General features: G+C 44.8%; 3 protein-coding genes across 3 annotated transcripts; all 3 read left to right on the top strand.

Annotated features, from left to right (window-relative positions):
* The first annotated feature begins 51,654 nt into the window (after positions 1-51,654).
* Positions 51,655-52,943, top strand: LOC123123264 (uncharacterized). The gene is made up of 3 exons (XM_044543740.1): positions 51,655-51,785; positions 52,339-52,427; positions 52,571-52,943. The coding sequence occupies exons 1-3, from the start codon at positions 51,759-51,761 to the stop codon at positions 52,716-52,718; spliced, it is 264 nt and encodes an 87-aa protein (XP_044399675.1). The 5' UTR covers positions 51,655-51,758; the 3' UTR covers positions 52,719-52,943.
* Positions 52,944-53,635: 692 nt separating this feature from the next.
* Positions 53,636-61,522, top strand: LOC123123263 (uncharacterized). Its single transcript, XM_044543738.1, has 7 exons — positions 53,636-53,846; positions 54,673-56,598; positions 56,674-56,728; positions 58,000-58,148; positions 58,607-58,693; positions 59,517-59,645; positions 61,174-61,522. Exons 1-7 carry the CDS (start codon positions 53,769-53,771, stop codon positions 61,276-61,278), a joined length of 2,529 nt encoding a protein of 842 aa, XP_044399673.1. The 5' UTR covers positions 53,636-53,768; the 3' UTR covers positions 61,279-61,522.
* Positions 61,523-62,729: 1,207 nt separating this feature from the next.
* Positions 62,730-64,957, top strand: LOC100192182 (thioredoxin H2-2). Its single transcript, XM_044543739.1, has 3 exons — positions 62,730-62,987; positions 63,093-63,215; positions 64,458-64,957. The coding sequence occupies exons 1-3, from the start codon at positions 62,853-62,855 to the stop codon at positions 64,593-64,595; spliced, it is 396 nt and encodes a 131-aa protein (XP_044399674.1). The 5' UTR covers positions 62,730-62,852; the 3' UTR covers positions 64,596-64,957.
* Positions 64,958-72,089: the final 7,132 nt, after the last annotated feature.

Raw genomic sequence — 72,089 nt, 5'->3', positions numbered from 1 at the left:
TCAAAATTGACATAACACCATCCCAAAAGATAAGATAGAGAGAATTGCACTTCAGAATGCAAGATGAAGAATGCTTGAACTCCTCAAAACAAAACATGTGTTGAACACCATGTTTATTTAAGAGTATAGCTTGGCGGATCATAACTCCGAGAGAAATCTTGACGAACAATTGAAGAATGAAAGGAATCCTTGATGAGCCACCATGTTGATCCTCCATGAAGAACTCCGATAATAAAAGAATGATCAAACGAAAGGGAAAATTGAAAAGAACTCCAGGAGAAGCCTTGCAATGATTAGATGAAGCTTTGAAATGATATAATTGAAATAACTTGAAGCTCCGGAAAGAAAAGATGAACAACTTGGAACCGAGAATTTGATATCATGAACGAACTCCAAAAGAAAGGATTAAACACTTGGATGAAACAAGAATAAGAATTACATTACGCGTATCCTTCACCAATTTAGATTGATGACAATCAACGGATCTTGCATACTACTTATTCTCGTAGAAAGGATTAAGATAGATATTGCACAAACTTGGGAAGGTCTTTATCGAACCACCGGTAGGATTGAAACAACGAATAAATTGATATGATAACGAAGGAAGAGAAAATTTTGAACGAACCACCGCGAGAATTGAAAACAATTGAAGAAAAGAGGATGAAACACCGTAAGAATTAAAGAACGCGAAAAAACTTGAGGGAATTAGATACATGAGAACGAATAGATCACGAGCTGACTAGAGGATATTTGAACGGTGCACCGGAATAATATGGAGGTGACCGAAGAAGACTTCAATTTAGAATAATTGAAGAACGAAGCTGAAAACTTAGAACGAAGAAATCTTCTGAAATGATGGCCTTTGGATGATCAAGAAATGAAAACAACTCATGAAATGCTCCGGATGGGTATGAGAAGAATTCTCACAATCGAAAACAATTATGAGAGGATGGCATAAGCTAGAACCATGAATCTTCAAGAGAATGGACCAAGATTCAAGAGAAATTCTTCTTCGGTCTTCAAATGCGGAGAATGATGATGAGAAACACCACCATTAATTATTGAGATACTCCGGGATGAAAAATTAGAAAGGTTGAACCAACGATGAAAAGAATTTGAAAGCGATCTTGGAGAAGAAATATGACTGATGATAACTCATTCTTACGTCAAACTTTGCAATGAATTTGAGAATAACTCCGGAAAGAATTAGAAGAGTCAGGTAAGATCCTGGAAAAAAAGACCTGTGGGTTAGGGCCCACTCAAAAGAAACACCGTTGGAAAGATTGCTTGAAAGATAGAATACACCGGTTGAATTAAATGGCTTTAATGAGATAACAACCTCAGAATAGCTTGAACAGATTGATAATGGATACACAAATCTTCTGAGATATCTTGTACACTCCGGAACCAATGAATGGCGAGAAGTGGATGATTAAAAGGTACACCAGCATGAGAAAGCATTTGAAACAAGGAAAGAATATGATCGACAAAGCTTGAATTGAATCCACCGGAGAAGAAAAAGCATGAAGAATGATAAACTTGAAGAACAACTTCATGAGAACCACCGGGTAAGAACATTGAAAGAAAAGAATGAAGAGACTTTGCATCAATAAAAAGGATACTTGATTAATAAATCTGAGTCCTTGAAGAAAAAGGGTGGGAGGGCGGGAAAAACAAAGTCACCTTGGGACGGATGAAACAAACACCGTTGAGAAAACGCTTAGAATTGATCTTGCGGATGGGGAGAATGATGGGATCATCTTGAAGAGAAACACGCCGGTTGGAAGGAATTAACATGACGACCTCGATGATCAAGAAGGATTATCATCCACATAGAAATATGAGAACACCACTTAGAATAAGGTATGGAATCAACACTTGTCATTGAAGCAACTCGAATACCACAAATAAAACAAAACAAGGGATTTGGCTTGCAGAATAAGCCGGAACAAACATATGATAGAGATTCCGTCCAAAATTTTCGTGGTGGGGCCCACACGGGCTCGATCGTACAGCACCATCATGTACAAGGCAGTGCACATGACATACGAAGCGTCCCCGAGTCGGCATAGCCATGGACTCTTTAAGAAACTACGAGACCACTGTAAAATCAACCGTGTACAGGCGGACCACTAGACGTCGAACCCCAATCTCATATCATGCATCTGTCGGAAAGATATCCTAAGAGCTACTTGAATTCCCACTTATAAACTCCCGAAACTTTCTGGTTATGCAATCTGGTGTTGGGGATACAGGGGACACAAAATATATCACCCAAACTAACAATACCTAGATCCAGCTGTATCCATCCGTCAACACATAACCAAGAAAACTCCGGAAATCGTTTACCTCAACCTTCGAAAAAACATCCGTTATACAAGTTATGGCAATACTCCCGAACTCCCGCCCCAGTACTGGGTGGCGTCGAGGTGATCTCACCAACAACTGCATAAAAGAGATTTCGATGTCGGCGAAACTCAGGTATTCCAGAACTGCAACGATAAAATTGTGACGACAACACCTCGGAGCTCAACTCCCCGGGACACTGCCACAACCCCTAAATGTCAGGAGGCACCAAGAACAATGTTCTCGTCACAAAACCATCGGAACGATTCCAAGATACCCGCGTGATCCTAAATTTTTTTTAGTGAAATTTGAGGAGAGAATAGTCAAAACTTCTATGTCAGGAGACCTCACCAGAGCGACGAAGGGACTGAGGAGTAAAAAGAATCCTACTCTCCGATATATATAATCCTAAGACTCAAAACATTTTTGTTCTAGACTCAACAACGCCAGCGATTCGATCAAGCAGGGGGCTCCTAAGTCGGGGATGGCTCTGATTACCAACTTGTAACACCCACGATGCGGCTATATCTCCCACGTGTCGAGGCACGACTTAGAGGCATAACCGCATTGTGGTTTTGTCGCAAGAAGGGTCATCTTCACACAATCCCATGTAATGAACAAGAATGGGATAAAGAGTTGGCTTACAATCGCCACTTCACACAATACATAAATAAAACATACATCATTCAGAGATACACACATAGGTCCGACTACGGAACCAAAAGAAAAGAAGACAACCCAACTGCCAGATCCCTGATCGTCCCAACTGGGCTCCACTACTGATCAATATGAAAAGAAACAACACAACGGACAAGATCTTCATCGAGCTCCCACTTGAGCTCGGTTGCGTCATCTGCACTGGTCTCATCGGCACCTGCAACTGTTTTGAAAGTATCTGTGAGTCACGAGGACTCAGCAATCTCACACCCGCGAGATCAAGACTATTTGAGCTTATAGGAAAGGATGGTGTAATGAGGTGGAGCTGCAGCAAGCACTAAGCATATATGGTGGCTAACATACGCAAAGGAGAGCGAGAAGAGAAGCAACGGAACGGTCGTGAACTAGCAATGATCAAGAAGTGATCCTGAACTCCTACTTACGTCAAACATAACCCAGAAACCGTGTTCACTTCCCGGACTCCGCCGACAAGAGACCATCACGGCTACACATGCGGTTGATGTATTTTAATTAAGTCGAGTGTCAAGTTCTCTACAACCGGACATTAACAAATTCCCATCTGCCACATAACCGCGGGCACGGCTTTCGAAAGATAATACCCTGCAGGGGTGTCCCAACTTAGCCCATCATAAGCTCTCACGGTCAATGAAGGATAAACCTTCTCCCAGGAAGACCCGATCAGTCTCGGAATCCCGGTTTACAAGACATTTCGACAATGGTAAAACAAGACCAGCAAAGCCGCCCGAATGTGCCGACAAATCCCGATAGGAGCTGCACATATCTCGTTCTCAGGGCACACCGGATAAGTCAAGCTACGAGTAAAACCAGACCTCGAGTTTCCCCGAGGTGGCCCCGCAGGCTGCTCGGTTCGGACCAACACTCGAAGGAGCACTGGCCCGGGGGGGTCTAAAATAAAGATGACCCTTGAGTCTGCAGAACCCAAGGGAAAAGGGGATAGGTGGTAGCAAATGATAAAACCAAGGTTGGGCCTTGCTGGAGGAGTTTTATTCAAAGCGAACTGTCAAGGGGGTCCCATAAAACACCCAACCGCTAAGGAACGCAAAAATCAAGGAACATAACACCGGTAAGACGGAAACTAGGGCGGCAAGAGTGGAACAAAACACCAGGCATAAGGCCGAGCCTTCCACCCTTTACCAAGTATATAGATGCATTAAATAAATAAGAGATATTGTGATATCCCAACATAAACATAATCCAACATGGAGCAATCTTCATCTTCACCTGCAACTAGCAACGCTATAAGAGGGGCTGAGCAAAGCGGTAACATAGCCAAACAACGGTTTGCTAGGAAGGGCGACAAAGGTTAGAGGTGGTTTCATGGCAATTTGGGAGGCTTGAAGAGCAAGTGAATAGGTAACGCGGCATAGCAATAGAGCGAACAACTAGCAAGCAAAGATAGAAGTGATTTTGAGGGTATGGTCATCTTGCCTGAGATCCCGCAAGGAAGAAGAACGAGTCCATGAAGAAGACAAACGGATGTAGTCGAACGAATCCTCACAACTCCGGAACGAAACCGAAGCTAACGAGAGAAGCAAACTGAAAAAAAAACCAGCAAAGTAAACAACCACCACATACACATGACATGATGCAAAAACAAATATGATGCATGTCCGGTTTAAAGAGGCATGGCATGGCAAAGTGCAACAAACAACACTACATTGCATATTGACGAAACACCACATTTAATTATTTAGTTCGCTCTCGTTATGTACCCAACAATGTTAAATGTTGTTAACCATGGCAAGAGGTGAAGCATAAGGAAACTACCTATTTAAGCAAGTTAAATGAGGCCGGAAACAAACAACAACAAATCCGGAAAATCCTCATGTCCATATATTGGGATTGGTACTGTTCTGCCATAAACGCAATTTTAATATTTTTAAACAGCAAAATGAAGTGCACCATGTTAAACTAGGCATTTTTCTACCCCATTTACATATAAAGTTTATTAAATTCCGAGTTACGGTTAATTAGTTATGAAATAAATCATTTTAACATGTTATTTGAGAAAAATTAAACAAACAGCATTTTAAACAATTTTAACATGGGTGAAAGTGGCATATTATTAAACTACACAAATTTCTGAGCATTTTACATATATAAATTATTTACAAAAGATGCACGGTTAATTAATTATTAATGCATGAACATGAGGGGTTTTACTGTAAAATTGTAATTCTCTGGATAATAGAGAAATTCGCAGATCCTGAAAAAAAAACATCACATGGGCCGAAAGTGAATAGGAAGCCCAACAGAGGAAAAAAAACAAAGGGCGCTGGGGGCCTCACCATGGGCCTTGGCCCGTGGGTGGAGCTGGCTGCAGGCCTGGCCGCTCGGGCTGACGAAGTGGCCACCTGGGGCTGCAACAGAGAGGAGGGACTGTGCGGAGCTCACCCATGGGCTTCGGCCCGGTTCGGTGGAGGAAACCCAAGAGGGGCGCGGGGCAGGTTGGAGAAGGCCGGGCCTTGGCGCTGGAGTGGCCGGCTGGGCAGCGACACGGTCAACGCGAGCAAGGCGCTCGATCTGGAGCAGGGAAATAGAGGCCGGTGACACCGTGGACTTGGCGTTCGCTAGAGGTCAACGAGGGCTCGACGCATGAGACGGCAGCGACGACGTTCGTTCCAGGGAGGCGACGCGGGGCTCCGGTGACGCGGGAAAAGGCGAGGGAGGCCGGAGTAGTGGGAAACGACGAATCCACGTCGGATCCAGGCGGGGAGGAAGGCATGGGCGCGGCGTCCATGGTGGTTGCTGCTGCTCCTGCAGAAACCCGCAAAAGAGAGAGATGAGGCACGGGGATGAGAAAGGAGAACCAAGGAAGGAGGGGGAAACGCGACGGGGCGACCTGGCTGGACGGGTTCATGGCGGGACGGCGAGATCCAGCGGGGAAGCAGCTTGGCGGCGCCGGGCTTGAGAGGAGGCCGTCGGCAGGAAACGGCGGGGACGGAGCAAGGCGGCGGCAACGCGGGACTGCGGGGACGGAGAGGGGCGGCGAACCTCCGGATCTGGCCGGAGGTGGCAAGGACGAAGGCGACATGGGGTCTCATCGGGGCTAGGCCTCTCGGGTGGCCGTGCCTGCTTGAGGTCGTCCAGACCTGCTGCTGGTCCGAGGCGAGCTGAGCAGAGGGGCGCCGGCCTTGGCGTGACGGCTATAGCTCCGCGGCTGTGGGCACGGGGACGAGCAGGTGGGAGGCGGCAGGGAGCTCCTCTCCCTGGCTCGCGACGAGGGGAACGGGGAGGTCTGCGTGGGCTGTGGTGGTTGGATGGATCGGGAAGGAGAAGGCTGGTAGGTTGGGGATGGATCCCGAGGGGGATTTTTGGAGTGGCGGCGGCCGAATGGGGATGGGACAAGCCTCCTAACTTTTAGGGCTGGACCTCGAGTATAAATAGCAGGGAATTAGGTTAGGGGCTAGTCCCTCCGATCGAAATCAACGGTCGAGAAAAAATAGGCTATGGGCGTCCAACAAAGAAAATGGTGATGTTTTGTAGATGTTAGGGGATGATCCGGACCCAACGGTAACGAAAGTCCGGTTCGGGTTCGGGACAAATTTCGGACGCGCGCGAGGGGGCGAAGCACTGTGCAAAGAGGGACTCCGGTTTAAGCAAGTGAAGAACGAGGTTGGTCTCGGAAGGGTCAGCGGAAGCAAGGGGGGACGCGGCAACTACGAGCGGATGCAAGTTTTAAAGCATGGCGGCAACGAAGTGCCGATGCAATGCAAATGATGCGATGATGAATGCAACAGACAAATAAAACACAGCTGACTCGCCAAACAAGGAAGGCAAACGGAGCGTCGGTCTCGGGGCGTCACAACTACTATGGTGTTGTTTTTTTGCAGAAATAAAAGTTCTCGGAATGGAACGAAACTTTGCGAGGAATTTTTATACAGTAAATAAGAATTTCTGGAGCCAAGACCTGCCGGAGAGGGGCACCTGGGTGGGCACGACCCACCAGGGCGCGCCCCCTCTCCTGGCGCGCCCAGGTGGGTTGTCCCCACATGGTGGCTCTGCAGACCCTGAAACCGACGCTATAAAATCCTATTTTTTCAGAAAAAAAAGTTAGGGAGAAAGAATTATCGCGATCCATGAGACAGAGCCGCCATCACCTCTTGTTCTTCATTGGGAGGCCAGATCTGGAGTCCGTTTGGGGCTCCGGAGAGGGGAATCTTCGTTCTTCGTCATCACCAACCCTTCTCCATCGCCAATTCCATGATGCTCCCCACCGGGAGTGAGTAATTCCTTTGTAGGCTCGCTGGTCAGTGAGGAGTTGGATGAGATTCATCATGTAATCGAGTTAGTTTTGTTAGGGCTTGATTCCTAGTATCCACTATGTTCTAAGATTGGTGTTGCTATGACTTTGCCATGCTTAATGCTTGTCACTTTGGGCCCGGGTGCCATGATTTCAGATCTGAACCGTTTATGTTATCACCATTATATCCATGTTCTAGATCCGATCTTGCAAGTTATAGTCACCTACTATGTGTTATGATCCGGTAACCCCGGAGTGACAAAAACCAGGACTTCTTCCGGTGATTACCGTAGTTTGAGGAGTTCATGTATTCAGTATGTGTTAATGCTTTGTTCCGGTTCTCTATTAAAAGTAGGCCTTAATATCCCTTAGTTTCCAATATGGACCCCGCTGCCACGGGAGGGTAGGACAACAGATGTCATGCAAGTTCTTTCCATAAGCATGTATGACTATTTACGGAATACATGCCTACATTATATTGACAAACTGGAGCTAGTGCCGTATCGCCCTAGGTTATAACTGTCTCATGATGAATATCATCCAACAAGTCACCGGTCCAATGCCTACGAATTTATCTTATATTGTTTCTGCTAAGTTACTACTACTATCATCATTGTTACATTTGCTACAAAATACTGCTATCACTATTACCGTTACCGTTACTGCTGCTACTATTATCAAAACTATCATACTACTTTGCTACTGATTACTTGCTGCAGATAATTAATCTCCAGGTGTAGTTGAATCGACAACTCAGCTACTAATACCTTCAAATATTCTTTGACTCCCCTTGTGTCGAATCTATAAATTTGGGTTGAATACTCTACCCTCAAAAACTGTTGTGGTCCCCTATACTTGTGGGTTATCACCTGCACAAACAAACACCAACTTGCACCCAACGCGATAAAGGGGTTGTCAATCCCTTCATGGTTATTTGTAAAGTGAGATCTGATGGAGATAGATAAATGGTAAAGTAATATATTTTTTGGTATTTTTGGTTTATGGAACGGAAAGTAAAAGATTGTAAAGAAAGTAAATAGGAAACTAAAATTGTAGATCGGAAACTTATATGATGCAAAGTAGATCCGGGGGCCATAGGTTTCACTAGAGGCTTCTCTCAAGATAAAAGATATTACGGTGGGTGAACAAATTACTGCCGAGCAATTGATAGAAAAGTGCAAAGTTATGACGATATCTAAGGTAATGATCATGAATATAGGCATCACGTCCGTGTCAAGTAGACCGACACATGCTTGCATCTATTACTATTACTCCACACATCGACCGACTCCTGCCTACATCTAAAGTATTAAGTTCATGAAGAACAGAGTAACGCATTAAGTAAGATGACATGATGTAGAGGAATAAACTCAAGTAATATGATGTAAACCCCATCTTTTTATCCTCGATGGCAACAATACAATACGTGCCTTACTGCCCCTACTGTCACTGGGAAAGGACACCGCAAGATTGAACCCAAAGCTAAGCACTTCTCCCATTGCAAGAAAAACCAATCTAGTTGGCCAAACCAAATCGATAGTTCGAAGAGACTTGTAAAGATATCAAATCATGCATATAAGAATTCAGAGGAGATTCAAATAATATTCATAGATAAGCTGATCATAAATCCACAATTCATCTTATCTCGGCAAACACACTACAAAAAAGTATTACATCGAATAGATCTCTAAGAACATCGAGGAGAACATGGTATTTAGAATCAAAGAGAGAGAAGAAGCCATCTGGCTACTAGCTATGGACCCGTAGGTCTGTGGTAAACTACCCACGCTTCATCGGAAGGGCAATGGTGTTGATGTAGATGCCCTCCGTGATTGAATACCCCTCCGGCAGGACGCCAGAAAAGGTCCCTAGATGGAATCTCATGGGTACAGAAGGTTGCAGCGGTGGAAAAGTGTTTTCCTGGCTGCCTCTGGTGGTTTGGGGATATATGGGAATACATAGGCAAAAGACTTAGGTCAGGAGGTGCACGAGGGGCCCACAAGGGTGGGGGCGCGCCCTACCCCCCTGGGCGCGCCCTCCGTCCTTGTGGCTGCCTCGTGGCTCCTCCGACTTCATCTCCAAGTCTCCTGGTTGTCTTCTTGTCCAAGAAAAATCATCGCGAAGGTTTTATTCCGTTTGGTATTCCTTTTCTGCGAAGCCCAAAAACAGGGGGAAAATAGGAATTGGCACTAGGCTCTAGGTTAATAGGTTAGTCTCAAAAATAATATAAAATAGCATACTAATGCATATAAAACATTCAAAACAGATAATATAAGCAAGACCCAGGAGCGTTGGATACCTATTTGGCGCTTCAAGCGGCCGATATAGACCATTTTGCTAGCGGGCGAAAACTGCTCATGCGTGCGCCAGGTGTATTTCGAACCTGCGACCTCATGGATTCGTACGCTGCACTAACCACCACATCCACCTCCCTTTACATGATGTGCTCGTTCACATTTTCTTCCTTCTTTTCTTCTTACATCTTTTTCTCTTTTCTATTTCTTTTTTCTTTGGAACGCATTTCTTTCTTCTTATCCGATGAACTTTTTTTCAACATTGAATGGAATTTTTTCAAAACTTATGAACTTTTTTCAAAATCAATGATTTGTTTTCAAAATCTATGAACTTTTTTCCAAAATTGATGAACTTTTTTTCAAGATCAGTGATATTTTTTTTCAAAATCGATCAAATTCTTTTGTAAAATCGATGAACTTTTTTCAAATTGAGTGATTTTTTTAAAGATCGATGAACCTTTTCCATTTTTATGGATTTTTTCTTCTAAATTCGTCAACTTTGTTTAACCTGTGATCTTTTTTCTGTGAATGAATTTTCTAATTCCTGATTAAAAAACACTTTTTTGAATAGTCAACGGTGAAATAGTCAGATCGGTCAACCGCGGCCTGGCAACCGCGACCAGGGGAATCCACCGCGACCGTCCGTTCGCTGGCTGGGCCAGCCCACGAAGGTGTGCGCGTGAGCACCAGTTTCGCTCGCTGGAGCTTAAGCCGCCCAATAAGGGCCTGGCCGCGTTCCCTCTAGTTAGGGTTTTGGTTCTCCCGGAGGCGACTCTGCCGCCGCCGTCGAGTTTTCTTGACCTTCCCTCCTTCGATCTCCCTTGACTGAACGATTAGGGCCGAGTGACCTTGATCGGTGTCCTGGGAAGAAAAGAGAGATAGGGTTCCCCCCTAGCTTATCGCCCGATCTGAGTTTCCTCGGGCAAGTTTCTTTGATTATGGCAGCAGATGGATCTGGGTCTTCGGGACCGAACACTGCTACCGAAGTGGAAAGGATGATGGCCAAGCTTGGTCTGCGGGAGGAAGATCTTGATGATGTGGTGTACGACGAGAAGGATGCGCCACCAGATGCTGCAAGGTGGGTGGCGCTGGCTAGGGTTCACATCGATAAACCCTATAGCCAAACCTGGTTTTTCAAGAACATGCGGGCTGCATGGGATCTAGCTCATGACATGAAGTTCCGTCCGCCGGAGGACAATCTGTATTCCCTCCAGTTGTTTTGCCTAGGCGACTGGGAACGAGTCATGCAAGAGGGGCCCTGGAATTTTAGGGGCAACGCGGTGGTGTTGGTTCCCTATGATGGTGTCACGAAGCCTACCATGGTGAAGCTCGACACAATTGATATCTGGATCCAAATTCATGACGTTCCGGATAAGTATGCACACCTGGTTGGTGCGCTAGCAGCAAAGGTGGGAGAAGTCTTGTTTGCGGAACCAATCACTCAAGATTTTGCCGGGAACTTATTCCGGGTCTGGGTGAAGATCAATGTTTATAAGCCCCTGAAGAACACAGTCTCAATGATCCAGGGAGGAGAAAGGCAGATTTATTTGGTGAAGTATGAAAGGCTCCCGGATTGGTGTGCGGTGTGTGGACATTTGGGCCACGTCTTCAAGGGACATGGGAATGGAATACATGCCCCATCAGCTCTGTTTTTCAAGGATCTAAGGGCAACCTGGAACATGCGCGTGGGTCAAGGACCGGGTGGCGGCCGTGGCCGTGGAAGGCACGGTGGTCGCCGGGGTGGACGCTCGGGAGGCCGAGCAAGCAACCAACCTGGAACAGATGACAAAGAGGACCTGGAGCAGGATATGGACCTAGAGATGCAGCATGCTGAAGAAGCGAACAGGAAGCGCGCCTCTGAACTGTCTGAACCAATGGACGGTGCCGGGACGGTAGCGTCGGCAAAAGAGACCACACTAGCCCTGCCTCCTCCAGCGATCCCTGCCAGCCCATCGTCAAAGCAGGATCCGAAGAGAATTAGGACAAGTGCTGAGAAGAATAATGGGAATAAAGTACCAACAAGTGAAAAACAAAATGATGCAAAATCGGCGACCTCCCGAGGGGAGGATCGCCGAGCACAATGAATCTTCTGTGTTGGAATTGTCGTGGTGTGGGCAAAGCTGCGACAATTCGTGAGCTTCGCGACCTAGCGAAGCAATTGGCCCCGACAGTGTTATGCATAGTAGAAACTCAGATATCTAAAGCACGTGTCGAAAATCTTGCTGGTACTTTAGGTTTTAATCACTCTTATGCTGTTGGTAGTTCGGGCCGTAGTGGCAGCATTGGTGTTTTTTGGAATGATGGAATAAAGCTAGATGTTTTTGGTTACTCGGAGTATCACGTAGATGCTACTGTTTCTATCCCAAATTTTTCAGAGTGGAGGCTTACTTGTGTGTATGGCGAGGCGCAAGCGGGGGAAAGATACAAAACCTGGGATTTGCTAAAGTCCTTGACGGCTGAAAGCAACTTGCCGTGGCTGTGTATTGGGGACTTCAATGAAGTTCTACACCAACATGAACACTCCGGGGCTGGTCAATGCAGGTCTTCTCAGATTGAAGGATTTCGGGAAGCCATGGATGTGTGTGGCCTTCAAGATCTAGGCTATCATGGGAAAGCATGGACTTTTGAGAAGAAGACGTCAGGTGGGGGTTACTGCCATGTCCGGCTTGACCGTGCTATGGCAAGCTCGGAGTGGACAGCTTTGTATCCCCAGGCAAGTCTGTCCACGAGACGGGCGCAGCTTCAGATCATTGCCCGATCAGACTAGCTCTCGAGCCCAGTGAGCCGGCGTCTATCCAAAGGAAGCTATTTAAGTACGAGTTGTACTGGGAAAAGCATGAGGAATTTGGTGATTGCCTCGAGGGCATGTGGACAGCGGCACCCCAAGGAGCTGCACTAACCACCGCATCCACCTCCCTTTACATGATGTGCTCGTTCACATTTTCTTCCTTCTTTTCTTCTTACATCTTTTTCTCTTTTCTATTTCTTTTTTCTTTGGAACACATTTCTTTCTTCTTATCTGATGAACTTTTTTTCAACATTGAATGGAATTTTTTCAAAACTTATGAACTTTTTTTCAAAATCAGTGATTTGTTTTCAAAATCTATGAACTTTTTTCCAAAATTGATGAACTTTTTTTCAAGATCAGTGACTTTTTTTTTCAAAATTGATCAAATTCTTTTGTAAAATCGATGAACTTTTTTTAAATTGAGTGATTTTTTTTAAAGATCGATGAACCTTTTCCATTTTTATGAATTTTTTCTTCTAAATTCGTCAACTTTGTTTAACCTGTGATCTTTTTTCTGTGAACGAATTTTTTTAATTCCTGATTAAAAACACTTTTTTGAATAGTCAATGGTGAAATAGTCAGATCGGTCAACCGCGACCAGGGGAATTCCACCGCGACCGTCCGTTCGCTGGCTGGGCCAGCTCACGAAGGTGTGCGCGTGAGCGCCGGTTCCGCTCGCTGGCGCTTAAGCCGCCCAATAAGAGCCTCACTGTCTCCCTTCCTTCCTTCCCGTCCATCAGTCCCCCCACCAGAAACTAGGGTTAGGGTTAGGGAGGCGGCGGCTGCTTTATTCCCGATGCCGATCGCCATGGACACTGGAGGCGCGCCGGAGCCGGAGCCGGAGGAGGAGACCGTCGTCCTCCCTCATTGGGTGGTGCTGCACCGCAAGGGCAAGACCCACCGCCACAACAGCCTAGAAGCTGCTCGTGTGGCTGTCGACAAGGACAAGACCGCCGCTCCGGTCGACATGGACGGCGGCCCCTCCTGCTACGTGACCTTCACCCTCGCGGCTCCTCAAAAAGGGATCTCCTGCCTCAACCTCCACTTGCCGGAGGGACCTCCAATTGCCTTACACACCCCGCCCGCCTATGCCTTCCTCCGGGCAACCGACAACAACCTCGTCCTCTTTCAAATGTCCTACCCGCAGAAAAAAGTCAAGGAAATCGTCCTCTTCGACGTCAACAACCCGAGCTACTGGGATCCCCCGGCAGATCTGTTCGTCTACAAGGCCGGCGGTCCTCGCCCCTCGGTGCAGCGGCTCCCACCGTACACAATCGAGAGCAATAGGCCGTTCCTGATGGGTTTCGTCACCACAGGCATCCTGCGGCTCAAAGATGAGGATCGCTACATCGTTGCCGATATCGATGTCTGCCGCGGAAAAAATGGTATCTGTGCCCAACTCTGCGTCTTCCGCTCTGGGGCTAAACAGTGGGAACTCAGCCCCGAGATGCCTGCCCCTCAGCCGCAGGACCAGAGCAATGGCGGTCAGTTCCCCAACCTCTGGTCAACCGACAATCTGCTTGCTTTTGCCGGCCGTTTCCTGTGCTGTATTGACTACATGAGTGGTGTTCTGCTATGTGACTTCGCGATACAAGACTTGTCCCCAGTGCTCCGCTTTGTGCCTTTCCCTGGGAAAAATGATTTCTCTGATGAGGAACGGGTTGAAAGGCGCCGCCCTGACAGATTCCGAAGTGTGTCCATCAGCCAAGGCATGCTGTGCTTTGTGCACATTGACAATGACTTCCATGGGCCGCCTCCTGCGAGAAAAAGCCGAGGCCAGCAGAAGCGGCCTACCCAGGATATCACCGTTTGGACGTTGGACTCCAACAAGTTCGAGTGGAAGCTACATCATGTGATCAACCTGTATTCTCTCTGGGCACAACCTGGCTACCTAGATCTGCACATAGATCAGCGTCTTCCTGAGTTCCCAACCATCAGCTTGGATGACCCGAATGTTCTTTGCTGCCTGTTAACAGAGGAGGAGTTTGATGGTGATGGGTGGAATATCATGGTTGGCGAAAATGCACATCTGCTGTCATGTGAGTCTCTGGGTGTGGAACATCGCCGTAACCACATTCCTGCTACCCCCCTACTTCCATCTGTCTTCTGCAAATACCTTGAAAGGCCAACAGGTAACTAGAAGAAGCTCTCTTAATATTCAAATGCTATGATTCCCACCTAACTGGGTTGCCTTTGCTTAGCTTTCTGTTGGATATGGTACCGTAACACTTAATTTTGCTCGTTTATCTGACCGTATGATGCAATACATATAATAACTACTGTATCATTAGCATATCTCTGCCCAACGACTTCTAGACCCATACTGCTCTACTAATCAGGGTTGTTTGCCCTATGTTATGCTCTGCTGCTTTGCTCCAGTCTCAAGATTCCAATTTTGCTATTTTGCATCATGAATCTCTAGTCTCGCTGTGTTATAATAATAATATATACACCCTCCGTCCTGAATTAGTTGTCTTAGATTTGTCTCTCTAGATATATATCAAGACATGTTCTAGTGTTAGATAGGAGTACATCCTTATCTAGACACATATAGGACAACTAATTTGGGATGGAGGTAATACTCCCTCTGCCCGAAAAAGCTTGTCCCTCAAATGGATGTATCTAGCACTAACTTGATGCTAGATACATCCATTTGAGGGACAAGCTTTTTCGGACGGAGGGAGTATTAATTAACTGAATCATTTAATACATTGTTGCCATGAATCTTCTGTTAGGCTGTTCAAGAGCCGCTCCTATTGTGTAGGTGCACTTCACTGTACTCAGTTTCCAAACATAAGACGTTTTATGTTTGGAAACGGAGGGAGTACATCAATAATAGCTTTGGTACTTCCGCCATCTAGTTGCCCTTGGGAGTTCAAATGTAGGCTATTTTGAAGAGAATTCTAGGAACCACACTATTCTGATTGCTCTTTTACAGCATAAAAATTATGTTGTCCTCTGTTTTCTGTACCGGAGCAAATGTCTCGTGCATTTAGATGATATATACGAAGCCCTTTATACATAATTTTTTCTGTTGGCAAAAAGTTTTAGAATGTGTTTCGTTGGGTACTTGGGTTACTTGTGGGTCAATCAGGGCACACATTTTTGGCTGTTTCTGTTATCTAGAATCCTTTTGTTTCAGATAGCGTGTACTTAGTATATCGTGTAACTGGATACTGGGCCAGTGAAAAGCCATTCTCCCTCCATGAGAATGCCATTAGGTAAAACTCCTGTAGTATTAGCCTTGCTGGTCTTATCATGTGAATCTTCCTCCTGATTCTAGGGATGAGCCTTCTTTTTATTGTCACAAAAAGAAAAAGACAACACTTCGATGACAAGTTAGCTGAAGAGCGTGATGTCCGGTTACCATCTTAAGCCAGATCAAGTATATGATGCAATTACGTTTACATTAATATTGAAGGTGCAACAGTTTCCTTTATCAATATATTCCAATGCATTGTCATTTCTCCTTGTATGTCTTTCTTTTTTTGGACTATTATTGTGTACTCTGTTTTTTAAGTGGCAATTCATCTTATCTGTCCATACTGCTTGCAAGATGTTCCGATGGTGTATGTACCTGAGTTACTTCTATTTCTATTTGTAAAAGGGATAGCATGTGACAACAAGCCAACTTGTCTTTCAGTGGACCCTAAGAAGCATAAGCAATCTGCCAGTTAAAGGGCTGGAATCTGCTAACTGCTGTGGAACACTTTGGTGTTGCTCAAATCGAAGATGATGTTTGGTTCTGGTTCATCGTGCACTGCAGGCACAATCAAGTCAATTGGGCAAAATATTGCTTTGATGTGATGAAGATGAAGTACCTATGAATATCTATTAGAGTAAATGATATGTAATGGTATGTTTAAGAGTTATAAAAGTTTGAGATTTGAACATCTTTTCTTTCATATTAGACAGATATGAAAATGGAATTGAGGGAGGCGTTAATTATGTTTTACTGGGCCAATTTTAGTTTCGAACTGACTGCATGGCTGATCGTTTGCTACTTGAACTGTTGATTCTTCATCTGTCACCCGCATTTCAGCAATTTCATTGCTCCTAGGCCACAACCTTCTAACAAAGCCAGCCTACCTAAAAAAAGAAAACTAGCTGTGCCCAGGCGTCGCCGCTTCACGCTGTGCCTGTGTGACAATCCATGGCTAACTAAGTTAGAGCTTGATGTGTTATTGTTCAGATTGTGGAATTCTTCAGCATACAGTGGGGGGTGAATGAAAAAGCATAATAAAATTGTTTGAACTTAGTACGTGGTGGACTTTCATTACGTGAATGTTATCTAGGATGAACAATAAACCTTTTTCAGCTATTTGTAATTGGCGATTTAGTATTTGTGGCCCGGGTTTGATGCAGCTTTGCTGCTTTTCCTTTACATGTATGTGTTCCTTTGTGGAGGTACATCGTTTTGCCTAAATGTAAACATGTGCTCCTTTGTTTGGGAGCAACCACAATAGAAGATGGACTTGAATGCAAAAATAGAAAATGTAGTCCTCAGCCGCCAGATCATACATAAATGGAAACCCCCCCTACCTCGTCTTCCTCTCCAGGGGTGGACCTAGAGAGAAAATGACCCGGTGTCCTGTCATATGATCACTCATATTTTTCATTTAAAGATGGAGTGTCGCACATTATATTTGCATGAAAGTTACAAAGAAAATATCTTGCACCCGGTCTCCTATGCACCCGGGTAGCTCAACTTGGGTACGCTCCAATCCATCTGTCCAGCAACCATTTATAGTACACTGGCACATCGATGATGCCCCCAACCCTCTTAGTCTTATAAAATCTTTGCACATATATATTGCATGAAGTTCATGTATATTTTAGTGCATTAGGGCATCTCCAAGGGAGACCCACAAAGCTCCGGTATATGTCCGGCCGTACACATTTGTTTACTTCTGCAATTTAATGAAGACACATATCGGTCCGTGAAGCGGTCCGGCTGTCCGTTTTCCGGCAAATTGGTGACAAAAGTAGAAAGATATACCGGAGTCCAGACATCCATTTGACCAACCAAAAGCCTCCGAGTGGTCCTCCTCTTTTCTCTCTCCCCACATGCACAGTCCCCCTCTCCTTTCTCCCCTAACCAGACAGCACTCCACAATATCCCACCACATGTAATAGCGATGGATGGCTCACTCCCGTATCATGTCCGCGGACCACGTCCGGACACAAAAACGGACGTATACCCGAGGAATTTGCGGGTCGGCATTGCAGATGCATGGAAGTTGTACATATTTGTCGCCAAAAGTTATATCAATATCCAGCACAATTATGCGATCCCCTTCAAGCATAACTAAATATACATGTCAGACTAGAACAAGAGACTCACATACATATCAAGTGATACATAAGAGAATCATTTTTAGTACTTGACTAGCAAGACTAACTCTTAACTATAAAGGACTAATATAATCATAGCTCAACAAGCATTGCTATTAACAATTGCATCAGCTTTACTATCTTCATGTGACACCCAAAATTTCATTTGGATTTTTCAAAAAATTTACTTGACTTGAGGGAGGTGATTTAAAAATTTTCTTCAAAAGAACCCTCCCTTTCAAAAAAAATTATTTGGCAAGAGTTTTATTTGGATTCACCCAAGACTTGTTTTTGGTCTTGGAGGTTCTTGCTTTTTATTATGGACTCAAGCCAAAATGCTTTTCACTTGGGAAAAATGTCTTTTGGAAATTTCTTTGAAAATGCCCTATAGCTTTTGGAATGATCTTTTTCCACTTTCAACAAATCTCTCTTGCCATGACCTTAGTGCAAATCCACTCTCATAAACCTTTCCTCATCTTTGGATCATGTTTTACTTCAAATCCAGCAAGTTGAACCTCCCCATATATTTATTTTCTTTTACTTCTTATCAAAACAATTTCTGCCATATATCTTGGTCCTTGGAGATTTACAAAGGAACTACTCCTTCTGCTTTGATTTTTGCCCCCAAACCTTTTTCCCTTCCTAGTCCTTTGAACCCTCAACCAAGATCCATGAAGATCCAGTGGTCTCCAGTTCAAATTTTTCAAACTAGACTTGCTGCAAGTTTGGACCAGATTTGCCAAATTTGATGAAATTCATTCAAATCCTTCTCCAAAAATTCTGAGTAAAATCAGGCAGCCTCTGGGTGCATTGAGTGGTCACCTCACCAAGCCCCAGCTCCAGGAAAAATTTTCTTCATACCTAATCATTTCATCGAACACCTTCAGAGCACTGTCAATATCAGGTTCAGTCAAATTCAGTTAACAGTGTCTGAACCACTGTCGTTTCTTCAGTGTCTGTTGTCGATCACACCAGTGCCCCGGCGTCGCCGTGTTTCCTGTCTCCTCCCCCTTGTCCTTTGCACCGCACGAGCACCTGGAAGCTTGCGGACGTCGGCGACGAGCAGCAGAAGGTGCGCCGCCCCGTGACCGACGCCAGCGGCGGCTTTGCGGCCGTCAGAAGAGTGGCGCAGCGCAGACGGCGCCGTCCGGCGCCGCCCAATCCACCGGAGGTCGCCACGTGGTCTTCCACTCCCCAGCGCGCGCTGCCACCCTCGTCGTGAACCGCTGGGCGCGGAGCGCGCTCTCTGCTGCCGTCGTGCCAGTACGGCGACCCCGACGAGGACCGGCGCCATTACGCCATGCCCGACCGAGTTTAGCAGTGAAACGGGACCAGTAACTCCCACTGATGCTGCCTGGCCACCTAATACCCCTGCCAATCCACTGCCTCGCCGTAATTGCTCGCCGGAGATTCTCCGTTCACGGCCACCCCCTCGAGCCGCCTATAAATAGAGGCCCCGAGCTCCAGCTAGTACCCACACCACCTCTACACTCCACCAAGACCCCGCCTAGCCACTGGAAGAGCCCCGAGGAAGTCTCCTTCCTCGACTCCGGCCGCCGTGACCCGCCACGGGATCCAGCTCGATTCACTCCCGTGCGTGCACCTCTGCCTCCCATCTCTTGCCAGAAGCTCTCTAGTGCATCCCTCCTTCTGACCCGCGCTTCAATTCGAAGTTTGCAGCACACCACCGGAGTTCCCCACCATCGCCCGAGCCGCCGTCCGCCGGAGAAAGTGTCGCCGTCGACGTGGTGCTCCCCGATGCCCAAGTCAACCACCCACCGACGCGGAAGGACACGCTGATACTCTTGGTACACTTCGATCTCCCTGACTCGCCGTGGTTCGACGCCGGCGACCACCGCAGCCTTCGGGCGCCGGCGAGGTTTTTCAAACCTGACATGTGGACCCCCCACGTCAGCCTCTCTTCTTTCACCCCCGAAGCATTTTCTGTTGGCGCCTTCGGGCAGAGTACGTTTTCTCTGCGGGCTGGCGCGTTTCTATTCGAACCGTTTTCTGTTTTCTCAGTTAAACCCCTGGAACTTTTCTGTTTCATTACAGATGAGTCCCTGGACAGAAACCCTTATAACTTTTTAATAAAAAGTGATTTTTGACTGATTCTTTTTCTGACAGTCTTAAAATTTTGTCTAGTTTTTTATGGGATTTATTTGAAAAAAAAATTGGAACAACTTTTATGCACGCTTTGGTTTTCACGTTAGTGTGCATTTTTCGCTATACCGTAGGTTCCGGGAGAGGTGACGGAGCCGCGAACTTCGCCGAGCTAGGCTCCGACTTCTCCGAACCAGGCAAGCATGTTTGAACTTTTGATATGATAGGTGTTTTGCGTGATTGCGTGAAAGATTGTGCAAGGCATATGAGCATCGATGAGTATCTCGTTGCATGTAAGGTGACTACCCGCGTGTTCCGAAGTTACTATGATCTCTGATGAGAGATGGCCTAGTCATGTGGGGACATGAAGGGCAGTAAGGTGGTACTGTTGTAGCATGCCAGCCTTACGTCATTCGTTAAATTCCGACGTTAACGTGGACGGAGTCACGTTATCGTTCTTCCCCCTTCCGTGCCGCCACATGTTTTCTGCCAGAATGCGGTTTAGTAAGTTGGTAACCTCTTTCCGTGTACACACCAAATAGAGGGGCCGGGATGAGGGTTCCATGGCCCTGGATTAAAGCCAGTCATCCGGTCAGGGGGCATGGGTGTTTCCGGTTGGGACCGAGAGGGGGGCACCCCTTAGAGCGCGCGTATATAAATTTGATCCCATGCTACGCGAGGTTGTAGCCTCCCCGTATCAAGGTTTTTCTTGAACGTTGCCGAGGGTGATTCCTGGCTTCGAAATGTTGAATGGGTGTGTACTGGTTAGATGTGTTTCTTCCAAAACACCGTAAACGGAACTAGTCCCCGTGACAACAGAAATCCGTTGGCTGTGGTTAAAGTACAAACTCTGCAGAGTCAAATCCTTCCGAGTCATCGTATCCATGGTCAAGTATTCACAGTGATCAGTGTATCCTTATCTACGTCAAGCCCTCGTGGTTTATTCTTCTTTCCGGTAAGCGAGCATGAGTAGTAAACTGGGCTGAACGTTACTCCTGTGGATGGACTAACCCTGTTGTTTATCTCATGCCTGATTATTCTCTGGATATGATTTAAATTCTTGAGCTACTAAGATGTTAAGTTATGAAGCCCTTTACGTGATGTCGCTCAGACGTCCAACTGTGGCATGTTTGTTATTTACTTTTGTATGAGCCCTTTACGTGATGTCGCTCAGACGTTCGATTGTGGCATGTTTGTTATTTACTTTCGTATAAGCCCTTTATGTGATGTCGCTCAGACGTCCGACTGTGGCATGTTGGTTATTTACTTTTGATATAAGCCCTTTCTGCGATGTCGCTCAGACGTCCGACTGTGGCACGCACTATCTTTTATTTTCTATTATAAGCCCTTTATGTGGTGTCGCCCTGACGCCCGACTGCGGCATTGTTATTCTTGCATTTTCCTCTCGAGGAGTCATTCAGACCCTCGTTTGGCACCCAGTATTTAATTTGGGATTTCGGGAGGACTACCGCCCGACTTCTCTTTTATTCCCCATGCATTATTGTCTCTATGTCTGAATGCACTTGTTAATCTGTTCAATTGCTTCATGTTTACATTTGTTATATCTTATGTCTGAACTGTCTTGCGAGTACTTTCATAGTACTCACCTGGCTTGTTGATTTGGCCAGATGTTGACGAAGGCGATCTCTTGGATGAAGAGTTTGATAGTGCGTCCGACGCCTAGAGGAGTCCCAGTCAGTCCCGTGCGATCCTGGATATTGGTCACTTGTATTTTATATGCTTCCGCCACCCGCAATAAGTCTCCTCGAGCCTCACTCCGACGCTCGAAGAGCTGTAGTTTTCAGGAGTCATATCACCCACTTCGCGGTGATATTTCCACCACCGTTGTTATCGTGAGTTAGTAGTTATGCCACCCAATCCGCCGTTATGTTTTATCGGCGTTCGTGTAATAAATTGCTGAGCAGTCTCCGCTCAACTTGGTATCATATTCAGTACTCCTGGTATTTTTCTTCTGTGACCAAGATATTGTCTACCAGTGAGAAGGAATTCTTCTTTACTGGTCCGTAAAAGGGATTGGTCTCTCAATAAATATTTTATTGAAAAACCGGTCGTGACACTTCAGGGTACAACATCGAGAAGCTCTAGCATTTCCCTCCAGTTCTGCTGCTTCTTGCTCATCAAGCTTCATGTGCCGGGAGAAATCACGCCAAACAAACACGATTCAGTTAAGCACAGGTATGCCAGTGGATGCTTAATAAAATAATTAGAAATTTCTTGCAGATAAATTCTTGCGATTGCAAGGGAACAATTAAAATTATCTTTGCTAAATGCTTCTTATCTCCATCTCTAGTCCTTATACTTCCAGTTATCACATCATCATCCATCTACAAATACGATGACACTTTTATAGTTTACATCACCGGGCAAGACATAGAAAATTATGGAAAAATATTTTAATCAAGCATAACTAAATGTACAAGCTGTATTTCTGTGTAACGCATACCACACCAAACAAGGACTCAACCTCCTCAACTTATTTGGAAGACGCTTCAGATTGTAACTACAATAACTTGGAAGAGGTTACTTCAAAATGAAAAAAGTGCAGTGTCACAGAAGTTGTAGCTAGAACTGAATGCTACTTCTCCCAGAAGTTGGTAACATGTTTCAGAGAAAATACTCTGAAGCATTACAAAACGGATGCTTCATTCTTTGTGTTGCTGCATCTATTCTTCAAGGTACATTATGCTCAAGAATGCTCATCTTTAGAGTTTCTTCTGTTAAAAGTTTTCAGCAGGTTAGCACATTATCTTGTTAGTTTTATTCTCCTAGATTTAGCTCATTTCTACGTGTTCTGTTTCCTGCTGAAAACAGTATTTCAGTTTCCCCTAATCTGTACTATGATGTGCTCTCCAACATATAACCTTTAGTCCTTCATGTTGCTTTATCCCCCTTAATAATGAGGTCCGGCAGCAAAGTAAAACGATTTCCTGTGATTTCGAGTAAATTTCTGGAATACCGATGTAGTATACTTTGAATTAAATTCGTCAACAATCAATTTGTTTGTAGCTAGAGGATATGCTTTATGACTTAGCCATTTCTAACGGAGTATGAGGAACATCATGGTCAGTGGGGATTTGAAATCGCTACATTCTCATTAATACTAGCAAATACAACATTCTTACGTCTAAAAATTCAGTGTGTTGGGTTGAAATTAACTTCTTGTACTGACAGAACTAGTTTCAGGTTAAGTCGGCTCTTAACAGATGGATCTTCGATAAAGTAGTGTAAGATAACTAATGTAAGAGGGTAATAGATCAAAGTGGATTGCACATAGCAATAAATAAATAAACAAATTCAGGGTACATTTATTCAGAGTATATTAGTAATGGAAACATGAGTAACACCCTTCGCCATGACAGTGTTCTCATCTTGTTAAATACACGACTGAGGTTAATTGATTGGAGTGAGCAATATCTTTCTTCTCGTAATGAAGAGATTTTGATAAAGTCGGTTGCTCAAGCTATACCCACCTACATCATGAGTGTGTTCAGGTTACCGGCCTCTGTTTGTGATGATCTAACACAGATGATGAGGCAATACTGGTGGGGAGTGGAGAATGGAAAGAAAAAGATGGCTTGGCTAAGTTGGGAGAAAATGAAACTACCCAAAGCAATGGGAGGCATGGGTTTCAGGGATATGAGTGCTTTTAATCAGGCGTTGTTAGCAAAACAGGCCTGGTGTTTGTTGGACAGCCCTGATAGTCTATGTGCTTGTTTATTGCGTGCAAAATATTTCCCTAATGGGAATTTGTTGGATACATTATTTCCTAGCAGCTCTTCGGCGGTATGGAAAGGTATTGTTCATGGACTTGAATTATTGAAGAAGGGCATTATCTGGCGGGTTGGTGATGGTACACTAATTAGAACTTGGCAGACCCTTGGATTCCGTGGGGTTATGATCTAAGACTAGTCACGCCAAAATGGAATTGTCGGTACAATTGGGTAGCGGATTTTCTGGATGAACATGGAGCATGGGATGTGCAGAGATTAAGAGAACACTTCTGGGACATGGATGTTAATGAAATTCTGAAAATTAGGACGTCGCCAAGGAATAGACAAGATTTTCTTGCATGGTTCCCGGAGAAGTCCGGATGTTTCTCGGTCCGAAGTGCTTATCGGCTAGCTACAGCTGAACATAATAGTCTGGTGGCGGGTGGGGCATCAAGTACTATTCCTACGCTAGTAGAAAAAGGCCCATTCGTCCCGGTTCCAGAGGCCCATTTGTCCCAGTTCTGGAACCGGGACTAAAGGGTCGGGACTAAAGCCCAATACCTTTAGTCCCGGTTCGCTTACAAACCGGGACAGATGGGGCTCCACGTGGCCATTGCGGCGAGCCCGGGCATGAGGGCCTTTAGTCCCGGTTGGTAACACCAACCGGGACCAAAGAGCATCCACGCGTCAGCAGCTCAGGAGCTGGGGTTTTTTTGAAACGGGGGGGGGGGGGGTTGGGGGTTTTGGAGGGCTAATTTGGGGGTTTCATATATTGTGTTAGCTAGCTAATAGCTAGAGAGAAGTGACCTCTCTTATCTTCGTGCTTGGTCGACGCTACGTACTATACGTATAGAGAGGACTCGACACGCTAGCTAGTAAGAAAATGAAGGAAACCATTAAGTACAGAAGATCGTCATGAACATATACAGAGAGAAGTGATCGACCTCTCCTTCTCTGAGAGATTGGTCGAACAACAAGTTTTCGTATATCTATCCGACGCTACTAGCTACATATATACAATATAAGATCTCTTACAATCCCTAACATCTGAAGTCAAGTTCCACATGGTATTCTCTCGCTTTATTGATGACGTGGTCAAGAAAGAATCCCGTTGAATCCTATTGACTTGCTCGTATGCGATCTTGTGGTAGGAGATCATCCCGCATCTGCCAGATCTAAATCGAAGAAGAGGGTCAATACATGTGTATCAATGAAACTCAACACAAATGATGGTAATAAAATAAAACTGTGAATATTTTTGCTTACGCACTTCATACTATTTTTCAGAGTAGCCCCGCTTATTCTTGGCCGTCTCGTTGTAGATGAACTCGCAAACGTAGTATCCACAGAAATTATTCCCGCGTTCCTGCCACAAGCACTTTATGAGAAATAGAGGTCAATCAAACTGATAAGCAAGCATGCTAAATGGTATTGATGAAACTAGCTAGAATCAATGGGAGATGCGCAGAACTAGGTAGTAGTACTTACTTTCGGTAGTTTAAATTTCAGCCCGGTCGGCAGTCCCGGAGAAATTGCGCTGAACTCTTTCAAAACCCTGCCAGACAAAGAAAATTATTACTTGATATCAGGAAATGAACAAAGTTGCCGATAAGGTGCGATAATGATCGGTTGAACTTACTTATGGAGTATTTCAGTCATGTCCGCATACTCTCGGGGATCTTTTCGTCTCGAGTCTAAGACGGTTACTAGTCCCTGCTCAAGCTTAATCTCTAGGAGAATAAAGTGGAAGCTGTGCACGCATGCATAACTCATCAGTTACATTACTATAACCTCGAGTAATAAGGGAAACCGGATATGCACAAGACAGCAACACTCACCTAAAGTTGTAAGGAAAGAGTAGTTTATCTTTGCTTTGATTTTTGAGCAACGATTTGAGCAAGCTGTCCTTGGTTTCTGAGACATTCTTTTTAACCGTCCATTCATGTATGACATTTGGTTTAATGAACCCAATGCCATAGATTTGTGCTTTTCTGCATTCGACGATCTTCAATCTGCATAATATAATGAGGATAATTATATATACATGCAATGAAAGAGTTGAGCTATATATAGAGACTTAATTACGAAAAGTAGTACTTACAGACAGTAGCAAGCCATGAGTAATTTGTCGAGGGCCTTTTGATTGTAGAATTGGAAAAACTCGTCAAAATCAACAGTTAACAGTTCTTGTCCAATGAAGTCGTGGTCCTCTTTAATTCTCATTGACAAAGCATCCTTCCCAGACTCGCTGCAGGTTTTCATGTACCATTCATGGAATCTTCGCATCATCGTTGTTAGAGCAAGAGTTCCATCTTTGACGAGAGGCTTCCCGTACTGGTATCTGAATTCGTCCACCTCCATTGTATCAAAATGTACATTGTCGGACAGGTAATCACCAGGATTGGTACCGGGCAGCATCCACGGCAGATTTGCGACGATATCGCTAGACACCTTTGATGTCTACTACGCAACTTTATTCTTGTAGACACGTGTTGGGCCTCCAAGCGCAGAGTTTTGTAGGACAGTAGCAATTTTCTCTCAAGTGGATGACCTAAGGTTTATCAATCTGTGGGAGGCGTAAGATGAAGATAGTCTCTCTCAAACGACCCTGCAATCAAATACAAGAAATCTCTTGTGTCCCCAACACACCCAATACAATGGAAAATTGTATAGGTGCACTAGTTCGGCGAAGAGATGGTAATAGAAGTGTAATATTGATGGTAGAAATATATTTTTATAATCTGAATAAATAAAAACAGCAAGGTAGCAAATAGTAAACGGGCACAAAAACGGTATTGCAATGCTTGAAAATGAGGCCTAGGGTCCGTACTTTCGCTAGTGCAATCTCTCAACAAAGCTAATATAATTGGATCATATAACCATCCCTCAAAGTGCGATGAAGAATCACTCCAAAGTTCCTATCTAGCAGAAAACATAAGAATAAATTGTTTGTAGGGTACGAAACCACCTCAAAGCTATTCTTTCCGTTCGATCTATTCAAGAGTTCGTACTAAAAAAACACAAAGTTATTCTTTCCGTTCGATCTATCCTAGAGTTCGTACTAAAATAACACCAAAGCAAATTCATATTCATAATACTCAATCCAACACAAAGAACTTCAAAGAGTGCCCCAAGATTTCTACCAGAGAAACAAAGACAAGAACGTGCATCCACCCCTACCCCAATGTCACCTCGGGAATCCGCGAGTTGAGTGCCAAAACATATATCAAGTGAATCAATACGATACCCCATTGTCACCACGAGTATTCAATTGCAAGACATATAACAAGTGTTCTCAAATCCATAAAAGTATTCATCCGATAAAACGAAATCTCAAAGGGAAAACTCAATTCATCACAAGATAGAGAGGGGAAAACACCATATGATCCGACTATATTAACAAAGCCCGCGATACATCAAGATCGTGACATCTCAAGAACACGAGAGAGTGAGAGATTAAACACATAGCTACAGGTAAAAACCCTCAGCCCCGAGGGTGGACTACTCCCTCCTCATCGTGGTGGCCGCCGGGATGATGAAGATGGCCACCGGAGATGATTCCCCCCTCCGGCAGGGTGCCGAAAAGGGTCTAGATTGGTTTTAGGTGGCTACAGAGCCTTGCGGCGGCGGAACTTCTGATCTAGGGTAACCCCTAAGGGTTTCTGAATATTTGGGAATTTATAGTGCAAAGAGGGGGTGCAGGAGGCCACCGAGGTGGGCACAACCCACCAGGGCGCGCCCCTCGGGGAACCCCCCCAGGTGCTGCTCTGGTCCATCGGGAGTCTTCTGGCCCATAAAAAATCCACAAAAAGTTTCGCAGTGTTTGGACTCCATTTGATATTGATTTCCTGCGATGTAAAAAACAAGCAAAAAAACAACAACTGGCACTGGGCACTGATACGTCTCCGTCGTATCTATAATTTTTGATTGTTCCATGCCAATATTCTACGACTTTCATACATTGTTGGCAACTTTTTATACTATTTTTGGGACTAACATATTGATCCAGTGCCCAGTGCCAGTTCCTGTTTGTTGCATGTTTTTTGTTTCGCAGAAAATCCATATCAAACGGAGTCCAAACGGGATAAAAACTGACGGAGATTTTTTTGGAATATATGTGAATTTTGGGAAGTGGAATCAACGCGAGACGATGCCCGAGGGGCCCACGAGGGTGAGGGGCGCGCCCCAGGGGGTCAGGCGCACCCTGGGCCCTCGTGGCCACTCCGTAAGGTGGTTGGTGCCCTTCTTTCGCAGCAAGAAAGCCAATATCCGGATAAAAACGTGTCCAAATTTCAGCCCAATCGGAGTTACGGATCTCTGGGAATTTAAGAAACGGTGAAGGGCCAGAATCTGGAACGCAGAAACAGAGAGAGACAGAGAGACAGATCCAATCTCGGAGGGGCTCTCGCCCCTCCCATGCCATGGAGACCAATGACCAGAGGGAGAACCCTTCTCCCACCTAGGGAGAAGGCCAAGGAAGAAGTAGAAAGAGGGGGGCTCTCTCCCCCTCGCTTCCGGTGGCGCCGGAGTGCCACCGGGGCCATCATCGTGCGACGGCGATCTACACCAACACCTCCGTCATCTTCACCAACATCTTCATCACCTTCCCCCATCTATCGGTCTAGTAAAGTAGTCAATTGCTTAGGGACAATTTCGCAACGCCTACCACCACTTTCCCACACTCGCTATATTTACTTTATTGCTTCTTTATCTAAACAGCCCCTAGTTTTTATTTACGTGCTCTTTATTATCTAGCAAACCTATCCAACAACACCTACAAAGTATTTCTAGTTTCATACTTGTTCAAGGTAAAGCGAACATTAAGCGTGCGTAGAGTTGTATCGATGGTCGATAAAACTTGAGGGAATATTTGTTCTACCTTTAGCTCCTCGTTGGGTTCGACACTCTTACTTATCGAAAGAGGCTACAATTGATCCCCTATACTTGTGGGTTATCATGCCCCAACCAGGAAAAGGAATAGTGTTGCAATACTTAATGAGAAGTTTAAGAGGCTCAGATATGCTCTAAAGCAATGGTACACTAGTCTGTCTAAGATGAAGTTGTTGATGCAAGCATGTAATGCCATTATTCTGGCTTTTGATAATCTTGAGGACCAGAGACCACTCTCAAGACCTGAATTCAATTTTAGGAAAATTGTTAAATTACACCTGGAGGGTTTGCTTCATGTGCAATATGTATATTGGAAACAAAGGTGTACCATTAGATGGATTAAAGTAGGGGAGGAAAACTCCAAATTCTTTCAGGCAATGGCAACTAAAAGATTCAGAAGGAATGCTATTTCTAGCTTGAAAAATGAGGATGGGATTGTGGTGTCTGAACATCATCAGATGGCTGGTCTCTTGTGGGGATCTTTTAAGAATAGAATGGGAGTTGCATCTGCTATTGATATGAAGTTTGTGTTGGGGAACGTAGTAATTTCAAAAAAATCCTACGCACACGCAAGATCATGGTGATGCATGATGGCCCACAAGTACAAGGGATCTATCGTAGTCCTTTCGATAAGTAAGAGTGTCGAACCCAACGAGGAGCAGAAGGAAATGACAAGCGGTTTTCAGTAAGGTATTCTCTGCAAGCACTGAAATTATAGGTAACAGATAGTTTTGTGATAAGATAATTGGTAGCAAGTAACGAGTAACAAATGTAAATAAAGTGCAGCAAGGTGGACCAATCCTTTTTGTAGCAAAGGACAAGCCTGGACAATTTCTTATATGAAGGAAAACGCTCCCGAGGACACATGGGAATTATCATCAAGCTAGTTTTCATCACGTTCATATGATTCGCGTTCGTTACTTTGATAATTTGGTATGTGGGTGGACCGGTGCTTGGGTGCTCCCCTTACTTGGACAAACATCCCACTTATGATTAACGACTCTTGCAAGCATCCGCAACTACAAAAGAAGTATTAAGGTAAACCTAACCATAGCATGAAACATATGGATCCAAATCAGCCCCTTACGAAGCAACACATAAACTAGGGTTTAAGCTTCTGTCACTCTAGCAACCCATCATCTACTTATTACTTCCCAATGCCTTCCTCTAGGCCCAAATAATGGTGAAGTGTCATGTAGTCGACGTTCACATAACACCACTAGACGAGAGACAACATACATCTCATCAAAATATCGAACGAATACCAAATTCACATGACTACTAATAGCAAGACTTCTCCCATGTCCTCAGGAACAAACGTAACTACTCACAAAGCATATTCATGTTCATAATCAGAGGGGTAATAATGTGCATATAGGATCTGAACATATGATATTCCACCAAATAAACCAACTAGCATCAACTACAAGGAGTAATCAACACTACTAGCAACCCACAGGTACCAATCCCAGGCTATGAGACAAGAAAAGGATACAAGAGATGAACTAGGGTTTGAGAGGAGATGGTGCTGGTGAAGATGTTGATGAAGATTGACCCCCTCCCGATGAGAGGATCGTTGGTGATGACGATGGTGATGATTTCCCCCTCCTGGAGGGAAGTTTCCCCGGCAGAACAGCTCTGCCGGAGCCCTAGATTGGTTCCGCCAAGGTTCCGCCTCGTGGCGGCGGAGTCTCGTCCCGTAAGCTTGCTTATGATTTTTTTTCCAGGGTAAAAGACCTCATATAGCAAAAGATGGCCACCGGAGGGCCAACAGGGGGCCCACGAGGCAGGGGGCGCGCCCAGGGGGGTAGGGCGCGCCCCCCACCCTCGTGGATGGTGGGTGGCCCCCCTCTGGTATTTCTTCCGCTCAGTATTTTTTATATATTCTGAAAATGACTTCCCTGGAGTTTCAGGACTTTTGGAGTTGTGCAGAATAGGTCTCTAATATTTTCTCCTTTTCCAGCCCAGAATTCCAGCTGCCGGCATTCTCCCTCTTCATGTAAATCTCGTAAAATAAGAGAGAATAGGCATAAGTATTGTGACATAATGTGTAATAACAGCCCATAATGTAATAAATATCAATATAAAAGCATGATACAAAATGGACGTATCAATGCATAGCAACGAGAGGGGAGAGTGTATCCACGTACCCTCGTAGACCGAAAGCGAAAGCGTTAGCACAACGCGGTTGATGTAGTCGTACGTCTTCACGATCCGACCGATCCAAGTACCGAACGTACGGCACCTCCGAGTTCAGCACACGTTCAGCTCGATGACGTCCCGCGAACTCCGATCCAGCAGAGCTTCACGAGATTGTTCCGTCAGCACGACGGCGTGGTGACGGTGATGATGTTGCTACCGTCGCAGGGCTTCACCTAAGCACCGCTACGATATGGCCGAGGTGGAATATGGTGGAAGGGGGCACCGCACACGGCTGGAATAGATCAACTGATCAACTTGTGTGTTCTAGGGTACCCCTGCCCCCGTATATAAAGGAGCAAGGGGAGGAGGCCGGCCGGCCCTAGGGGGCGCGCCAGGAGGAGGAGTCCTCCTCCTAGTAGGAGTAGGACTCCCCTCTTTCCTACTCCTACTAGGAGGGGGAAAGGAAGGGGGAGAGGGAGAAGGAAAGGGGGGCGCCGCCCCCCTCTCCTAGTCCAATTCAGACCAAGGGGGGATGGGCGCGCGGCCAGCCCTGGCTAGCCCTCTCTCTCTCCACTAAGGCCCATTACTTCTCTCGGGGGAGGGGGGGTTCCGGTAACCCTCCAGCACTCCGGTTTTCTCCGAAATCACCCAAAACACTTCCGGTGTCCGAATATAGTCGTCCAATATATCGATCTTTATGTCTCTACCATTTCGAGACTCGTCGTCATGTCCGTGATCACATCCCGGACTCCGAACTACCTTCGGTACATCAAAACACAAAACTCATAATACCGATCATCATCAAACTTTAAGTGTGCGGACCCTACGGGTTCGAGAACTATGTAGACATGACCGAGACACGTCTCTGGTCAATAACCAATAGAGGAACCTGGATGTTCATATTGGCTCCCACATATTGTACAAAGATCTTTATCGGTCAAACCGCATAACAACATACGTTGTTCCCTTTGTCATCGGTATGTTACTTGCCCGAGATTCGATCGTCGGTATCTCAATACCTAGTTCAATATCGTTACCGACAAGTCTCTTTACTCATTCTGTAATACATCATCCCGCAACTAACTCATTAGTTACAATGCTTGCAAGGCTTATAGTGATGTGCATTACCGAGTGGGCCCAGAGATACCTCTCCGACAATCAGAGTGACAAATCCTAATCTCGAAATACGCCAACCCAACAAGTACCTTCGGAGACACCTGTAGAGCACCTTTATAATCACCCAGTAAGGTTGTGACGTTTGGTAGCACACAAAGTGTTCCTCCGATAAACGGGAGTTGCATAATCTCATAGTCATAGGAACATGTATAAGTCATGAAGAAAGCAATAGCAGAATACTAAAACGATCAAGTGCTAAGCTAACAGAATGGGTCAAGTCAATCACATCATTCTCCTAATGATGTGATCCCTTTAATCAAATGACAACTCATGTCTATGGTTAGGAAACATAACCATCTTTGATCAACGATCTAGTCAAGTAGAGGCATACTAGTGACACTCTGTTTTTCTATGTATTCACACAAGTATTATGTTTCCGGTTAATAAAATTCTAGCATGAATAATAAACATTTATCATGATATAAGGAAATAAATAATAACTTTATTATTGCCTCTAGGGCATATTTCCTTCAGTCTCCCACTTGCACTAGAGTCAATAATCTAGATCACATCGCCATGTGATTTAACATCAATAGTTCACATCACCATGTGATTAACACCCATAGTTCACATCGTCATGTGACCAATACCCAAAGGGTTTACTAGAGTCAAAAATCTAGTTCACATCGCTATGTGATTAACACCCAAAGAGTACTATGGTGTGATCATGTTTTGCTTGTGAGAGAAGTTTAGTCAATGGGTCTGCCACATTCAGATCTGTATGTATTATGCAAATTTCTATGTCAACAATGCTCTGCACGGAGCTACTCTAGCTAATTGCTCCCACTTTCAATATGCATCCAGATTGAGACTTAGATTCATCTGGATCAGTGTCAAAATTTGCATTGACGTAACCCTTTATGATGAACCTTTTGTTGGAAATATGCCCTAGAGGCAATAATAAAATGGTTATTATTGTATTTCCTTGTTCATGATAATTGTCTATTGTTCATGCTATAATTGTATTAACTGGAAACCATAATACATGTGTGAATACATAGACCACAACATGTCCCTAGTAAGCCTCTAGTTGACTAGCTCGTTGATCAATAGATGGTTATGGTTTCCTGACCATGGACATTGGATGTCATTGATAACGGGATCACATCATTAGGAGAATGATGTGATGGACAAGACCCAATCCTAAGCATAGCACAAGATCGTGTAGTTCGTTTGCTAAGAGCTTTTCTAATGTCAAGTATCGTTTCCTTAGACCATGAGATTGTGCAACTCCCGGATACTGTAGGAATGCTTTGGGTGTACCAAACGTCACAACATAAATGGGTGGCTATAGAGGTGCACTACAAATATCTCCGAAAGTGTCTGTTGGGTTGGCACGAATCGAGACTGGGATTTGTCACTCCGTATGACGGAGAGGTATCTCTGGGCCCACTCGGTAATGCATCATCATAATGAGCTCAATGTGACTAATGAGTTAGCTACGGGATCATGCATTACGGAACGAGTAAAGAGACTTGCCGATAACGAGATTGAACGAGGTATTGGGATACCGACGATCGAATCTCGGGCAAGTAACATACCGATGGACAAAGGGAATTGTATACGGGATTGATTGAATCCCCGACATCGTGGTTCATCCGATGAGATCATCGTGGAACATGTGGGAGCCAATATGTGTATCCAAATCCCGCTATTGGTTATTGGCCGGAGAGGTGTCTCGGTCATGTCTGCATGGTTCCCGAACCCGTAGGGTCTACACACTTAAGGTTCGGTGACGCTAGAGTTGTTATGGGAAATAGTATGTGGTTACCGAAGGTTGTTCGGAGTCCCGGATGAGATCCCGGACATGACGAGGAACTCCGGAGTGGTCCGGAGGTGAAGATCGATATATTGGACGAAGGGTATTGGAGTCCGGAATTGTTCTGGGAGTACCGGGTGATGGCCAGCATGTCCGAAAGGGGTTTCGGAGGCCCCGGCAAGCGTTGGGGGGCCTTATGGGCCAAGGGGAAGGGGCAAACCAGCCCACTAAGGGGCTGTGCGCCCCTCCCAACCCCTCTCACGTAACTAGGAGAGGTGGGGGCGCCACCCCTAGGGCAGCCGCCCCTCCTGGCTTGGGGGGCAAATCTCCTAGGGGTGGGGGCGCCCAAAACCCATCTAGGGTTTCCCCTTGGCCGCCGCCCCTCCCCTAGGGCGCCTCCTCCACCCCCCTTCCCCCTATATATAGTGAGGGAGAGAGAGGGCAGCAGCACCCCTTGCCTAGCGCAACCCTCTCCTCCTCCAACTCCTCCTCCTCCTCTGTAGTGCTTAGCGAAGCTCTCCCTCAACTTCTCCTCTCCTCTTGCTGGATCAAGAAGGAGGAGACGTCCCCGGGCTGTACGTGTGTTGAACGCGGAGGCGCCGTCCGTTCGGCGCTAGATCGGATCTTCCACGATTTGAATCGCTGCGAGTACGACTCCATCAACCGTGTTCTTGTAACGCTTCCGCTTAGCGATCTTCAAGGGTATGAAGATGCACTCCCTCTCTCTCCTTGCTAGCATCTCCTAGATTGATCTTGGTGACACGTAGGAAAATTTTGAATTATTGCTACGTTCCCCAACACCATTTGTCACCTCCATAATCAAGAAAGATATCCTTATTCCAGTAAGGATAATTTTGACCGTTGTCCAGTGATCTACTCTTAGATCACTATTGTACTCCCTTGCCAAACTCAGGGCAGGGTATACAATAGGTCTGGTACACAGCATGACATACTTTTATAGAACCTATGGTTGAGGCATAGGGAATGACTTCCATTCTCTTTCTATCTTCTGCCATGGTCGGGCTTTGAGTCTTTCTCAATTTCACACCTTGTAACACAGGCAAGAACTCTTTCTTTGATTGTTCCATTTTGAACTACTTCAAAATCTTGTCAAGGTATGTACTCATTGAAAAAACTTATCAAGCGTTTTGATCTATCTCTATAGATCTTAATGCTCAATATGTAAGCAGCTTCACCGAGGTCTTTCTTTGAAAAACTCCTTTCAAACACTCCTTTATGCTTTGTAGAATAATTCTACATTATTTCTGATCAACAATATATCATTCACATATACTTATCAGAAATGTTGTAGTGCTCCCACTCACTTTCTTGTAAATATGGGCTTCACCGCAAGTCTGTATAAAACTATATGCTTTGATCAATTTATCAAAGTGTATATTCCAACTCCGAGATGCTTGCACCAGTCCATAGATGGATCGCTGGAGCTTGCATATTTTGTTAGCACCTTTAGGATTTACAAAACCTTCTGGTTGCATCATATACAACTCTTCTTTAATAAATCCATTAAGGAATGCAGTTTTGTTTATCCATTTGCCAGATTTCATAAAATGCGGCAATTGCTAACATGATTCAGACAGACTTAAGCATAGATACGAGTGAGAAACTCTCATCGTAGTCAACACCTTGAACTTGTCAAAAACCTTTTGCAACAATTCTAGCTTTGTAGATAGTAACACTACTATCAGCATCCGTCTTCCTCTTGAAGATCCATTTATTATCTATGGCTTGTCGATCATCGGCCAAGTCAACCAAAGTCCACACTTTGTTCTCATACATGATCCCACCTCAGATTTCATGGCCTCAAGCCATTTTGCGGAATCTGGGCTCATCATCGCTTCCTCATAGTTCGTAGGTTCGTCATGGTCAAGTAACATGACCTCCAGAACAGGATTATCGTACCACTCTGGTGCGGATCTCACTCTGGTTGACCTACGAGGTTCGGTAGTTACTTGATCTGAAGTTACATGATCATCATCATTAGCTTCCTCACTAATTGGTGTAGGAGTCACAGGAACATATTTCTGTGATGAACTACTTTCCAATAAGGGAGCAGGTACAGTTACCTCATCAAGTTCTACTTTCCTCCACTTACTTCTTTCGAGAGAAACTCCTTCTCTAGAAAGGATCCGTTTTAGCAACAAAGATTTTGCCTTAGGACTGTGATAGAAGGTGTACCCAACAATTTATTTTGGGTATCCTATGAAGACGCACTTCTCCGATTTGGGTTCGAGCTTATTAGGTTGAAACATTTTCACATCAGCATTGCAACCCCAAATTTTAAGAAACGACAACTTCGGTTTCTTGATAAACCATAGTTCCTACTGTGTCGTCTCAACTGATTTAGATGGTGCCCTATTTAATGTGAATGCAATTGTCTCTAATGCATAACCCCAAAACGGTAGTGGTAAATCGGTAAGAGACATCATAAATTGCACTATATCCAATAAAGTACGGTTATGACGTTCGGACACACCATTATGCTGTGGTGTTCCAGGTGGCATGAGTTTGTGAAACTATTCCACATTGTTTTAATTGAAGGCCAAACTTGTAACTCAAATATTCGTCTCTACGATCAGATCGTAGAAACTTTATTTTCTTGTTACGATAATTCTCCACTTCACTCTGAAATTCTTTGAACTTTTCAACTGTTTCAGACTTGTGTTTCATCAAGTAGATATACCTATATCTGCTCAAATCATCTGTGAAGGTCAGAAAATAACGATACCCGCCGCGAGCCTCAATATTCACCGGACCACATACATCAGTATGTATGATTTCCAACAAATCTGTTGCTCGCTCCATTGTTCTGGAGAACGGCGTTTTAGTCATCTTTCCCAAGAGGCATGGTTCGCAAGCATCAAGTGATTCCAAAAGCCCATCAGCATGGAGTTTCTTCATGCGCTTTACACCAATATGACCTAAACGGCAGTGCCACAAATAAGTTGCACTATCATTATTAACTTTGCATCTTTTGGCTTCAATATTATGAATATGTGTATCACTACGATCGAGATCCAATGAACCATTTTCATTGGGTGTGTAACCATATAAGGTTTTATTCATGTAAACAGAACAACAATTATTCTCTAACTTAAATGAATAACCGTATTGCAATAAACATGATCAAATCATATTCATGCTCAACGCAAACACCAAATAACACTTATTTAGGTTCCACACTAATCCCAAAAGTATAGGGAGTGTGTGATGATGATCATATCAATCTTGGAACCACTTCCAACTCTCATCGTCACTTCACCCTTAACTAGTCTCTGTTCATTCTGCAACTCCCGTTTCGAGTTACTAATCTTTAGCAACTGAACTAGCATCAAATACCGAGGGGTTGCTATAAACAATAGTAAAGTACACATCAATAACATGTATATCCAATATACCTTTGTTCTCTTTGCCATCCTTCTTATCCGTCAAGTATCTAGGGTAGTTCCGCTTCCAGTAACCAGTCTCTTTGCAGTAGAAGCACTCAGTCTCAGGCTTAGGTCTAGACTTGGGTTTCTTCACTTGAGCAGCAACTTGCTTGCCATTCTTCTTGAAGTTCCCCTTCTTTCCCTTGCCCTTTTACTTGAAACTTAGTGGTCTTGTCAACCATCAACACTTGATGTTTTTTCTTGATTTCTACCTTCGCTGATTTCAACATCGCGAAGAGCTTGGGAATCGTTTTCGTCATCCCTTGCATATTATAGTTCATCACGAAGTTCTAGTAACTTTGTGATAGTGACTAGAGAATTATGTCAATCACTATCTTATCTGGAAGATTAACTCCCACTTGATTCAAGCGATTGTAGTACTCAGACATTATGAGCACATGCTCACTAGTTGAGCTATTCTCCTCCATCTTGTAGGCAAAGTACTGTCAGAGGTCTCATACCTCTCGACACGGGCATGAGTGTGAAATACCAATTTCAACTCTTGGAACATCTTATATGCTCCGTGGCGTTCAAAACATTTTTTAAGTCCCGATTCTAAGCCGTAAAGCATGGTGCACTAAACTATCAAGTAGTCATCATACCAAGCTTTGTCAAACGTTCATAACGTCTGCATCTACTCCTGCAATAGTCCTGTCACCTAGCGGTGCATCAAGAAAATAATTCTTCTGTGCAGCAATGAGTATAATCCTTAGATCACGGACCAAGTCCACATCATTGCTACTATCATATTTCAACATATTTTTCTCTAGGAACATAAAAGATAACGGGGAGCAACATCGCGAGCTATTGATCTACAACATAGATATGCTAATACTACCAGGACTAAGTTCATGATAAATTTAAGTTCAATTAATCATATTATTTAAGAACTCCCACTTAGATAGACATCCCTCTAATCATCTAAGTGATCACGTGATCCAAATCAACTAAACCATGTCTGATCATCACGTGAGATGGAGTAGTTTTCAATGTTGAACATCACTATGTTGATCATATCTACTATATGATTCACGCTCGACCTTTCGGTCTCAGTGTTCCGAGGCCATATCTGCATATGCTAGGCTTGTCAAGTTTAACCCGAGTATTCTGCGTGTGCAAAACTGGCTTGCACCCGTTGTAGATGAACGTAGAGCTTATCACACCCGATCATCACGTGGTGTCTCGGCACGACGAACTTTGGCAACGGTGCATACTCAGGGAGAACACTTTTATCTTGAAATTTTAGTGAGAGATCATCTTATAAAGCTACCGCCAAAACAAGAAAAATAAGATGTATAAAAGATAAACATCATATGCAATCAAAAATATGTGACATGATATGGCCATGATCATCTTGCGCCTTTGATCTCCATCTCCAAAGTACCGTCATGATCTCTATCATCACCGGCATGACACCATGATCTCCATCATCTTGATCTCTATCAACGTGTCGTCACATGGTCGTCTCGCCAACTATTGCTCTTGCAACTATTGCTATCGCATAGCGATAAAGTAAAGCAATTATTTGGCGCTTGCATCTTATGCAATAAAGAGACAACCATAAGGCTTTTGCCGGTTGCCGATAACTTCAACAAAACATGATCATCTTATACAACAACTTATATCTCATCATGTCTTGACCATACACATCACAACATGCCCTGCAAAAACAAGTTAGACGTCCTCTACTTTGTTGTTGCAAGTTTTACGTGGCTGCTACAGGCTGAGCAAGAACCGTTCTTACCTACGCATCAAAACCACAACGATAGTTCGTCAAGTTGGTGTTGTTTTAACCTTCACAAGGACCGGGCGTAGCCACACTCGGTTCAACTAAAGTTGGAGAAACTGACACCCGCCAGCCACCTGTGTGCAAAGCACGTCGGTAGAACCAGTCTCGCGTAAGCGTACGCGTAATGTCGGTCCGGGCCGCTTCATCCAACAATACCGCCGAACCAAAGTATGACATGCTGGTAAGCAGTATGACTTGCATCACCCACAACTCACTTGTGTTCTACTCGTGCATATAACATCAACGCATAAAACCAGGCTCGGATGCCATTGTTGGGGAACGTAGTAATTTCAAAAAAATTCCTACGCACACGCAAGATCATGGTGATGCATAGAAACGAGAGGGGAGAGTGTGTCCACATACCCTCGTAGACCGAAAGTGGAAGCGTTAGCACAACGCGGTTGATGTAGTCGTACGTCTTCACGATACGACCGATCCAAGTACCGAACGTACGGCACCTCCGAGTTCAGCACACGCTCAGCTCGATGACGTCCCGCGAACTCCGATCCAGCAGAGCTTCACGAGAGAGATCCGTCAGCATGACGGCGTGGTGACGGTGATGATGTTGTTACCAACGCAGGGCTTTGCACACGGCTGGAATAGATCAACTGATCAACTTGTGTGTTCTAGGGTACCCCCTGCCCCCGTATATAAAGGAGCAGGGGGGAGGCCGGCCGGCCCTAGGGGGCGCGCCAGGAGGAGGAGTCCTCCTCCTAGTAGGAGTAGGACTCCCCTCTTTCCTACTCCTACTAGGAGGGGGAAAGGAAGGGGGAGAGGGAGAAGGAAAGGGGGCCGCCGCCCCCCTCTCCTAGTCCAATTTGGACCAAGGGGGGAGGGGCGCGCGGCCTGCCCTGGCCAGCCCTCTCTCTCTCCACTAAGGCCCATAAGGCCCATTACTTCTCCCAGGGGGGTTCCGGTAACCCTCCGGCACTCCGGTTTTCTCCAAAATCACCCGAAACACTTCCGGTGTCCGAATATAGTCGTCCAATATATCGATCTTTATGTCTCGACCATTTCGAGACTCCTCGTCATGTCGGTGATCACATCCGGGACTCCGAACTACCTTTGGTACATCAAAACAAAAAACTCATAATACCGATCGTCATCAAACTTTAAGCGTGCGGACCCCACGGGTTCGAGAACTATGTAGACATGACCGAGACACGTCTCTGGTCAATAACCAATAGAGGAACCTGGATGTTCATATTGGCTCCCACATATTGTACGAAGATCTTTATCGGTCAAACCGCATAACAACATACGTTGTTCCCTTTGTCATCGGTATGTTACTTGCCCGAGATTCGATCGTCGATATCTCAATACCTAGTTCAATCTCGTTATCGGCAAGTCTCTTTACTCGTTCTGTAATACATCATCCCACAACTAACTCATTAGTTACAATGCTTGCAAGGCTTATAGTGATGTGCATTACCGAGTGGGCCCAGAGATACCTCTTGACAACAGGAGTGACAAATCCTAATCTCAAAATACGCCAACCCAACAAGTACCTTCGGAGACACCTGTAGAGCACCTTTATAATCACCCAGTCGGTTGTGACGTTTGGTAGCACACAAAGTGTTCCTCCGGTAAACGGGAGTTGCATAATCTCATAGTCATAGGAACATGTATAAGTCATGAAGAAAGCAATAGCAGAATACTAAAACAATCAAGTGCTAAGCTAACGGAATGGGTCAAGTCAATCACATCATTCTCCTAATGATGTGACCCCTTTAATCAAATGACAACTCATGTCTATGGTTAGGAAACATAACCATCTTTGCTCAACGAGCTAGTCAAGTAGAGGCATACTAGTGACACTCTGTTTGTCTATGTATTCACACAAGTATTATGTTTCTGGTTAATACAATTCTAGCATGAATAATAAAAATTTATCATGATATATGGAAATAAATAATAACTTTATTATTGCCTCTAGGGCATATTTCCTTCAGTTTGACCTGCAAAATCTCATTCATCAAGTACCAGGATTAGAATCTCTCTCATCCCCCTTTACCCAGGATGAAATCAACACAGTGTTGAAGGAATTACCAGTTGACAAAGCACCTGGTCCTGATGGTTTTACTGGACTGTTTGTAAAAAGATGTTGGCATATAATTAAGGAAGATTTCATGTAGCTCATAAATGATTTCTAGGCAGGGAATGTTAGCCTTGCTAGTATTAATGGTTCCCTAATCACCCTCATACCAAAGATTCTTTCTCCTGAGGGTCCCAATGATTTTAGGCCAATCTTTTTGACAAATACTTGTCTAATAGGTTGCAGAAAGTTATCTTGGCCTGTATACAAAAAAATCAATATGGTTTCCTCAAGAGTGGATCAATTCAAGATTGTATTGCATGGACACTTGAGTATCTTCACCAATGTCATGCATCCAAGAAGCCAACATTGATCCTAAAGCTTGATTTTGCCAAGGCCTTTGACACTGTAGAGCGTGATTTGATTCTTCTAATGTTAAAGTACAAGGGTTTTGATGATAAGTGGATATCATGGGTTAAAGAACATTTGGGTTTTGGTTCTTCATCTGTTCTTCTCGATGGAGTACCTGGAAAATAGTTTGAATGCAAGACTGGTGTTTGGCAGGGTGATCCACTCTCACCTATGTTATTTGTTATTGCTACTGATCTACTGCAGTTAGTTACTAATGATATGCTCACCAGAGGAGAACTGACCTTGCCCATTGAGACAAATAACCCTGATTTTCCTATAGTCCAGTATGCTGATGATACATTACTAATTATACCTGCTGTTGATGCCCAGATTGTTGCTCTCAAAAACATGCTACTGGATTTTCAGGCCTCAACTGGTCTTAAGGTGAATTTTCACAAATCCTGTATTCTCCCAATTAATGTGGACACTGTGGAAACTGCTAGATTGGCTACACTTTTTGGATGTCAAGTGGGATCTTTACCTTTCACTTACCTAGGCCTCCCAGTTGGCACCACCAAACCCAGAATTCAAGACTTGGTACCAGTGGTGGATAGAATGGAAAGAAGGTTGACAACAACTTCTTGCTTTTTATCTCAAGGGTCAAGACTGCAGTTGGTTTTATCTGCATTATCATCCATGCCAATCTATTTCTTATGCAGCCTGAGCCTCCCTTTGGGTATCATAAAGCAGCTTGAGAGGATTTTAAGGCAGTGCTTGTGGAGAGGTAATTCGGACACACCTAAGCAATCCTTAGCTGCTTGGCCTATGGTTTGCAGACCCAAGGAGAATGGTGGTATGGGGATCCTAAATCTGGCAGTGCAGAACAAGGCTCTCCTCACAAAGCATCTGTCGAAATTCTATAATAAGGCTGATATACCTTGGGTTTCTTTAATCTGGTCAACATACTATGATGGTTGAGTACCACATGCCACTATTCTTTGTGGTTCCTTTTGGTGGAGGGATATAATGAAATTGAATGACACTTTCAGAGCTCACTCTGAGATCATAGTTCATAGGGGAGATTCTGCCCTTTTCTGGCATGACACTTGGGCACTTCATGGGAAATTCTAACCCTATAAAAGAAAGATATCCTAGACTGTTCTCATATGTCATTGATGACAAGATATCTGTCCAAGATTTTGCTCTCAATCCAGACCCAGCTGATCTTTTTCACCTACCCCTATCAATGGAAGCCTTGACTGAGTTTCAAGACATTCTAGCTGGGTTAAATTCAATGCAGAGAAATGATATTGACAATGACATCTGGAACTGGGTTCCTGCCAAGGGTCCTTTCTCAGCAAAGAGTTATTACAAAGTGATGCTGCTCATATGCCCCCGGATGAGCCAAGCAAATGGTTGTGGAGTAGCAGATGCACTATGAAAATCAAGGTGTTTGCATGGTTGCTGTTAAATGATAGATTGAATACCAGGGATATGATCTTGAGGAGGCATTGGAGATCTCTGGATGAGGACAACAACTGTCCAATTTGCCCAACTCAAACTCTGGAAGCTCGGGATCATTTAATTTTTACATGTGTTTTTGCTACCAGAGTTCGGAACTATCTTCAGATCCTTTGGCAACAAGGTTTATCTCCCAAAAAATGCATCTTGCAGGCGAGCAGAAGTTTTGGGGATCCTTTCTTCCTTAAGGTAGTTTTTGTTGCATCTTGGAACATATGGCTGATTAGAAATGGCAGAATTTTCAGGGATGAGCAACCAACTTTTGGAGCATGAAAGAGGATTTTCATCCATGATATTACCCTGTTGTCACATAGGTTTAAGACCTCTGTGAGACCTCTCCTCCTAACATGGATTGAGAATCTGCCTTAGTGTTGTTTAGAGGGTAACCTTGTATATTTTTGTAAATAGTAAGTTTGTATAGGTACGTTATTTTATGTTTTGTTCATTGTAAGGACCCTTAGTGGTTTTATTTGATAAAAGGTTGTGGGTCTTTTGCCTCACACTATTCAGTCAAAAAAAAAGAAACAAGCGCTAGAACCTGAGAGCACAGCTGTCATGACTTATGCATTGTGTGTAGCTAATGTTGGGTGCATCATGACTGGATCTTTTCTAACATGAATTACAATGTTTAGTCGCTACTTGAACTTTGGAAGTGCTCTGCATTTATGTTTTGCGGTCTCATAAAGGGCTAGCCAGATACCACTATTGCCATATTATATCATGATTGTTTTGACAATGTGTTGCCGTTTGAGATACCTTATTATTGCTCGCTATTATGTCATTGATATGAGTCATTATAATCTTTAAGAGTTATTGTTGGCATGGTTAGTTATAATGTTGGCCGAAAACCTGGGTGATGTTTAAGCTTATTTATGCAAACAAGAGCAAAAGAATTCGTAAAAGTTCTTCTTTTTCACTTTCATTTATGAATTGAATTGCTTGAGGGCAAGCAAAGGTTTAAGCTTGGGGGAGTTGATACGTCTCCAACGTATCTACTTTTCCTAAGCTTTTCCTCTTGTTTTGGACTCTAATTTGCATGATTTGAATGAAACTAACCCCGGACTGACGCTGTTTTCAGCAGAACTACTATGGTGTTTTTTTTTGTGCAGAAATAAAAGTTCTCGGAATGGAACAAAACTTTGTAAGGAATTTTTATACAGTAAATAAGAATTTCTGGAGCCAAGACCTGTCGGAGAGGGGCACCTGGGTGGGCACAACCCACCAGGGCGCGCCCCCTCTCCTGGCGCGCCCAGGTGGGTTGTCCCCACATGGTGGCTCTGCAGACCCTGAAACCGACGCTATAAAATCCTAATTTTCCATTAAAAAAGTTAGGGAGAAAGAATTATCGCGATCCATGAGACAGAGCCGCCATCACCTCTTGTTCTTCATCGGGAGGCCAGATATGGAGTCCGTTTGGGGCTCCGGAGAGGGGGATCTTCGTTCTTCGTCATCACCAACCCTTCTCCATCGCCAATTCCATGATGCTCCCCACCGGGAGTGAGTAATTCCTTTGTAGGCTCGCTGGTCGGTGAGGAGTTGGATGAGATTCATCATGTAATCGAGTTAGTTTTGTTAGGGTTTGGTTCCTAGTATCCACTATGTTCTAAGATTGATGTTGCTATGACTTTGCCATGCTTAATGCTTGTCACTTTGGGCCCGGGTGCCATGATTTCAGATCTAAACCGTTTATGTTATCACCATTATATCCATGTTCTAGATCCGATCTTGCAAGTTATAGTCACCTACTACGTGTTATGATCCGATAACCCCGGAGTGGCAAAAACCAGGACTTCTTCCGGTGATTACCGTAGTTTGAGGAGTTCATGTATTCGATATGTGTTAATGCTTTGTTCCGGTTCTCTATTAAAAGTAGGCCTTAATATCCCTTAGTTTCCAATATGGACCCCGCTGCCACGGGAGGGTAGGACAACAGATGTCATGCAAGTTCTTTCCATAAGCACGTATGACTATTTACGGAATACATGCCTACATTATATTGACGAACTGGAGCTAGTGCCGTATCGCCCTAGGTTATAACTGTCTCATGATGAATATCATCCAACAAGTCACTGGTCCAATGCCTACGAATTTATCTTATATTGTTTCTGCTAAGTTACTATTGCTATCATCACTGTTACACTTGCTACAAAATACTGCTATCACTGTTACCGTTACCGTTACTGCTGCTACTATTATCAAAACTATCATACTACTTTGCTACTGATTACTTGCTGTAGATAATTAATCTCCAGGTGTAGTTGAATCGACAACTCAGCTGCTAATACCTTCAAATATTCTTTGGCTCCCCTTGTGTCGAATCTATAAATTTGGGTTGAATACTCTACCCTCAAAAACTGTTGTGATCCCCTATACTTGTGGGTTATCACCTGCACAAACAAACACCAACTTGCACCCAACGCGATAAAGGGGTTGTCAATCCCTTCATGGTTATTTGTAAAGTGAGATCTGATAGAGATAGATAAATGGTAAAGTAATATATTTTTTGGTATTTTTGGTTTATGGAACGGAAAGTAAAAGATTGTAAAGAAAGTAAATAGGAAACTAAAATTGTAGATCGGAAACTTATATGATGGAAAGTAGACCCGGGGCCATAGGTTTCACTAGAGGCTTCTCTCAAGATAAAAGATATTACGGTGGGTGAACAAATTACTGCCGAGCAATTGATAGAAAAGTGCAAAGTTATGACGATATCTAAGGCAATGATCATGAATATAGGCTTCACGTCCGTGTCAAGTAGACCGACACATGCCTGCATCTATTACTATTACTCCACACATCGACCGACTCCTGCCTACATCTAGAGTATTAAGTTCATGAAGAACAGAGTAACGCATTAAGTAAGATGACATGATGTAGAGGAATAAACTCAAGTAATATGATGTAAACCCCATCTTTTTATCCTCGATGGCAACAATACAATACGTGCCTTGCTGCCCCTACTGTCACTGGGAAAGGACACCGCAAGATTGAACCCAAAGCTAAGCACTTCCCATTGCAAGAAAAACCAATCTAGTTGGCCAAACCAAATCGATAGTTCGAAGAGACTTGTAAAGATATCAAATCATGCATATAAGAATTCAGAGGAGATTCAAATAATATTCATAGATAAGCTGATCATAAATCCACAATTCATCTTATCTCGGCAAACACACTACAAAAAAGTATTACATCGAATAGATCTCTAAGAACATCGAGGAGAACATGGTATTTAGAATCAAAGAGAGAGAAGAAGCCATCTGGCTACTAGCTATGGACCCGTAGGTCTGTGGTAAACTACCTACGCTTCATCGGAAGGGCAATGGTGTTGATGTAGATGCCCTCCGTGATTGAATACCCCTCCGGCAGGACGCCAGAAAAGGTCCCTAGATGGAATCTCATGGGTACAGAAGGTTGCAGCGGTGGAAAAGTGTTTTCGTGGCTGCCTCTGGTGGTTTGGGGATATATGGGAATACATAGGCAAAAGAATTAGGTCAGGAGGTGCACGAGGGGCCCACAAGGGTGGGGGCGCGCCCTACCCCCTGGGCGCGCCCTCCGTCCTTGTGGCCGCTTCGTGGCTCCTACGACTTCATCTCCAAGTCTCCTGGTTGTCTTCTTGTCCAAGAAAAATCATCGCGAAGGTTTTATTCCGTTTGGTATTCCTTTTCTGCGAAGCTCAAAAACAGGGGGAAAACAGGAATTGGCACTGGGCTCTAGGTTAATAGGTTAGTCCCAAAAATAATATAAAATAGCATACTAATGCATATAAAACATTAAAAACAGATAATATAGGCGAGACCCAGGAGCGTTGGATACCTATTTGGCGCTTCAGGCGGCCGATATAGACCATTTTGCTAGCGGGCGAAAACTGCTCACGCGTGCGCCAGGTGTATTTCGAACCTGCGACCTCATGGTATTCATACGCTGCACTAACCACCGCATCCACCTCCCTTTACATGATGTGCTCGTTCACATTTTCTTCCTTCTTTTTTTCTTACATCTTTTTCTCTTTTCTATTTCTTTTTTCTTTGGAACGCATTTCTTTCTTCTTATCCGATGAACTTTTTTTCAACGTTGAATGGAATTTTTTCAAAACTTATGAACTTTTTTCAAAATCAATGATTTGTTTTCAAAATCTATGAACTTTTTTCCAAAATTGATGAACTTTTTTTCAAGATCAGTGATTTTTTTTCAAAATCGATCAAATTCTTTTGTAAAATCGATGAACTTTTTTCAAATTGAGTGATTTTTTTAAAGATCGATGAACCTTTTCCATTTTTATGAATTTTTTCTTCTAAATTCGTCAACTTTGTTTAACCTGTGATCTTTTTTCTGTGAATGAATTTTTTTAATTCCTGATTGAAAAACACTTTTTTGAATAGTCAACGGTGAAATAGTCAGATCGGTCAACCGCGGCCTGGCAACCGCGACTAGGGGAATTACACCGCGACCGTCCGTTCGCTGGCTGGGCCAGCCCACGAAGGTGTGCGCGTGAGCGCCGGTTCCGCTCGTTGGCGCTTAAGCCGCCCAATAAGGGCCTGGCGGCGTTCCCTCTAGTTAGGGTTTTGGTTCTCCCGGAGGCGACTCTGTCGCCGCCGTCGAGTTTTCTTGACCTTCCCTCCTCCGATCTCCCTTGACTGAAGGATTAGGGCCGAGTGACCTTGATCGGTGTCCTAGGAAGAAAAGAGAGATAGGGTTCCCCCCTAGCTTATCGCCCGATCTGAGTTTCCTCGGGCAAGTTTCTTTGATTATGGCAGCAGATGGATCTGGGTCTTTGGGACCGAACACTGCTACCGAAGTGGAAAGGATGATGGCCAAGCTTGGTCTGCGGGAGGAGGATCTTGATGATGTGGTGTACGACGAGAAGGATGCGCCACCAGATGTTGCAAGGTGGGTGGCGCTGGCTAGGGTTCACATCGATAAACCCTATAGCCAAACCTGGTTTTTCAAGAACATGCGGGTTGCATGGGATCTAGCTCATGACGTGAAGTTCCGTCCACTGGAGGACAATCTGTATTCCCTCCAGTTGTTTTGCCTAGGCGACTGGGAACGAGTCATGCAAGAGGGGCCCTGGAATTTTAGGGGCAACGCGGTGGTGTTGGTTCCCTATGATGGTGTCATGAAGCCTACCATGGTGAAGCTCGACACAATTGATATCTGGATCCAAATTCATGACGTTCCGGATAAGTATGCACACCTGGTTGGTGCGCTAGCAGCAAAGGTGGGAGAAGTCTTGTTTGTGGAACCAATCACTCAAGATTTTGCCGGGAACTTTTACCGGGTTTGGGTGAAGATCAATGTTTATAAGCCCCTGAAGAACACAGTCTCAATGATTCAGGGAGGAGAAAAGCAGATTTATTTGGTGAAGTATGAAAGGCTCCCAGATTGGTGTGCGGTGTGTGGACATCTGGGCCACGTCTTCAAGGGACATGGCAATGGAATACATGCCCCATCAGCTCTGTTTTTCAAGGATCTAAGGGCAACCTGGAACATGCGCGTGGGTCAAGGACCAGGTGGCGGCCGTGGCCGTGGAAGGCGCGGTGGTCGCCGGGGTGGACGCTCGGGAGGCCGAGCAAGCAACCAACCTGGAACAGATGACAAAGAGGACCTGGAGCAGGATATGGACCTAGAGATGCAGCATGCTGAAGAAGCGAACAGGAAGCGCGCCTCTGAACTGTCTGGACCAATGGACGGTGCCGGGACGGTAGCGTCGGCAAAAGAGACCACACTAGCCCTGCCTCCTCCAGCGATCCCTGCCAGCCCATCGTCAAAGCAGGATCCGAAGAGAATCAGGACAAGTGCTGAGAAGAATAATGGGAATAAAGTACCAACAAGTGAAAAACAAAATGATGCAAAATCGGCGACCTCCCGAGGGGAGGATTGCCGAGCACAATGAATCTTCTGTGTTGGAATTGTCGTGGTGTGGGCAAAGCTGCGACAATTCGTGAGCTTCGTGACCTAGCGAAGCAATTGGCCCAGACAGTGCTATGCATAGTAGAAACTCAGATATCTAAAGCACGTGTCGAAAATCTTGCTGGTACTTTAGGTTTTAATCACTCTTATGCTGTTGGTAGTTCATGCCGTAGTGGCGGCATTGGTTTTTTTGGAATGATGGAATAAAGCTAGATGTTTTTGGTTACTCGGAGTATCATGTAGATGCTACTGTTTCTATCCCAAATTTTTCAGAGTGGAGGCTTACTTGTGTGTATGGCGAGGCGCAAGCGGGGGAAAGATACAAAACCTGGGATTTGCTAAAGTCCTTGACGGCTGAAACCAACTTGCCGTGGCTGTGTATTGGGGACTTCAATGAAGTTCTACACCAACATGAACACTCCGGGGCTGGTCAACGCAGGTCTTCTCAGATTGAAGGATTTCGGGAAGCCATGGATGTGTGTGGCCTTCAAGATCTAGGCTATCATGGGAAAGCATGGACTTTTGAGAAGAAGACGTCAGGTGGGGGTTACTGCCGTGTCCGGCTTGACCGTGCTATGGCAAGCTCGGAGTGGACAGCTTTGTATCCCCAGGCAAGTCTGTTCCATGAGACGGGCGCATCTTCAGATCATTGCCCGATCAGACTAGCTCTCGAGCCCAGTGAGCCGGCGTCTATCCAAAGGAAGCTATTTAAGTACGAGTTGTACTGGGAGAAGCATGAGGAATTTGGTGATTGCCTCGAGGGCATGTGGACAGCGGCACCCCAAGGACAAACGGTGACAAAACTAAGCACAAAGTTGGGTGACCTATCAGCATCTTTGCAACAGTGGAGTGCGGCCATTGTTGGGAACATTGCAAAAGAAATTAAAAAACTGAAGAAGGAGTTGGCAACTTTGCAGAATGACCCCCGGCGTTTATCTCCCTCACATGCAGAGATAAAAATTACGGATCGCTTGGTGGATCTATATCATATGGAGGAGATAAAACAGCGGCAGCGTTTGCGCATTGATTGGCTATCAGATGGGGACCGCAATACGAAATTCTTCCAAAGGCATGCGAGCATGCGCCGAAGAAAGAACACGATAAAATCCTTGCAGCGGGCTGATGGTTCTCTAACCCAGGATCCGGCTGAGATGGTGCAATTAACTAACGAGTTCTATAAAAACTTGTTTACGTCGGAGGGTACATCGGGCATGGATGTGGTGCTTGATTCAGTTCCGGTCAGAGTCACGGGTGAGATGAATGATGGGTTGACTGCTCCATACACTCCCATGGAGGTCAAAAATGCTCTTTTCCAGATGTATCCCACAAAAGCACCGGGGCCAGATGGATACCCGGCACATTTCTTCCAGAGACATTGGGAGCTATGTGGCACTGAAGTAACGTATGTGGTTTTGAGGATCCTGCGTGGGGAGGAGAGCCCCGAGGTAATCAACGAAACGATTCTTGTGCTAATACCAAAGGTTAAAGATCCCACAAACCTAACCCAATTTCACCCCATAAGCTTGTGCAATGTGCTTTATAAAATTGCTTCAAAGGTGCTGTCCAATAGGTTGAAGCAAATCTTGCCTGATATAATATCTGAGGAACAATCTGCATTCGTCCCAGGCCGGCTAATTACTGATAATATTATCACTGCTTACGAATGCTTACATTTATGAAGAGAAACAAAGCCAAGAGGAATAGATTTTGCGCAGTAAAGCTGGACATGATGAAGGCCTATGACCGTGTGGAATGGGTTTATTTGCGAGCAATCATGACCAAGATGGGTTTTGCACAGGAGTGGGTTGATACAGTGATGAGAATGGTATCTTCAGTTAAGTTTTCAGTTCTGTTTAATGGATCTAAGCTTGATGGTTTTATTCCTTCAAGGGGAATCCGTCAAGGAGACCCAGTTTTTTACTTGCAGCAGAGGGCCTTTCGTGCCTCTTAAAAAACCAAGATGAATCATCCCAGTTGAACAGAATTCGAGTAGCACCTTCGGCTCCGCCGGTTAGCCACTTGCTCTTCGCGGATGATAGCCTGCTGTTTGTAAAAGCTAGTGCTACCGGAGCAAATGAGTTGTCTTCATTGATGGAAAGGTATTGTAATGCATCGGGCCAGAGAATAAACCTTGCAAAGTCCTCCGTTTTCTTCAGCAAGGGATGTGTGACAAAAAAGACCAAGCATGTTGGCGACTCAGCGGCGACGAACCGGAACACAAGAATAGAAACCTTCCCGAGAGGCCGTTGGAGGCGATGCAGTCAAAACAAATAAATCACATGTCGACATATTTCAATTGCCTAGTAGATGTAAATGTCGGAGATGCAATAAAAAAATAAAAAAGGGAGAAAAACAAATCTTAGTAGATTTAATATATGTACAAGGTCCACACCATCACAACATTTACTAAGGAAACCCATCCATCCAGAGAATCCCAAGGCTAAGACCAAGCCAAAACTAGGCACTCAATCAAAATCAAAGTCCTCAACTGAATGGGAGGTCTCCAATCCTAGTTTAGTGATATAGAAAATATAACCTCACGTATGTGACAACTATTAAAATAATATCAGAAAGAACGGGTGCGACAACACACGCCATCATGGGCTAGTAATACGATGCCCAAGGTCGGTCTAGAATTCAGTCCATGGATGAGGCGTCACAACCGTACAAAAGTCCTTTTGAATACAAATCTAAAAACACTTTTTTGACACATGGGTAAATATTATTTTACTCATCTACCATTTGAATTTAAAAACACATGGTTAAATTTCTATCTACATTTATTAAAAAAACACTTTGCATATTACGCTCTTCCTTGAGTTACGAAACCACAAAATCCCTTGTGATGGGAAACTTTTGCTACAAAGATGATCTCCACATGCGACCTATGTGCCTAGCTTGATCTGTGATTTCTTGCCATCTTTATATGTTTTCCCGCTGAAGGACCTCTTAGAGATGGCAGGGGGTCCTGTATGCTTTTATGTTGTTGAAAAAAATAAAACAAAAAATCCTCCAAAATGTATGTGGATAAAAATAGGAGGATGAAAGAAAAGGCATTGCTATTTCAAGGAGGGTGTAATAAAAGGTGTTCCTATTTATAGGTTTTGAGGAAAGCGGGGAGTTACTTACGATTCATTCTCCATCGCCATCCTCGTCATCTCTTCTGCTGTGAAAAGAACAACAAACAATCCAATCAATCAAATGGGTTCTCGATGGATTCGACCCGAGGTATGTAACGATAATTTAGGTTATCCATTTGCAGATGCAAATCAAGCACATTACTTGATTTTATTGGAAGTTTATGCCTATTTCTATTGGTTTATCAGAATCATTACTTTCCTTCTTATACTTCGTTTGGTGCCTTATGGGCAATCAAGTAATTACCCGATCTACAGTGTCTAAAGAAATATACATGTTTTGTTGATTGCTGCCTACATATGATCTAAAACTTATCAAAGATCAATCAACACATGGGAGAATTATTTGATAACTGCCAACCACGATTTGTTATTGCATAGGTCATTTGTGTCACATGTCTTATATTCCATATGCATCAAAGACCTCGACAATATTTTGATTTAGCCATGAACATAAACACACATGACCAAAATGTATGGTAAATGAAATCTCAGAGATTTTGTTTGTGTTCATGATGGCATAGGAAATCCATACATAGTCATACAACAGTCATGTTAAGTTACAGGACATGCCTCCTTCTACCCATAACATCGTAATATGCAATTCATCATGTTAATGCCTGATTAGTGATTCAAACATCCAGGTGTACCCGCTGTTTGCGACGACTGGTGTGGCCGTCGGTATTTGTGTGATGCAACTTGTGCGCAATATCACCACCAACCCTGAAGTCAGGTACTACAAAAATAAAACAAAACTTCCATCCACATTTAGGACTCCACATTTCGACACACCGCACTTGATCAGTTTTTCTACCATCGCTCAAGATTTGATTTAAAGTTATTTTTGTGTGAAACAACCGATGGATGTACATGTAGGGTGACAAAGCAGAACAGGGCAGCCGGGGTGCTAGAGAATCATGATGAAGGGAAGAGGTACTCCCAATACGGGGTGCGCAGGTTCTGTCTCTCCAAGCATCGTGACTACATGCATGAACTGGACAACATGCCCACCGACCGGAAGTAGATCCAATTACGGGTCATCCATGAGAAGAGGCCGCCGTGTTTGCCCCATCCATCACACATATACGCATACTACAAGAACAAACGTGCTCCGCCGCGCCTGCTATTATTATTGTTTCCCTTTGTTTACTATATCCATGTAGTCATGCATGTATGTTTTTGTGGCTGAAAATAACTATTTTGTTATTTTATTTGATATGACATGGCAATACATTTTAACATCTCTATAGTTTAATTTTCTTGCCAAAAATAACTAACTCATGATCAATCAAAAGCCTCATGTAGAAAATGTCTAACAATTTTTTTGTAGTGGCAAACCGAGGCTAAAACCAAGTTTACTCAAAACTATCTTACAGTCAAGTGGCTATTAGTGTAGCACCAACCTTATTTTCTCCCGATTCACTCATGATCAATCAAAAGCCCCATTTTAACATCTCTATTAGACTAGGACTAGGATCTCTCAGCACTACTCGATTTATCACCCCGCAACTCGCAGCGGAGCGGAATCAACCTTCTGCTTAGAACAAAAAGAGTGCTCGAAGAATCTTTTGGATGAAGTGTCACATCGTTGACGTCAAAGTTCTCGTTACCAATTCAGTTTGTGGATCCACAATGGCAAAGTGAATATATTATTCACACGTATTCCTTTTTTCCGTCGCCCATAAACAAAAATATGTATTGGTGAAACTTTACATGTAGAGTTCACTTTCTTTTCCTGCAAAAAAGTAAAAAAAAAAGTTCATCATTGGCACTTCTGCAAATAAAGAGAAATCATGCAGCAGTAAATTTGTGGCGAGCTCTTTGGTTTCTTCGGCTTGTCACCTGCCGTTCACGTTCGTTCCACAATCCCCACTACCGGGTCCGATCCAATTCCGTGACGCGCCTCTCACGGACCTCCCACCACCCACACCCGAACCCGCCACCGCCCACCCCGGCCACTCTTCTCCCCTCCCCTCCTCCCTCCACTAAACCCTAGACCACGCGCGCGCCCCAACCACTCCCCCCACCCCCTCTTCCCCCCCACCCAAGCGGCGTATCCGGCGCCGCCGCCGCCATGGGGGCCCTCGCGGCGTCGACGTCGGCGGGGGACTGGCTCGTCGAGGACGACATCCTCCTCAAGAACGCCATCGAGGTAGGTAACCCACGCCCCCGTAGCCCCGAATCGCGGCCGCAATCGCACAGTAGCCGTCCGTGCCGACGCGTCCGTTAGGTCGGCCTCGATTGAGTTGTCCAATTGCTGTTCTTAGGCGGTTTCCTGCCCGCCGGAGCACCATGGAGCCAGAGGGGCTCTGCCCGCTAGTCAGAATGCGTAGTCCCCACCCGGCCTTGCAAAATTCCTGCACCCGTTACTTGCGAAATTCTTGGACCCCCCTGTTGTTTACAGCAAGTGTTCTTTGCTTTCTTTGTGTTTTAATTGCATAGGGGTGATGCTCTGCAAGTCTGCACTGCACAGAGCTTGGGTAATTCTCGGGCATTGCTGTTTTTTACAGTCAATGTTCTTGATTTCATTTTGTGTTAGAAGGAAGCGTGTCGCTCTGCAGCACATATGAGTTAACTGACAGCATGATGCAATCAGAAATTGATGCCTCGTGTGATTGGCTCGAAACAGTTCCTGTTGTGGTCTTTTGGTCCCGCGACAATCTTTTAACCTTCGAATCTGTAATTTACAAGTTGTTAACCTTCTGTAAATTTTTGCATTGCTATATAATTAAATTTATTCGTGACACGTTATATTGTATTCGCACATGTCAGCTTATTGGCCGTGTAACAATCAAATTTGTTTGCGTTAAAAAAGATGGCATGAAGAGATAGGCCTAATGAGTGCTCTTTTTATTGTACCAGTGAACAAAAATGAGAAAGGCTGCTCTGGCAACTGCTTATGAAATTCTGAAATCTGAATTTATGACCACTCCCCTATTTACTACTAATTGTTAAAATAATAATTTTGATACCTGTAGACTGGTGCCTCTTTGGAGTCCTTGGCGAAAGGAGCTGTATGTTTTTCCCGTAAATTCACCCTTCAAGAAATACAAGATCGTTGGACTTCATTGCTATATGACCCAGAGATCTCAGCACAAGCTTCTGCTCGGATGGTTGAGTATGAGACTGAACTTTCCACTTCCAACCCTGCCAAGCTACATAAACTTGTCAACTCCAAGGCAAAAGATTTCTCATTTCAGAAGCGAAAAATAGAGAGTGTCAAGAATTTATACTATGCGATGAGAAAGAGAGTATGCAATGAACCCTGTAACACCAATGACCTTGGTTTTCTCATTGCCCCTTGTTCTTGCATGGCGATTGGCGGGGAGTGTGTCTGCGGAGGCGTACCTAAACCTTCACATGATCAGCATGTAGTTCAAAATATTGAACCAGGGATGAATACAGTGAGCTGCTATGGACAAGCAGGTGGAAGCTACAGTGGTGCACAACAGACACATCCTGAAATAAATGGCCATTCTTTCCATGCACAGCATCCTGGGAGCATGATAAAAGATGAGGATGCCGCCAATAATGCACCATATGTCTATTCAGATGTTCAAATGTATGACGCCTACACGCAAAAAGTTCCTGAGCCTAGTGAAGTGAACAATGTCTCTCTTAGAGGTATCACAGATTTTCAGGATTCTCTGCAGTTTCAGCAATTGGCATCTAGCAACCAATGTGGCAATGAAGTAGCAGAATCAAAAGAAATGTTGATTACTGATCAAGTTGGAGTTGAACATGTCCATTTCCCTGCTAATAACAGCGGAGAAGCAATCTGGAACGGGGTTGATGAAACAAACACACTTACTCTTGCTGATGGTAAGAAAATAAAGACAGCCAACAGAGACCCTCTAGCATTGCAAGCAGATGGTGGGATTTGCATGCCTGGTTTAGATGATGCAGCAATGCCAGAAGGTGATTACATGGATTTTCCCTTTTTCAGTAACAGTGATGAGTTTGATCTCCTGAACGGTGAAAATTTTCTGAATTCTCCACATGATACGAATCAGGAAGACTTGGATGATCCTGATACAAAAGGTGTACTGGGTGCAGACTCCGTCATGCAGAATATGTTGCACCCTGATGAGGCCAACATTTGCTATGATCAGGTAGATTCAGGCCATGTACATCATAACGTTGAGGGTGTTTCGGAAATGATCCTGGTCCCTACTACACCTGAAGTATGTTATCCGGGCCCGTATGCGGAATGCATGTTAAATACGGAAGATCCTGAAATCCCTTGCAATGACGATGCTAGTACACATGGCGAGTTTTCTCCCCTGCGCCCTACTGCTTCTTTTGCGCGGAACTCCGAATCTCCATTCCCCCCTGCAACTAGCTCTCCATTAAAGGCTGAGCATTCCAATGCGAGTGATTTGGTCCAAATAAAGAGAGGAGACATGGCAAATGCCCAATCTCCATCACAACCAATGAAGCTTAGCCCATCCACTTCAGAACAAAAAGAAGGTTCAGTGGTACTTAATAAAGGTTGCATCCTAGGAGCTATACCCTCTGAAGGTCCTTCAACTTCCAGTGCACTTATGCATGGTAATATTGACACGAATGATGAGAGCACATGCATGCTAGCTTTACCTGCTATTCACCCATCTGGATTTGGTGAAGGACCATCGTGCAGTTTAGGACAGCACGATTTTTTTGATAACTCCCAAAGTTTGATGTTGTTCAATCCTGTTCAAGTGCCTGATCACATGAATTACAACTCACATGACAATCAGTCAGAATTGCAAGATGCCTCTGCTCTACAGAACTGTATGCCATCACATGCATTGCCGGATTTGGGTCTTCAAGACCCTATTGCGGCCGTGCCGGCATCAGCTCCACCAGAAGAATGCTTGGACATTGAAAATGATATTCCAAACTACTATGATTTAGAAGCCCTGGTATGTATCTGTTAACTTAGATAATAGAGCCTTTCACCGTGTTACTTCTGATTCACCCCTTTCGGTTCATTGCAGATACTTGATCAGGATCTAATCCCATGGGACCAGGCTGATTCATCTCACCCTGCAGGTAAATATGAACCATCTATCAAATTATTCTGAATGTGGTTAAGGATGTGCTACATTAATATATGCAAGTTTGTATAGATATGCACATTCCAAAAAAAAGTATTGTGCTAAACCATGAGTCCTATTGTGCTGAAATAATGGTCCCATTGTTGTAGTACTTCACTATCAGTGCTTATAGTCACTAAAAATGAGACTAGTCATCAGTTCGTCATACGGGTGGGGTATTGGTCAGCTAGTAGGCTTAAGAAGGAAAATATATTCTGTTCTGGGTTCTGGCACTAGTGTAAGGTGTATGGACCCACTTAACTGGATGTGGCGTGGCCCTTTCCCTCTTAGTGGCAATTTGAATGCAAACCACGTGTCATAGAACAATAAAACTGATCAAGCTTAGTCCATGCACACCAAGAAGCGTGACTTACACTAGTAAGTCGGCTTACAATGCTTATTTTCCTGGCTCCATCAAGTTTGCACCATGGCAACGGGTTTGAAAATCATGGGCTCACTCTGCTGCAAATTCTTTATCTGTCCGGCAATCAAGAATAGATGCTGTACATCAGATCACTTGGCTAATATAGGGGCTGCCGCATCCTACTGCTCGTCCCTTTTGTGATCAAGAAGAGGAAACAATCCAACTTATCCTTATTTCTTGTGTCTTTATAAGGCATGTTTGGATGGTTATCCTACAAAAATTGGGCCTGGCTGCTCTTGCCCCTCAATCTGATTTAACACGTTTCTCCAATTGGTGGTATAGTGCTGTCAGAAGTGTGCCCAAGGAATTGAAGAAAGGCCCCAACTCCCCCATCATCCTTGTGGCTTGGAAAATATCGAAACACCGCAATGCATGTTGCGTTTGAGGGTGCCAGGCCTTGTATTCCATTAGTGTTACAGGCAGCTGCTTTTGAGAGTAACTTCTGGTGTTTGGTTGGTGCTCCAGTCCTCCACGAGCTACTCATCAGGTAGCTTATCCCTGACAGTTAGATCAGGGTGTGTTTGGGCGAGGTTGATTTTCTTTTGTTCATGGGGAGTCTGTTATTAGACCTCTGAGAGCTGGCCTGCTGGTCTCTGCTTGTATTTCTTTCCTTAATGAAATGACACATAGCTCTCCTGCGTCGTTCGAGAAAAAAAAGAAATTGATTGAGTTTAATTTACAGCAATTTTACTTTTCTGGTACTTTGGACCTTGTATGTTATTAGCTACAGTTAGACATTTGCGTACCATGTACAGGAGAAAAGAAATGTCTACTTACCATTATCTATGTATTTGCATGGCCAGTTTCCAGATTTGATCATCCAGAGAACAGGAAATCATTGATAAGGTTGGAGCAGGGTGCTCGGTCTTATGTGAACCGAGGTATCATGTCTCGAGGTGCCTTTGCAGTTATCTATGGACTGCACTTGAAGTACTACATAAAGGATCCTGAGGTAAATCCAACTGATGTTTTTCAGCTAATATGATCTATCACATATAACAAGACACAGCTCGGCTTCTCCAGAGAACGGAGAACTTATGTTCATACATCTGCGCTGAACAGTTGCATCGTTTAAATTTCGTGTTGTGTTCATATTTGCAGATAGAAACAAATTCATATGTTTGGTTATTTCTGAACAGCATCACACCTGCTACTCACTAGCAGTTTGAAAACTCACCTATCTTGTTTCTGTCTCATAATCGAATGCTGATTGAATTCTTCATTTCTTCTAATTCAATCTTTAAGTAGAAAGATACGACCAGGCTGGTTATTGTGTGGCTTTCACTTTCATTATTATTTTTGCACATTGTCTTCTTTAACTTGTATGAAATACATAATATTTTCACATTTGTGCAATATCTTGGCACCATTTCTGACTTTTAGTTGCATTTCTCTCTCTTCTTTTCTCAGGTTATTCTGGGAAGAGAGACAGAAGACGTAAAAGTAGACATAGATTTAGCAAAAGAAGGGAGGGCGAACAAAATATCTCGCCGACAGGTATTTGCTTGAATATTTTTTTCCAAGTTAATGAATTTTAGTCACAGTTCAGGAAATAGCTGATGCCTAAAATATGATGAGAAATATCTATATCCGGTAGAGTCTTGTTTTTTTGTTTAGTTGGTTCTTCTGTTTGAGGTTAGCTCCTGAAGAAAATGTACTTTTAGCTCATCTGCTGGTCTTAGTGTAATTGGTGGCCACAGAAGGTCTACTCTGCCCTGACCCTGACAGCAGTAAAAAGCTTTATGTGTCATGCATTGTCAGAAGACATTTTAACGTGCAGGGCACATGTTTGTTTGAGCCAGTGGAGTTGTCGACTTTGTTTAGTTGGCAATATTTGGGACTGGAAAAGTCTGTGGGGGATGAATTATGTTTATCTAGGTCTCTTTTTTCACTCTAGGGTTGACTTGCATATTTATCTCAATGATTTGTACCATGCCTTTGTGTTATTATTAAATTGAGAAACTGTTAGTCTTAACACTTTGTTTTCTTGACTTGTTATGGATAGTTTTAAAAACATCTCCAGCTATTGATGTTGACCACACTTGTATTATAAAATTGCGACCTTTTGGCATTCTATGACTCTGTGTATCTTGTAATTTGTACATCGTCTGACCATGCCATGCTCCTGAAATAGTTAACTGTTTTAAGTAATTAACAGCAGGCATCTCTGGTTACATCTGACCCCCAGTGGTTGCATCCACTAACCCCATTCACATGTTCTCCTTTAAGTTGCGAGTTAGGGTATCAGGCTGGTGAACTGCCCTAAATAGTGGGCACTGTGTTATGTTTTGCTAAATTCGTGCTATATTCTGAAAATCAGGCGGTTATCAAGATGGATAAAAGTGGGTCTTTCCATATCAAGAACATCGGGAAATGCTCAATCTTTGTTAATAGCAAGGAAGTGCCGAGCTGCAAAGGGATCAACTTAAGTTCTGATTCTTTAATCGAGGTACACAGATATCTCCTATTTCATTTTCCTGATTTAACTCTAGCCTCTCCATTTACGGTTTGTTTGTAACTTGGTGAGAAAGCTATTATCCTTCTAGTAAATATTCATGTCCTCTCTTTGTCTGGATTCTGATACAACTGCATTAAATGCTCCAGTTCTATGCTATTTCGCAATAGAATCTTTGCAGAATATCTGCAGTTGTATTACCCATTTACGTACTGCATTTGGATTTTTTGAGCAACCATTGGGATATACACTTATGGGCCTGTGCCTGGAATTTGGACGGATAGTTTGAATGAATTTGTGTCGAATAAACACTTGGCCATTGATGTAATTACCAAGAGAAGTAGAGATTTAACTAAAATCTCTATTGAAGCATGTGTTATTCAATGTTAACTTATCCTGGAGACCTGGTGTTTGCCAGTGAAATACTTATCATTTTCTTAAAGAAAAGAAAAGCTTCATCATTCTGAGAAGGATTTTTATTCTAGATGGACCTTTCATGCCTTATGCAAGGTCACAGCATATATCAATTTTTTTTGAACATGGACAATTTGTTGAGTGCACATCAGTGCCAGAGCTCTTACCGCTTAGAGTCAGGTACCAGTGTACTTGATCTAAGAGGTCACTTGCTATGTAGCAACGCGAGTGTCACATATGAGGAGTTGAAGACTAGACCAAAGTGTAACACACGGACTAATGGAATGAATTAGATTAAGAAATTTTATGATAAAAAATCGTAGAAACGCTTACATGTATGGGTCCTTTATCAACTTCAAATGGGAAATAAAGCTGTATTACTTATTTAGACTAGCCGTTTACTCTCAAACCAAGTGTTGGGCACATGGGTGCATGAGCTTTGTGAAGCATGTGAAAGACGAGGGTGGGTTGTGTCAGTCTGGTTAACTTTACTGGTCGACTTAAATAACTTTGTTAATTTTCTGCACATGTTTTCTTTTGCTGCAATGTCTGTTAGGTGTTTTATAAGCCGACATATGTGATCTATAACTACAGTCCCTCAGCACTCACCACTCGCCCTTTTTGAAATGCTGAAACCTAAATGCTACTCCCTCCGTTCCTTTTATATAATGAAGTAATTGGGTTGCCACTAACTATCCAGCTGGCTACTAAAATAATGAAGGAAAACATAGTCGACAAAGATATATTGCTCACTCTTTTTTGATTCATCAGGAAGTTTATGACTAATAATTTGCACATGAATAATGTCACTTACTCCCTCTGTAAAGAAATATAAGAGAGATCTAAACGCTCTTATATTTCTTTACCGATGGAGTACCATTGTACTAGTGTACCTGCCTGTCCCCCATTCCTTTGCCATTATGTTGTTCCATAGTAATTACGCCACCCATTGTGCTTATATAGTATTTGAAATAGAGTAATAACTTGCATAGTTACAGGGATGATTGGTAGTCGTCGATGAGGTGCCTGCAGCTGCTAGTACTTACCTAGTACTAGCTCTCAACCATGATGCTGGTCTCACTCATTTAGCTGTTGATTTTTCGTGCAGATAAAGGAAATGAGGCTGATCTTCCACTCGAATCAGGACGCTGTAAGGCAGTACATGGCCCGCACCCCGAAGCTTCAGTACTCGTCGTACCAGCCGGGTTTCTGAGCCCGCTTGCCAAGGTGCCCGATGAGCAGTGAGCAGCGTATCTGCGTTGCTGCCAGTAGTTAGCGCGTCGAAGTGATGGGCGCCCTGCCCTTGGAGCGCATCCACGTTTTAGAGTAGAGTGTGATTATTATCTCGAAAGTTGTCCTCGGCCACTTGGGATGTGTGTACATAGGCGGCAACAACATGTGGTGTAAAATGTGGACTGGTTTCTGTTCTGTTCGTTCTAGTGAAGCACAAGTACTTACTAGTTGAGTGTAGCAAGTGGTGGCGATTGCCTGCCTTTTCCGTTGGTAGGTCGTGGCGTGGTGCGGTGGCTTGTGGCAGTAGGAAGAGGAGCAATGGGGCAAGTGCGGGTGGAATAAACGGAGGGGAGTGAAGGGAGATTCCGTGGGAGGACAGCGGCGGGATGCACCTCCCGGAGAAACTATTGGGCTGGCACATGTGTGTGTGGCCTAAAGAAAGGCAGAACCATCATCACCTGAGGTAAGACGGTGGTTTTACACGGCATCGGTTCATGCGGCCAAAAAGCAAGCCTTCTTTGTAGAAAGAAAAGCGAGCCAGTGCCTTTTCCTTGTGGAGATTTCACAGAGGATACACGCTCTGGCATCTGGGTTTCTGTACCGGGGAGAGTGAGTGTGAAGCCATTTTAGAAACGGGAGAGAAGTTTGGTCACGGCACGGAGATGTTGCTGGCAACTTTTGTAGGGGTGCTTTCTAACCTCCTTTTGGGTTTATGTCGAGCGGGATCGGTGCACTTGTTCCGTTGGCACTTGCAGCGACAGCACAGCGCCTACTCCCTACCCTAACCCATGTAGCTCAACCAACGCACCCACCCCACCACATGATGCGCTGCGTCGACAGAAAACACCAGCCTCGGCCGCGATCAGACGTCAACTCAACCAACACAAGCGAGCGTGCCGATCGGAACCTTGCAAACCTTTGGCGGAGAATCGGTTGACAATGAGGCACGCTAGCCTAGCCAGCTTCAACTTGAACAAGTAGTGGCATTATCTGTCTCTGCCCCGTCGCGTTGAGGGTAAATAAATGAACCCATCTCAGTATCTATTCTTGATGAGACGCCACCTCTTGATCTTATCTTTAGAGGGAGATATATGTGGATCAACAAGAACAATGCTAATTTCTTTATAAACAAATGCATTGCATTGTGTGTGTGTGTGTGTGTGTGTGTGTGTGTATCCTAGCTTACTTGTAACGACGGACCTTTAATTCTTCTAAGAATGCATTGCGTTGCATCACCCGTGAGGCCGCGACACAGCAGTAATGACGCATCAAAAGTTTCAAAAACAAAAAAAAGCAGTGGCAAACGCATCCGGTGACGAGACTTTGTGGCGCCTCTAGCTATGCTAGCTAGCAGAGAAGTCGGCAGTGCGGCGAGTCACAAGGAAGCAAGCCTGGACAGCACGCACCCTTCCCTCCACCGCCCGCAGCTATAATTGCTTCCCCTCCCTCCCCTCGCCGTTGCTTCGGTTCAGAGTTCCTTCAGCAGTTGCCCCACCCCACTGCTCGCGCTCGGTACGACGAGAAAGACAAAAAAAAAAAGAAAAAAGAAAAAACATGGGCTCCTTCCTGTCGTCGTTGTGGACCCCTCCCCCGCTCGCCGGCGACGACCCCGACTCCGCCGTCGTCGCCGTCCACTCCAAGCCCGCCTGGGACAAGCACTGGGAGGAACACCGGAACGCGTCCAAGCTGGTCCGTCCCGTTCCTCCTCTTCCTTATGAGTAATCAATCCCCTGCCTGCAGCGCGCTCCTCCGGATCTGACGGACCCTGCTAATCTGCTGCGCTTGCTCCGGCAGATGGTGATCGACTTCTCCGCCTCCTGGTGCGGGCCCTGCCGCTTCATCGAGCCCGCCTTCAAGGAGATGGCCTCCCGCTTCGCCGACGCGCTCTTCGTCAAGATCGACGTCGACGAGCTCGCGGTACCCACCTTCTCCTTCCTCTTGCTCCTGCTTGCTTCCTTGCTTGGATTCCGCGCTCGCAGCACTCAATTATTAATCTGGCTTGGAATTCGTGGAATTGGGCCTCTGGTTTAGTCCCGTCTTGGAGAAATAGGTAGCTCACGCCTTTGGTTCGATGGCGAATTAGATCCAAGTCTCGCCCAATCGTCCAACAAAGAAAATATATCTATCCTTGTTCCACTGTATATTTGGGAGGAATCGTCACCAGTGCTTAACTCCGGTAGATTTGGATGCATCGTGTGCTAAGCCGGATGACTGATTGTAGTATTGAATCTGTGAGCTGCTTGGGCATATAGAAATCAAATGCATTGAATCGAAATCGACGGAGGTAGGACTAGATTGTGCATACGGGATCTCACTTGATGCCAATTAATACTTCTCCCAGTAGGAGTAGGATCAATCAAACAGTGAGTACTTGTAAATAGAGCCTTGCTCGATTTAAAGCACACATTCCACATATTTTTCCTCTCTAGTGAAGCTGTCACGGAAGATTGAGGCTAATTTGAGGTGACTTTAGAACTTAGCATACACAATCACTGTCGATTGGTACCAAATTTAGACATGAAAAACATACTTCTAAAACAGAGCCACCTATTTGCGCCAAAAAAAAAACAGAGCCACCTAGACCACATAAGCGATGGGGAACACCCTCACGTCTCGCCTGCCTATGCAGCCACATAGCCTGATGGTGGCAACCAGGTTGCACCCACATTGCCGCTTGCCTAGCACCTAGCCATTCCCATAACACTTTGAGTTCGGACCCAAATTAAAGAACGCTCAGTAGATCTGTAACCGACAAAACCTATGCTTGATGAGGGAATTACCACCTGCTCCCTCCGTAAACTTCTATAAGACATTTTTTAGATCACTAAAGTAGTGATCTAAAATATTAGTTTACAGAGGTAGTATATTTTATGCCATGGCACTCAGCTTGTGTGGATATTGATAGTACAAAACCACTTTCTATGTTTGCAACTTTACATGAAAAAGTTTAGTTGTGAAATTTACGAAAACAAAGTGTTCTTTTAGGCTATAAAAAGAGTGAAGGATGAAAATCGGTGCATATGGAAAAAGAGAGCTTCAATTTGTTTTTTTCTATCAAGCCTCTTGTGGCAGCTTATGCATTCAGAGCAGAATGCTTTCCTGTTCTTCAGAAACTGAAGTGATTTGTTTTCTTAATGTTAATGTACTGGGATTTCGCAGGAGGTTGCAAAGACATTCCGCGTAGAGGCGATGCCGACCTTTGTACTGGTGAAGGGCGGGCAGGAGGTGAGTCGCGTGGTCGGGGCTAAGAAGGATGAGCTTGACAGGAAGATCAAGACGTTCATCTCATCTACCTGATCCTAGCTTAATTAACCTGCACTCCAATTGTAGTGCCAGGTTCTGTCTTGTTGATCCCAGTGTCAAGGGGCTCCTATGGTTTCCCCATGGTGTAGCACTACCAATCCTCCTAAAATGCTGCAAATCCGACGTAAAGTGGTAATAAAGGTTCTGAAACTTGGATCGTGTAAATGTGTAACTCTGGCCTGTCTGATCGTTATCTGTCTTCTTCGGCAATCAAGTTACTGAAATATAAAGTTTGTTACTGGTATGCGTGTTTTTATCCTGGACAAACTGTAGTTTTGTTACTGAAAAAACAATACTGTATGTTCCCTTTGCTATCAAGTGAATGGACAAGATACTGTTGATTTTGGTTTGGCTGATGTTACCCGGCTACTGTTTGGTAGCTGTTGACTTTTCTCTCGGCAAGACAACAGTAATTGTTCAATGCGCCTCTGCAATTTAAAGTGATGTTAGAAGGGAGATATTACAGGGACATACGTTCGACATTCAGAGACATTTGGCAGGACACATGAATCAGCCTTGCAGCGATTGGGATCTCAACAAGATTTTCTTTTCTGTGATCTGATGTATTTCTCCCTAGCTGGAGCTATTTTTGCTACCTTTGCTTCAGCTCTTTTTCTTGCCTTGCTGTTCATCAGGATCTTGTTTAGGTTCCTGCTTCTAGTGGCTTGCTTCGGCTCAGCTCTTGTATCTTTTAGCAGGGCCTTGCACTTCTACTTGTACTACTATTTGAGATGAATGTATTTGGGCGCCTTTGTCTGTTCAAAAAATAAAATAAAATTGGTAGCTGTTGACTTTTCCCTCTGCAAGACAACAGCAATGCAAGGAACAGACTAGACAGACCATTTAAGAACAAGCATAATGCTTCTTCATGGCATCTCCAACGCTCATGCTTCTTCACGGCATCTCCAACGCTCACCCGCAAATTGGCTCCAACACCAGTCCAAGAATACTGATGCGGGAGCCGGCCATCCAAAGGCATCATGTATATGTCCGTCAGGCAATTTGAAATTCAAATAAAGTCCGAACCATAGTGCGCGCCGGATCACACCAACGTCGGATTGCATGTTTGATCACAATAAAAAAAGGCAAGTATGCTTAGTTTTTACATGCTCGATCACAAAAGAATATCAGTCCTACCGGACCGGCAATTCGAGCCTCCACGCTCAAGGTGTCGTCGCCGTCGCGTAGGCAGCCTTCGCCTCCTCCTCCTCCTCCTTGTCCGTCGCCTCCAATTCATCTAACCCGAAGGTTGTCAATGGGCAACGAATAAAGCATTATATCTCAGGTACGCCTATTAATGTTGAAAGTAATATTATCCAAACTTTGACACCGGAAGAACACATAAAAGAGTCCTTTCAGAACACTCCAAAATCGTGAAAATAAGGAGGTACGTGATACGGTAAGTAAACGGACTCCGAAAATCCGCAAAAATATTTTTTATCAGTTTTGGAATTTTTAAGAATTTTGGAAATAAAGAAACTTCAAGGAAGCGTCCCCTGGTGGGCACAAGACACCAGGGCGCACCAGGCTTGCCTGGCGCGCCCAGGTGGGTTGTGCCCACCTGGGACACCTTCCGGACTCCATTTTTCTTCTGTATGCTTGTCCCCCAAGATAAAAAATCTATATATACTTCCTGTTGGGGATATAACTATTGGGTGTGACCCGCCCAGGAGGGGCCGGGTTACACCTATGGCGGTTCATAAGACAAAGCCCATGAAGATGGCGGTTCACGAAGCAGACCTGCTAAGGGCCCGAAGCCCAAAGGCGACTTAAGGCCCATAGGTGTAAACCGCCATATATGTATGACTTGTATTGTAAGGCAAGTATAATTAGTCACCGAGCCGGACACATTGTTATGAGCCGGCCGGGACTCCGTGAGGCGCTGGGCGTCAACCTGTGTATATAAAGGGACGACCCGGTGGCGGTTTAGGGCAAGAAACAAGAAATCGAAAGCTAGGTCAAGCGTATTCGCTCCCTGGTAATCGAGACATAAGCAATACCACCTCAAATTGGATTAGGCCTTTACCTTCACCTTAAGGGGCCGAACCAGTATAAACTCCCTGTGTCCTTTGTCCCGTTTAACCCCTTTAAGCTAACCTAGTTGCGATGGCTCCACGACTAAGTCCTCACACTAGGACATCTGCCATGACAATTCCACGACAGTTGGCGCCCACCGTGGGGCCAGCGCACGGTGGTTTCGAGTTCTTAAAGGGCAGCTTCGAAGGGATCAAGGGATACGTTGTGGGCAAGCACTACATCAACGATGCAGGCTGGGGCCCCGTGGCCGGCTCAATTGAGTACGGGTACCGGGCCCCCTTCAGCGGAATCCACGTCTTCATCGGCAAGATCGGCGAACCGGGCCCTGAGCCGGACACCTGCACCGACATCATCGAGACGGCTCAGCGTGCACGACCCGCCCGAGTTCAGCCCGCCGTGAGGCGTGCCTTCGTGGGATTCATCCATGGGGCGGAATCTGAGGATAGATCTATATCTGGTGGTGAGACGGTCGTCTACTCTGATGGTGAGTCGTCCACTGGGGAAACTGAGTCGTTGTATCAACTGCAAGATGGCTGGCTTGGGGGATATTCCGATGGCGATAGTATTATGGACCCCTGTGAGCCGCCGAATAGGGTCGCGATTTTCATGGCCGGTACACAGCCAGTGCAGAATTCTTCGACTGCGGCAGCAATGATCTTCGAGTCAGCAACGACAACGGCTGTCGGGGTAGGAGGCCCTGTGCGCCCGCCGGCTCAGGTCTTGACCGACTTGTTGGACAATCTGACAACATTGTTAACAGCGGAGGTTAACCCGACAGATCTAGCTCACGATAACGTGGAGGTTGCAAAATTGCGTGATGAGATAACACAGTCCAAGGAGGAGCTGAACGCAGAGAACGCCAGGATGGCCATGGAGTGGGCTGCATTGGATGCTCAGGCGCAACAGATTCAGTCAGAGTCTTTCTGGCTCATGATGGATCAAAACGCCTCAAATGAAGTCATGAGGAGGAGGCATCAGACTCGTCTACCCTCAGTTTATGAGGCGATAAATCTCTTTAACACACCTGGAGCGGGGACCAGTAACCCGCCGGAGATAAACCAGGTTGAAGCACCTGGGACTGGAGCGCGGGCTCAGCCGCGCACGACGGAGCCGCCCCGTTTGAATACAACTCCACCTCAGCATGTGCTGACACCGCCGGGTCATTATTCTAACCCTTTGGATAATATGATTGCTGCGACGACGCGACTGGAAGCTCTACCGATCAAAGGTGAATCGCCGGCGGTAATGGAAATACGATGAGCCGGAGAATTGCTTCAGATGGCTGTGGCCCAGCAGGCGGCTTATTCTTACAGTCGTGAGAGGATTCATTCAACCCCTCGCCCAAGTCGGAGTTATAGCAGGCATGTCGATGAGCCGGCTGTGTCAAGCAGTGGACGATACCATAACCCGCCCCGTGAACATGACCCGACACGCGGTGGAGCTAATGCTCAGAATGTGGTGGATCAGGGTAGAGCGCGTCGGGAGGCTGAGCTGGCGGCTCAGTACACGGCTTGTCAACATTCTCCGGCTCATCCGACAACTTCGGTGGAGACAGGCGTGACCTTCAGAACTTTGGGTGTGCCATGTTTAGTGCCGGCTCTGCGTAATGAGCATTTGCCCAAAGATTTCAAGGGTCCTCGCAAGGTGCCTAACTACACAGCTGATTTACCTCCTGAAGCATGGGTTGAGAGTTATGAGATGTCCATGGAGCTGCTGGATGTTAGCGCTGCTACGTGTGCTAAGTATTTCACCATGATTTTGGATGGGACGACCCGTACTTGGTTGAAAGGGCTGCCTGCCAACTCCATTGGGTCATGGGCCGAGTTAAAAGCCCGGTTTATTCAGAATTTTAAAGATACATGCAAGAAGCCTATGTTAATTGTGGATTTGGACGCCTGTGTCCAAGAAGAGGGCGAGTCAATAACCCATTGGGTGCGTCGGGTCTCAACTATCCTACACTCATCGGATCACATCAATGCCGGCTCAGCAGTCTTGATGTTAGAGAAGAATTGTCGCTTTATGCCCCTTAAACAGAAGCTAGGGCGGCTCAAGCGCCACTGCAGCGACATGGGGGAGCTGATGGCGGCTCTGGTTAAGTATGCCGACTCTGATGGTACCAAGGACCCCGAGTCTGATGATGAAAAGCCGGGAAAGGGAAAGAAGAGTGGCAACACCAAGGGGCAGCATCATAACCCGGGGAGTCAGGGGGGTAATGGTAAGTGCAAGGCTGATAATAGTTTGGATTTTCTGGCTAATACCAACACGCAGAATAATGGTCAGCGTCGTAAGGGAAAGCCACCTTCCTGGTTTGGAGGGTCAAGTTTCAATCTTGAGCAGATGCTGAATCAACCCTGCCCAAAGCATACACGGGAAAGGCCGTCCACTCACCTTTGGAAGGATTGCTTCATCATGAAGGAGTACAAAAATTCTGATCTTTTCCAGAACAATCATGGGATGGGCAGCGGCTCAGGTTCCGGCTCTCATGGTCCGGGTTACGGTGGCAGCGGTTCTAATTCCGGTTTCCAGGGCCAAGGCAATCAAGGCAATCAGGGAGGTTTTCATCAGCAGTCTGGTCAGGGGAATCAGCAGAAGCAATCCGGTTATCAAAATAATCCAAAGGAGCTGAATAGTGGGCAGTACCACGTCTTCACTACGAGTCTATGCAAGCGGGATCAGAAACTCCATAAAAGGGCTGTGAACGCCGTTGAGCCAGCGGTTCCCCGTTACTTGCGATGGTCTGAGCAGCCCATTGTGTGGAGTCGTGAGGATCACCCGCCCGGGGTTGATAATCCGGGTCACTTGGCTTTCGTGGTGGCGCCTCAGGTTGGAGGATACAAGTTCACTAAGGTACTCATGGATGGAGCTAGCAGCATTAATGTCCTTTACTATGATACTTTCCGTCGTATGGGGTTGACTGACAAAAATCTTAAGCCGTCCAATACCGTTTTCCATGGAGTGGTGCCTGGTAATTCGGCGTATCCTATAGGCAAGATCACTTCGGAAGTAGCCTTTAGGGATGAACATGATTCCAGGGCCTAGACACTAACCTTTGAAGTGGTCAAGATTCAAAGCCCATATCACGCTCTGTTTGGACGGCCGGCTTATGCCAAATTCATGGCACGGCCTTATTATGTTTATCTGCAGCTCAAGATGTCGGGTTACAAGGGGACCATCACAGTGCATGGAAGCCGGAAAATAGCTTTGGAATGTGAAGAAGGTGACGCTGCTTATGCTGAGTCTGTTTGCGCAACAGAGGAATTGAAGTTCTACAAAGACAATGTTGACCCGACAGATATGACATCTTTGAAGAAGCCAACTACGGAGCATGATCAGGCATTGAAGTTTAAGTCGGCAGATGATACTAAGCTAGTTGACTTTGTTCCTGGCGATTCATCCAAGCAGTTCAGCATCAGTGCTAATCTGGATCCGAAATAGGAAAGCGCGCTCATCGAGTTCATCCGTGAGAACCGGGACATCTTTGCATGGAAACCTTCTGATATGCCAGGTGTACCGAGGGAACTCGCTGAGCACACTCTTAATATTGATCCGAAGTTTAAGCCAGTCAAGCAATTCCTTCATCGGTTTAATGAAGAGAGGCGTAAGGCCATTGGTGAGGAAGTGTCCCGGCTCTTGGCGGCTGGGTTCATTGTTGAAGTTTTTCATCCTGAGTGGTTGGCTAACCCGGTGCTGGTACTTAAGAAGAATGGCACTTGGCGTATGTGTGTGGACTACACGGACTTAAACAAGGCTTGTCCGGCTGATCCTTTTGCTCTCCCTCGTATTGATCAAATTATTGATGCTACTGCGGGCAGTGAGCGTTTGAGCTTTTTGGATGCTTAGTCGGGTTATCATCAGATCAAGATGACAGTTAAGGACCAGGAGAAGACAACTTTCATCACTCCTTTTGGAGCCTTCTGCTATGTGTCTATGCCTTTCGGGCTCAAGAGTGCCCAGGCGACTTACCAGCGCTGTGTGCAGAATTGTCTTCATGATCAGATTGGGCGCAATGTTCATGCTTATGTGGATGATATTGTGGTGAAATCCAGAAAGAAGGAAACCTTGATAGATGATTTGAAAGAGACCTTTGACAATCTTCGGGTCTACAAGATGATGCTTAACCCGGCCAAGTGTGTCTTTGGCGTGCCAGCAGGCAAACTCTTGGGTTTTCTGGTTTCTGAAAGAGGCATTAAAGCTAACCCGGAGAAGACCAAGGCCATTACATAATTGTCTAAACCGGCGTGTGTCAACGATGTTCAGTGTCTGGCGGGTCGTATTGCGGCCTTAAGCCGGTTCATAAGCCGGTTGGGTGAGAGAGCCATACCGACGTATCAAATGATGAAGAAAACAAATCACTTTGTCTGGAGTGATGCTGCTAATGAAGCGTTTGAAGCCTTGAAGAAACAACTAGCTGAGCCGCCAGTCCTTGCTGCCCCTATTGATAAGGAGCCACTGTTGTTATATGTGGCTGCCAATGCCCGGGCTGTCAGCGTAGCTATTGTGGTGGAACGGAAGGAAGCAGGCAAGGAACATCCGGTTCAGAGGCCAGTTTATTATCTCAGTGAGGTACTTATTGAATCCAAGCAGAGGTATCCACATTGGCAGAAGCTAGTATATGGAGTCTTCATAGCCAGTCGAAAGCTCAAGCAATATTTCTTTGGTCATCCTATCACTGTGGTTAGTTCTGCTCCCTTAGGGGATATCATTCAAAACAGAGAAGCCACACGTCGGGTGGCCAAGTGTGCCATTGAGCTTGGACCCCATGGTTTGAAATATATGCCTCGCACAGCAGTCAAGTCTCAAGCACTTGTGGATTTCATTAATGATTGGACAGAGTTATAGACACCAAAAGAGAAGCCGGATAACACATATTGCCACTACTCATTTCGATGGGTCCAGACAGTTGGAAGGCTCGGGGGCTGGAGTTGTATTGACTTCCCCACGAGGTGACAAGTTTTGTTATGTTTTAAGGTTGACGTTCCCTTGTACTAACAATGCAGCTGAGTATGAAGCCTTGCTCCATGGTCTTTGAATGGCTAAGGAGACGAATTTAAGCCGAGTGAGATGTTTCGGCTACTCAGATTTGGTGGCTCAGCAAGTTTCAGGCACTTGGGATTCTAAAGATCCACTCATGGCGGCTTATCGCCCCGAGGTTGATGTTATTGTTGGTCATTTCAAGGGTTATCAAGTTAAACATGTTGATCGCAGGAAGAATGAGGCGGCTGATGCTTTGAGCCGGTTAGGGTCCCAGCGTAAGCCGGTGCCACCTAACACTTTCCTGGATATTTTGCATAACCCTTCAGTTAAGTTGCCTACAGAGGAAGATCTTGCTATTCCTGACCCGGAGGCACAATTGGTGTCGGCTCTTCATGCTATTCCTGATTGGACAGTTCCATATTTGGCTTATATGACCTGGGGCGAGTTGCCTGAAGATGAAACTTTGGCCAGACAGAT

The sequence above is a fragment of the Triticum aestivum genome, chromosome 5D (genome assembly GCF_018294505.1).
Source record: "Triticum aestivum cultivar Chinese Spring chromosome 5D, IWGSC CS RefSeq v2.1, whole genome shotgun sequence".
Lineage (NCBI taxonomy): Eukaryota > Viridiplantae > Streptophyta > Magnoliopsida > Poales > Poaceae > Triticum > Triticum aestivum.
Note: the sequence above shows the minus strand (reverse complement) of the source record. Positions and strands in the feature narration are given on the sequence as shown.

Bases quoted from the DNA above. Each gene is read 5' to 3' on its own strand.
- LOC100192182 (XM_044543739.1), top strand. From the start codon at position 62,853: ATGGGCTCCTTCCTGTCGTCGTTGTGGACCCCTCCCCCGCTCGCCGGC. The intron at 62,988-63,092 runs GTCCGTCCCGTT...TTGCTCCGGCAG, and splicing joins ACCGGAACGCGTCCAAGCTG to ATGGTGATCGACTTCTCCGC. The intron at 63,216-64,457 runs GTACCCACCTTC...GGGATTTCGCAG, and splicing joins TCGACGTCGACGAGCTCGCG to GAGGTTGCAAAGACATTCCG.
- LOC123123263 (XM_044543738.1), top strand. From the start codon at position 53,769: ATGGGGGCCCTCGCGGCGTCGACGTCGGCGGGGGACTGGCTCGTCGAG. The intron at 56,729-57,999 runs GTAAATATGAAC...TTGCATGGCCAG, and splicing joins TGATTCATCTCACCCTGCAG to TTTCCAGATTTGATCATCCA. The intron at 58,694-59,516 runs GTATTTGCTTGA...TCTGAAAATCAG, and splicing joins ACAAAATATCTCGCCGACAG to GCGGTTATCAAGATGGATAA.
- LOC123123264 (XM_044543740.1), top strand. From the start codon at position 51,759: ATGGGTTCTCGATGGATTCGACCCGAG. The intron at 51,786-52,338 runs GTATGTAACGAT...TCAAACATCCAG, and splicing joins CTCGATGGATTCGACCCGAG to GTGTACCCGCTGTTTGCGAC. The intron at 52,428-52,570 runs GTACTACAAAAA...ATGTACATGTAG, and splicing joins ACCACCAACCCTGAAGTCAG to GGTGACAAAGCAGAACAGGG.